Genomic DNA, 72,089 nt, shown 5'->3' on the forward strand with positions numbered 1-72,089 from the left:
CACATTATATAGAATTTCAGAATGCTCACATATAGAAGAATGCTCATACTATACAGGAGTCTTGACTGTAATACTATGTAGTGATGAGCGAACATGTTCGTAAATGTTCGTATGTTCATGTATGTTCGTATGTTCACGAACAATGTCTTCGATGATCATAATAGTTATAACGATAATTTCTGAACATATTCGAACATGCCAAAGTTTATTTTGCAATGTACGCAACTGTACAATTTACGCTTTGCACCTGATAATCTGTATGCATGTGCGTAGACCAAAACGTAAGCTACTGTACGTTTGTTACTGGTTCGTGAATGTTCGGCGAACACAAACCGATCACGATCAATTTTTTTATATGTTTGTGTTCTGGATCCGAACCGAACATCGGGATGTTCGCTCATCACTAATATTATGTAGAACTCAAGAATATTCACACTATATACAGCTCTAAAATGCTCACAAAATATAAACGTCTAAAATGCTCATAATAAAACTAGAATGTTCACACTATATAGAAGTAAAATTTTCATATTAGAACAATAGGCTCCTGGCATTACTCAGAACACATGAATACTTGTGTCATATGGACAATTCTCATATCATATATTCCAGTTGAAGCTGAAGGATATTACAGCCTATTACTGGTGGGGGCTGATTAATGATAATGTCTCTATTGTAGTATGAAGTTTCAGTTCCCAGTAAACCTCCAGAAATCTCAATATGTTCCTTGAATTTTCTACATGTTAAACTGGACTCGCTCTTAGCCAGTTAATAGCATTGTACTATGTACTTCCAGTCCGGAAGGGGAGAGCACAGGTATTACTGACCTTCATCAAGGCATTTTAGATTCTCTATGTAACATTGCTGTTTTTCTAATTATACACAGTTTTAGTATTAGGCCTAATGGTGTGTTTAGATGATTATCGTTTTGAATTTTCGCTATAACGATCACATCTGAGCGATAATTGGCTCGTGTAAACACAGCAAATGATCAAGCGATAAGCGAGAAATCGTTCATTGTGATCTTTCAACATGTTCTCGAATGGTCATTGGTTGCTGAAAATTTGCAGATCGCTTCGTCTAAACAGTCTTTCATCGATTCTCCTTATGTGTGAGATGGGCTTAAGTGATCTTAAAACGTTCGTAATAATGATTTTTTAAACGATTTTTCACTTCGTCTAAACGCTGATGGTTATAAAAATCAATTGGGCGAATTATCGCTCCGTGTAAATGCACCATAAGACATTACTCCTAGTCGTATCAGTGAATACTATGGAATTATTATGTAACTCAACAAGCTGCAATATTTTTATTCAAAATGAGACTATAGTATACAAAGACAGCAATGGCAAATGTAGAGGATAGGAGGCAACAAATAAAGTAAACCTCCATTTTGGAGGTAAATATGTTAGCCTGAAAGCTTTATTGAACTTTTTCCCCAGTCCTGGATGAATAACAACCTTGTTTGTGATTAAAGGGGTAGTTCAGCAAAAAAAAAAAAAAAAATTCTTTCAGATCAACTGGTCTTAGCAAGTGCCAGTGATTTGTCATTTACTTCTATTAAAAAGTCTCAAGTCTTCCAGTACCTATCAGCTGCTGTATGTCCTGCATCAAGTGGTGCATTTTTTCCAGTCTGATACAGTGCTCTCTGCTGCTACCTCTGTCCAGAGCAGTAGCAAATGCCCATAGAAAGCCTCTCCTGATCTCCAAACTGGAAAGAATACCACTTCCTGCAGGATGTACAGCAGCTGATAAATATTGGATTTTTAATCATAAATAACAAATCTCTGGCACTTTCAGGAACCAGTTGATTTGAAAGAAATACATTTGGGGTGAACAACTCCTTTAACCCCTTAAGGTCAAAGCCTATTTTCGTTTTTGCGCTTTTGCTTATTCCATTTTAAGTTTAAAAGTCCATAGCGCTTGCATTTTTTCCCCTAGAGACGTATATGAGCGCTTATTTTTTGCGAAACCAATTGTACTTTGCAATGACAGGCATTATTTTTCCATAACATATGCTGCGAAACCGGAAAAAAATCATTTGCGCTGTCAAATTGAAAAAAAAACCGAATTTGTTTTGATTTCAGGGAGTTTTGCATTTACGCCGTCCGTCCTATGGTAAAACTGACTTGTTATGCATGTTCCTCAAGTGGTTACGATTACTATGATATATAACATGTATAACTTATATTGTATCGGATGGCCTGTAAAAAATTCAAACCATTGTTAACAAATATACGTTCCTTAAAATCGCTCTATTCCCAGGCTTATAGCGCTTTTATCCTTTGGTCTATGGGGCTGTGTGAGGTGTCAGTTTTTGCGCCATGATGTGTTCTTTCTATCGGTACCTTGATTGCGCATATACGACTTTTTGATCGTTTTTTATTACATTTTTTCTGGATTTGATGCGACCAAAAATGCGCAATTTTGCACTTTGGAATTTTTTTTGCACTGACGCCGTTTACCGTGCGAGATCAGGAATGTGATTAATTAATAGTTCGGGCGATTACGCGCGCGGCGATACTAAATATGTTTATTTATTTATTTATTAATTTTATATTTATAAAATGGGAAAAGGGGGGTGATTTGGACTTTTATTAGGGGAGGGGATTTTTTATTAATAAAAACACTTTTTACTTTTTTTTTTACTGTAACTAGAAGCCCCCCTGGGGGACTTGTATATAGACAGCACTGATCTCTCATAGAGATCAATGCTGTGTATATACACAGCAAAGATCGATGAGATCGGTCATAGATTACTATGGCCTGCTGCAGGCCATAGCAATCTATTGCCGAGCCGGGATCAGCGTCATTCCGACGCTGAGGCCCGGCACGGGCAGAAGAACGGATCTCCCCCCCGCGATCGCATCGCGGGGGGGAGATCCGTCCCACTAGACACCAGGGACGTGAGGTCTGAAGCCTCTAAGTGCAGCTGTCAGGTTTGACAGCTGCACTTAGAGGCTTAATTAGCCGGCGCGGAAACGGGACCCGCGCCGGCTAATAGAGGCACTGCCCGGCTGCACGTGTCAGCCGGGATCAGCGCCATTCAGAGCGGGGTCCCGGCGGGACCCCGCTCTGAACACCCCGAGCGGCACCATGACGTATCAGATACGTCATGGTTCGCTAAGGGGTTAAAAAGAAGAATCTGCTGGGACCCTCAGCTATCAGGAAATCTGATGGTAAGTATTCAGTATCCCTACAGCACCACTACAGGAGAAATGAAGTATTACATGTTACCCATTCAAATTGGTGAGTTGTCTTTGCACTAAAGGACAGGATGGAGCTTCCAGAGGTGCTGTTTGTGACTGCTCTTTACTCTGTCCAAGAGATGGGGATACTGAACAGAGAACCCCATCTATTAAATAATAGTTCCCTAGTATAAAATATGAACAAATATGAAAAAAATTCAATAAATTTGACAAGTACTATGGCAATAGCCTATGACTCTGTAATATAGGGCAATGTGTTCAGATTAGTTCCAGATTAGGTGTAGTTCTGGTTCCAGTGACAAGAGCACAGCAGAGCAGAGTATCCAGAGGGTGTCCTTTCCAGGGCCTGGCCCTGCAGCCAGTGCCTGAAGTAAGTAGTAAAGACTATAACCTTATTTACACAAGTTTCTGCAAGCCAGGCTATGGTTTGCTAGAGCAGAAAGTGGTAACTACCACAGGTGAGGGTTTCACACTTGTTCACATTGTTTGGAATTATCATTTTCAAGTCTTCTTAAGTCCTACAAGTCTGAAAAAGGACCTTTTCTAAGCGGTTGGAAAAGTGCTAGTAGCCGACATGCCCCACTGTTTCCTTCTCGGTTCCCTCGGCTAATGTTGAGGAGCAAGCTATGCTCAGCTATGCAAACCTTGGGCCCATACTACTGGACTTACAGTTATCTACACACCACAGACAAGCACTGTACTTTTATGGGTGTCACAGGATTGAATGAGGTACATACGTCTCAAAACTGTTTGCTACTAAATAAATTCTACGGCTTGGTTCATATGCCCCACTGTCGTGTGACTTTGTTTCAGTTAAAGTTTGGCTATTATATTGCATAGGACCTGCACTGAGGTCAATCCTGGCAAACTTGCATTACACCTATAACCAAAAATCCATCAGATTTGGTCTTTGGGTGGTTGTCATAGTCGTGTTATGTTGCATGTTGCAAACAGGTCCCGTCCTGTCACTCTGCAGTACTCCCGAATCATCTGTGATAATGGCAGTCGGTTCAGGAGGCTGCTCTCTCTCCCTACGCAACTGCTGATACAACTGAATAGATTAGCTCCACCATCTGGACCTCTCTGGACCTGGACAGGTGAGATTATTATCCCTAGAACTACAACCCCAATCATGCCCTGCTAACAGTTCATTATAAGAGTTGTAGTTTTGCAGCCTGAGGCTCTCAAGGTTGCAGAACTACAACCCCCATAATGCCCTGCTGGCAGTTCTTAATGGGAGATGTAGTTTAGCAGTCTGTGTCTTTCTATGTTGCAAAGGTATGACCCCACCCCCCCATCATCCCCTGCTGGCAGTCATGATGGGAGTTGTAGTTTTTAAGCTGGAGAGTTAAAGATAGGAAAAAAATTATTAGATAATGGCAAAGTACAGTCCATTCATTAAAGGGGACAGTGGTGCAATACATGGGGGACACAGTGACAGTTTATTAGGAAATGGTGGCACATTAGGGGGTGTCACCTTAGAGTAATAGGAAATCAATTTTTGGCCTCTGATTGCGCCTTATCGGATGGGATAGGGGGGCCCAAGCTAAAATTTTCCACCAGGGCCCATCAGCCTTTAGCTATGCCCCTGGACCTGCTTGTACAACTGCTAGTCACATGTATTGGGCTGTAAAAATCTGCAACATATCCTCCATGTCTGAACTCACGCTACATCATTCTGAGAGGCCATTAAAGCCTATTTCACATCTGATATTGTATAGTGGGTGACATAGGACTGCAGTGCAATGTGCTCTCAACCTCAAACAACTTCCATCATGACAACCTAATAACATGTCAGGACACGCTCGTGACATCACTACAACAAGCAGTGACATCACGTAAGTGACATAATTGGTGATGTCATTCCAGGGCCCTATAAAAGAAGGTGCAGAGCCCCAGACTCTCTGTTCTTAGAGACTCACTAGCGATCACACTGTCTATACTACCTGTGCATTCTGCCAGCGAATACTGACAGTTTTTTCGAGTGTTTCTGATTTTTGTCAGCCCCTGTGCTATTTGGTTGCAATCCAGGTGGGATGTCTTTCCACCAGACAACCGCTCACTTTGATTGAACCCTTTATCAACCGACTGAACTGGGGCAATTCCATCAGCGACCCGCTCAGCTGGGGCAACATCACCAGGGACCTGCAGTGGCTGAACAGTTCCATCATAGAGCAGCCCAGCTGGAAGATTACCACCAACCTGCTGAGGCCCAATTCCACCATCATCAACAGTGTAGCAACTCCAGCACCATCAAAATGCAGAGTCATAACAACACCATTGGAGACCTGCCCAACTGGAATATGACCACCTGTGACCTAATTTCCATCACCAGCCATTTCCAGAGTGCAGCAACTGTCTTCACTGGCCTGCTTAGCTGGCTAACTGCTATTAGTGATATGCTTAGCTGGATATCCACCACCAGCCGCCTGCTGAGCTGGACTTTCACTTATAGCGCCCTACTAGCCTGGATCATAGCTGCTGTAGAGCGGCTGAGTGTTATCACAACCACCTTTGATTTCATCACCTGGATCTGCAGCACAAGAGATCTGATCATCTGGTCCACAACCCTCACCCGCAGCAGCTTCCTGCAGATCTGGACAACCACAGCCACCTGGATCACCACCACTACCACCTGTGAGCTGATAACTTTGATTTCCACCATCACCACCAATAATCTGCAGACCATACTGAGCAGCGTCAGTGAGAAGCTGGTGTAGATTGCCACAACCCTCCAGCTACTCACATGGATATCCAGCCGCTGCAACAGGTTCTCATGGCTGATAACAGCGAGTGAGACATTGTCCGGGACTAACACCACCAGCAGGATGCTGATCGGCGTCCTACAGAGCATCAGACTGATCCTGTGAGGCTTCACCAGAACCGAGGAGCTGAGGAAATGCATCGCTATCATCTCCAAGGAAGTGCTCAGTGGCTTTCCCGCCGCCACCACCACACCACGCTCCGAAAGTCATTCCTACTGCCGAGAGTGAATGATTTAAAAACTTAAATAAATGTTTCATTGGTTTTTTTTTTCGCCAAAAATGTGTTCTTGTTATACGAAAATAGACATAGGGGGAATTTATTATAGGCCCGAATTTTATATGACTATTAATGATGAGCGAATAGTGAAACATCTATCCAACCACTTGGAGGTAAAAACCGGAAGCTGGGGGATTTGAACGCTTATCGAATATTTATAGAATATTTGGCGAACTATTCGATAATATTCGATAGATCGAATACCTTACTATTCGACCGAATATCTATTCAATCGAACAGCATTCGCTCATCACTAGTCTCTATACTTTGGAGTAAGGTGTCCAAGGGTGTAAGTGTGTAAATATAATAATGTGGGACACTATAAACACCATACACCACCTCTCTTACACTGTACCTGTCAGCTCTGCTCCTCCAAAGATGGCCGCTCTGCAATACTCACCGTTATTGTGTGAGGTGAGACGGAAAGGGAAACTACAACCAAGGTGGACGGCACACAGGAGCTGCCCCTGCTGGTCACTCTCCCCCTCCAGCTCCTCTCTCCCATTATTTCACTGCAACATATACATGGTGTATGTGTGATATATATATACTGTATGTTATATACATGGTGTATGTGTAATAATGTATGCTGTATACATGGTGTATGTATGATATATGTATACTGTATGTTATATACATGGTGTATGTGTGATATATGTATACTGTATGTTATATACATGGTGTATGTGTGATAATGTATCCTGTATACATGGTGTGTGTGTGTCATATATGTATACTGTATGTTATATACATGGTGTATGTGTGATATATATATACTGTATGTTATATACATGGTCTATGTCTGATAATGTATACGGTATGTTATGTACATGGTGTATGTGTGATAATGTATGCTTTAAGTTATAAAAATGGTGTATGTCTGATATATGCTGTATACATGGTGTATGTATGATATATGTATACTATATGTTATATACATGGTGTATGTGTGATATATGTATACTATATGTTATATACATGGTGTATGTATGATATATGTATACTATATGTTATATACATGGTGTATGTGTGATATATGTATACTGCATGTTACTTCCTTGCCCAGGGCCACACTTACTGTAGTCTAAAACCAGCCCTGCTTGCCACTCTGTGTACTTGGCCAGTATTAACAAATCAGTCATAGCCATATGTACGGGTTATTCTTCCTGTTTCATGTTTATTGCAACGGTAGCCAAGCTTGTCAGAATCCACCCATCAGAGTGCCATGCATAGATGGACAGGTGCCCTCCAGGTAGTCCCCTTACCACAAGTACAAGACTTCTAACTAAAACTTTCAGAGACTTTGCAGAACCTAAGTATTGTCTGTTCCCAGTCTAACGGCAAATACAGGATTCACCCAAAGGTCTCTTAAAGGGAACTTGCTAGCATATTCACCTCTTAAGTGTAAATGCACCTTGTGAACAGTCATTGGAAATACTGTACTGTGTCTTTAAGAGATTGTCACGTAAACCTTTTTGCTGTTTAAGTTACTCTGTTTTTTCTTATACTGCACCACCACACTATAGAGGGGACATTGAGAACACCTTTAACAGTTGTGTGCTGGTACGTAGGAAAGCTACTAAATGCAACATGTGGTGCAGCATAGCACAATGTGTCTATATGAATCTAATAAGAAAAATAGCATATGTAGGTACAGTACGACCCCATAGACACTAATGGGTGTTGTTTTACGGCTGCAAAAATTCAGAGCCTGTATGATGTTATAATACTGTGCATGAACCCATAACTTTGTAATGTTATATAGAATAAAATGTGTAACGTGAAACTTTTTGTCCAAAGTGATTGAAATTTTATGATGTGTGTGGCTTCGTTTTTCCAAACCCCAAAATTGATGGGAACTGTAGTTTTGCAACAGGGCCGCAGGTTGTGCACGACTGGTCTAGCGATACAGAAACTCTCATTCATTTTTCCATCATTTTTTTTTAAACCTTTTAGAGTGCGTTCACACATACAGGATCTGCAGCAGATTTGATGGCGCAGATTTGAAGTTGCAGATTCAAAGCAAACTGACAGCTTCAAATCTGCTGCAGATCCTGTACGTGTGAACGCAGCCTTAGGCTATGTTCACACTATGTAAAACTACGTCCGTAGTTCTCGACCCAGAACTACAGCCGTAGTTTTGAGGGGTGGAACATAGCCTTATTTTCAATGGGATCCCGTCCGGAGCGTACACACATCGTTTACGCTCGTATATGCTCCGGTGAATTCCGGCCGCAGAAAGACACGTCAGTTCACACAGTGAAGCAAGTGGCTCCGGCAATAAACTAGTGACAGAAATGCTGAACAGATCGGTGTATTACTTCCATCATTCTGTTCAGCCATTCTCCTAATATGCAGGAGAATAGGATTCTTGCCACACCTCTCCCCTCCCCCACCTGCTGAGTGACAGCTGACTGCCTATACACAGCATGGATAGGTAACTGCCAATCAGCAGCTGGTGGGTGAAGTTTTCTGCTTCTCATGAATATTGAGGACTACTGGGCTCACACACATAATGGAGAGGACTACTTATTGTCCATGTTATTTAGGAGGGGATCAGCTGCACAGAACAATGTAAATAATATGTCATTCAGTTGAGCTTCTCTGTCACTAGTTTTTGCTACTCTGAGATAGGACACCATAAACCTACTGACAGAGTCTCTAAGTAATTAGAATGAAATGACCCTTCCAGAGCCATAATAAATTAAAATAGGTCTTTATTTTCATCATAATGTCAAAAAGTGTTTTCGAGCATCTATATACAGCATATATTTAAATAAAACAGATACCATTTAATAGCAGTTCTGTACCCTGCCACTAGAGGGTGCTGTAAACAACCAGCAAACCAAACTACATGTTCAGTCAGCATATTAATCCCAGTTTTTACTATCTCTGTTTGCAGCTATTGAATTGCAACCTTCAACCTAGTTGTTGCCTATCGGTCACATGACCTTACTGCAAGCAGATATCTTAAAAACTGTGAAAAACTGACAAAGTATTTTAGAAATTTGTATTTTATACTTGTTGACACCAGTACACAACTTCATTAAAAAAACACAGCTGTTTCCTTCCAGAAACAGTGCCACTCTTGTTCTCAGTTTGTATGCGGTATTGCAGCTCAGTTCCATAGAAGTTAATAAAAATGAACTGTAATACCACACACAACCTGAAGATGGGGGTGGCACTGTAGGTTAGTAATTTAAACTATGGTTAGCTAAGTGATAAGAAATTCTTCATGTATATTCAACAGTACAACACCAGGGTATCTAGAAGTGGCAGTCTACAGGTTTGTGGTCTGTAAGAGGGTGGCTTATCATATCAACCACATGTTATACTGTAATAACACATATTCCCTTATAATTCCACATTTTTCTTAAAGGGCAACTCCAATCATTATTATTATTTACATTTATGATGAGGTAATCATTTCTAAGTGCATTAAAACTTTTTATTTTTTATTTTTGGGCATGTATAGCACCACATGACTCCAGATGGAGCAAAAACTTTAAATTATACTTTTTTTGTGAGAATTTCAAAAACTTTAAATTATACTTTTTGTGAGAATTTTCAGGATTTTTTTTCTGCCATAAACTACATAGAGTAATGGGGGAAGCGGAAGCGACAAATGCATGGTTGGGATTTCAGTAGACCATCTATCACTTAGCCTGAATATTTGTACTCTATACTTCTACTATAACAATGCCCCTATGGACAAGAATAGACCGGAACAAATGGGAGAATTTTCCTGCCTGACTGGAGTTGCTCTGTACGTTCCTTAGCCAAGATAGTTGACCTACATGTGGTTAATTTATCTCCAAGGCAGTCGTGGAAGAGTCTGGTTATAGACAGGAGTGCAGCTATAGAGGGTACATTCATAGCAGTCGCATCCAGGCCCTGGTGCCTAAAGGGGCAATAGGCCCATTGTTATAAATGGCATATGGTAGGTGGGGGCTCTATTAAAAATTTTGCATTAGGGCCCAGAAGGTTCAAGTTAGGCCATCACATAATACATCCGTATAGTCTTGGATATCATTTACAACTAAGGTATTGATGTTACTCCTAAAATAAGTTACTGCCAATTTGTTCTATCCTATACACAGTTCTCGGGGTCACAATCTTTGTCTTCTATGAGGGTTGGACAAGCTGTCCCATTGTTGGCTGCATTCATTCGGACATAGCGGGTTCGATTTTTCACTCCAGTGGTTCCACAGTTGCCTTTACAGAGTCCCCAGGAGGACCACACGGAGACCTCACAGTCCAAAGGTGTTTCTGAAAGAAAAAAGTACCTACAAAGTCAGATCAAATCAAAGAGGTTGTCTTATCGAGACCACCACTATCCATAAATCAGTTAGGAAATATGGACATCTTGAACCGATGTCCCCTCTCTTAAGATGTCTCGGGATTCCCTAATGCATTTTATATTGATGGCCAACATTAGTATATGGGGACCTTTAGAACCCCCTTTAACAACCTGAGTAAGGAGAATTTCCCAATATGTAGACACGTCCCAGCCATGTATTGGGCACTCATTCACTTTAATGGATGCTTTGTAATTCCACACTGAGGCTATGTTCACCCTACGTAAAAATACGGCCGTTGTTGCCATTGGCTTCAACACTGCCTCTGCTTCAATGGGATCCTGGCCGGATCGTATATACATCGTATACGCTCCGGCCGCTCGCTTCACTGTGCGCTATGGGAAGCTCTGATGTGGGCGCACACTGATGTGCCCGCATCAGAGCTCTGCGTCAGGAAAGTTCATCCGACCGGTACTTAAGTACCGGCCGGGATGATCAGGGGAGAGACAAGCCGTTCCGTGACCCGGCCGGGTCACGGAACGGCCGGTCTCATACGTTGTGTGAAGATAGGCTGACTCTGTATTCGCTGCTACAAAGAAAATGAATGGCCAGTCAACCGGTAATCGACATAGTCCCTAGAGTGGCTATGTTCACACATCGTTTTTGGCTGTTTCACAGCTATTTTTTTAGATGGACGTCATTTTGGTGCCAAAAAGCAGCCATTTTATGCAAATTACAGTCATCATTTGCATAAATCGGTCACATTTTGGCACCATAATTACGACTGTCCGAAAAAACAGCCACAAAATAGCCAAACAAAAAAAGACGTTGTGTGAACATAGCCAGTAAATGACAAGATAAGAGGTAGCTTACCTGAGGCATTTTCGTTGATCTCATTCCCTGTAGTAGTCACATTTGATGCTATATCAAGGAACGATGTTATCTTGCCTTTTATTTTTGTTAATGTCACTCTAGCGATGGGTGGCAGACTCTTTAGCCGAGGATAGAAGAATGAGTTTGCTGGATGATTTGGAGAGGAGCATGTAATCTGCCACAGAACAGAAACAATTTCACTTTCGGAGGCAAAAAGTTTAAATAACTTTGAAAAAGAACACCCAAAATCTTATTGAAAAAAGTGGTCTTCTGTAGGGGTGGTCAACCAAGGAGTGGCGGGGGTATCGTACAAACTGTAGACTTATCTGTGTGCATTTTGTTGCTATCCTGCCTCATCTAAGCTTCCACCAGGACAGAAAAGAGAAAAGATATTACTATATTGCAGGAGTATCAGACTATTGTGTTCTAGTAGCAATTGTGAGATTTGTAACCCTTATATGATAATGAGATGACTCTGCTCATATGGCCCAGTCTACACAGGAAAGCTGTTATGTAAGTTATATAAAAAGGTAAGTATTACTTTTATGTCACTACTGTAGTGGTCAGTGTGAAAACAATAATGCACTTTCTCTTATGATAATTAGATTAATTGGGTCATTGTGTCCCAATCTATACAGCAAAGCTGACAAGTTAGCTGTAGAAAATGCAAAGTATCAGCTTATAGTGACTACTCTTTGTGGTCAGTGTGAACAGTGTCATACCTTTCCTTTTTATAATAACAGAATGACTCTGCTTATTCTGACCCAATCTACACAGCAAAGCTGATAAGCGAATTGTGGAAATAGACGTATCAGCCTATTGTGATGGCTTTAGTGACTTATGCGTGTGATTTTGTTGTATACAAATAACCTGAAAAATTTTCTAATGGTCGATTCCCTTACAGTGGAGATATTACACATACCTCCGACACGGTGCCCTGTGGGATGGTGGCATAATTTGGTGAAGAGAATGTGAATCCACTGTCAGTCCCAGCATCATAAGGATGGAGATCTAGTGAAACGCTCTTTTTCCAATGCTTTCCATCGCAGAGGTTTATACTATCAGCTCCTACAAACCAGTCAGGACTTGGCACAATTCTCACTATAAATGAAGCCTGAACAAGGAGAAGAGATTCAGAGAGGAAATGAGATTTACAACTGCAGCTAAAGCAAAACCAAGCATTATATAATCACAGTCCACAATAAATCACATACTGAAAATTATTGCTGTGACTTTATTGAGAACTGTAGTGACACAGCAAAGCTATCCTACATGTTCACTGTAACGACTGGAGTTGTGGACCCGCTGAACCACCGCTAGCGATGGCGTAACCGCACCAGGGAGCGGAGTATAAGGGGCCACTGGTCTTCACCAGTGCCCACCGCAAGGCAGGATGGACTTGCTGCGGCAGGCGACCCCCCAGGTCACTACACCTGGCTAGGCTTGCTAATGGCAGCAGGCGAGGTGCAGCTGGAGACAAGTGGGTAGTTATATTCTTGTATGTAGGAGCAGTATTATAGTAGTTATATTCTTGTATATAGGAGCAGTATTATAGTAGTTATATTCTTGTATGTAGGAGCAGTATTATAGTAGTTATATTCTTGTATATAGGGAGCAGTATTATAGTAGTTATATTCTTGTATATAGGAGGCAGTATTATAGTAGTTATATATGGACATGGAGAGAAAGGAGCTGCTGCACCTCACACCTATGGCTGACACTAATGCCACTTTGCTACATTTAAAAACCAACGCCAGGATTTTGGTATATAATTTGATCAAACCCTATTGCCCGATGTACCACGTGCAGGTCCCCTGTTTGTGCACCCTTTGCGGGGTTGGCGGACGCTGACCGACACAGTGTGGAGATCCATGTGTCATGTGGGACCCATGTGTACCAGAAGACCGGCACGTGGTACATGGGGCAATATGGTTTGATCAAATTATATACCAACATCCTCGCGTTGGTTTTTAAATGTAGCCGAGTGGCATTAGTGTCAGCCATAGGTGGGATGTGCAACAGCTCCTTTCTCTCCATGTCGTATTTTACTTTTCTCCCTTTTCTGAGCAGTTCTGACCCACATAACCCAAATTAGCAGGAGACACCTGTGCACTGATGTCAAGTACCTCCTATCTTTGCCATTCTACCTGCAGGAGCTATGGTGAGTACAAGACCACATTCACACTTGTGTTGTTTGGCGGCAGCTTTCTCCACCGGTAGTGCCTGCTGGGTTTTGGGGGGCCCTTTGGGTTTGGTCCTGTGACATTGGGGTTGCAGGGCCAGTCTATGGCCTCCCTTCCCTGCTTGTGCACTCTTTGCGGGGTTGGCGGTCGCTGACCGATACAGTGGGGAGATAGTGTAGGGACCCATGTGTACCAAGAGACCGGCACGTGGTACATAGGGCAATATGGTTTGATCAAATTGTATACCAACATTCTGACGTTGGTTTTTAAATGTAGCCGGGTGGTATTAGTGTCAGCCATAGGTGTGATGTGCAACAGTTCCTTTCTCTCCATGTTATATTATAGTAGTTATATTCTCCGCAAAATTCTGAGCATAATGGATGATATGAGAAAAAAAATCACGAGTTTCGTCTTTGAAAATATACTGACGTGTGAACATAGCCTAAAGTGGTTGAATACTCTTAAAAAATGACGACCCGCGTTTTGTGCTGGAAATGTGCTCCTAGGATTGTCGGTTCCCTTCACCCATTCCTCATATAGGGTGCCTTCACACATAGCGACTCGCAGCAAAAAACTCGCTGCGAGTTTCTGCTACGAGCCGAGGTCCTGGAAGGCCCCTATCACTACATACAAGCAGTGGTCTGAAAGACTGCTGCGTGTATGTAATGCAGCCGCCCCCTTAACCGCATCGGTGTCTCCATACATTACCTGGCTCCGGCTGCACGGGGTCCCGGCGTCTTGCTCTGCCGCCCAGCCAATCAGTGTGTTGCCCAGCCGCAGCCACTGATTGGCTGGGCGGCAGAACAGGACCCTGGGACCCCGAGCAGCCAGAGCCAGGTAATGTATGGAGACAGCGGTGCGGGACCGGTGCGGGAATTACTCAGTAGGGGGCGACAGTGAGCACAGAAGAAAGCTTCTCACATCCTCTTTTTACCAAGTCTTTAATATGTAATTTACGAATATTTATTATATCACTGATTTCTTGGAAAATTGGAATTTTCATAGGTGGAAGTTTGTTTTTCTAGAGACCTTGTAAGTGATTTCTACAGAGAAGATTTGCTGTAAGAGGATGATGAAGCAGAAATATCAGTTAAGCATGTGCTCCGAGGATGGGATGGCGGCGATGACAGCCATGATTTATGGTCTTTCTGCTATGTTTTTATTTGTTGATAACTTGTTGCTAGGCAGCATGGAGACTCTTGCGTGTTGAGTTTTGGGGGTGTTGTCACGAGCTATTAGTGTTATTTAATAGCTTTAGTATGTACTGTATATAGGATTTCTTACCAAAAAGCTTCAAGGTTACAAAAGAAATGTCTGGCAACTACTACACAGCAAATACTAGGAGGAAATATGGATATTAGAGAGTGCAGGACATTCAGTACTATAAACAAAAAGGAACAGGAAAAAAGAGGGGGGTAGGTGATGTGGCCAAAGAAAAATAGCCATTATCCTTAGGGTGGTATTACACGGGCCGAGCAGGGCCCGATAATACCTGTAAACGAGCAGCGATCTGCTAGATCGTTGCTCGTTTACTGGACCTATTACACGGCCCGATAATCGTTTGACAAGAGCTGCAAGGACATCGTTACCGATGTCCTTGCAGCCCTTGCTAAACTGGCATACATTACCCATCCACGTTCCAGGGCTGCTCCTGCGTCCGCTTCTCCCGGGGGTCCCGCGCGCTCTCTAGCGTCACAGCAGCCTGTCAGCTGGTAGGCCGCTCAGCCAATCACAGGCCCGGACCGCCGCGGCCTGTGATGGGCTGAGCGGCCTATCAGCTGACAGGCCTCTGTGACGCTAGAGCGCGCGCGGGACGCAGGGAGAAGCGGACGGCAGGAACAGCCCTGGAACGTGGATGGGTAATGTATATCGTTAGTCGCCGGCCACGCACCGCTATTACACGCAGCGGTGCGCGGTCGGCGCCCGACGAATATAGGTTCTAACCTATATCAACGATCAGCCGATGATAGTTGTCATCGGCTGATCGTTGCATTTATTACACGGAGCGATAATCGGCCGAATCGGGCCAATTCGGCCGATTATCGTTCCGTGTAATACCACCCTTAGTCTCCAGTGGGGGATCCAAGGACAAGTCACTTAGTGCTGTACTAGTTATGGTAAGTTGTGTGCTGCTAGGTGGAAGGTAAAAGGACCCTGTATCCTATATGGCGTGCCACCCAGCGCTACAAACCATAAAACTTGGTGACCGGTATATCGCTTTGACAAATTGCAGCAATCCATCTCGTCTGGACATTAATCCAATATATTTGTCTAAATCAAAGAAAAACAAGCTTCAAACCAGGACACAATAAAGTTGTGCACCCTGTTGACAAAGTTCTTAACGATAACTCCACTGGGCAACACCTGGTAGAAAGGGTTACGGTCTTTACCTGCCTCCCTGGCATTGCGCTGACCTTCCGTTGTGGTTGTCTTCAGGATGATCTTCTATTTCTCCAATATGCCACTGACCAATTTCCTTCGGTGGATAAATCAATTCAGAAGGTGTCCAGGCAGGTGACACCATTCACAAGTTTCCATGTGGGGCAAAAATCAGACACGTTTCATCCACTTACCCTTTCTATCAGGTGTTGTCCAGCGGGAGATATTGTTAAGAACTATGTCAAGTTTGTTTGATTTAGACAAATATATTGTATTAACGCCCGTATCAGATAAACTGTTGCAATTTTTCAAGGTGGTATGATCATCTGGGGGGGGGGGGGGGGGCAGAAACAGACTTACATAGGGATGTAGAGGTAGAACAAGGGGCAATAGTTGGATAACCAATGACCACATTGGGGGCATATAACATTGCTGTGTTAAGGGCTGATAATATAGCAACATAGGGGCCAGAGAACATTCTGTAACCACAAAAAGGGGAAATCCAAACCAAATGAGAAACTCATTATAGGATCCATATACTATAAATTCATGCTCCATGGATATAGAAGCATGCTTGGAGTTGTAGTTTTGCAACAAGTACTTACATAGGGGTGCCTAGAATGTGCCTCCAGCTCAGTTGAGGACTGGCCTGTCCCGCTAGAGATGGATGGAGCAGAAAAGATGCCATGCACACTTTGGATTTTCTCCCCCGCTGCCTCGATCTCCTTCATTAGGGCCCAGGCTTCTCCCTTCTCAGCAAAGTCACGCACTCCGTTGCTGGCATGGACGTTTTTTTTCCACATGTGGTAGTCAGAGCTATGACTCACTCCTGTTGGATTAGAGAATTCTATTGTCATCTCATAGGCCTGGATTCTCTCATGCTGGACTGTTAGTAAACCACAGACATGTGAGTATAGGGGCGGTGAAGTCTATTTAACTCATTTGGTGAAACAAAGGAGAATCGTTATTCTTATGAGGCAATGATGAAGCCACTAGAGGTAAATTGAGACATTCAACTTCAAGCCAAACTAGCAATGATCCAACATTTATGGTTTCCTTCTATACTTACAAGTACACCATGACTGGTGGTTGACTAACATTGAATGCCCCCCTCCCTCCCCCATAGTGGTGCATAGGAAAGTACTCAGGACATGGTGGGAAGCCAAGGAAGTTCCTGGATCATGCCAATATGACCTTCTAATATGTCTAAAGATTGAAAACCATTTGATGCTGCCATCATGGCCGAGGTAAGATGCCGGTAGCCACATTGTGTGTCCATTATCATTAATATGCTACCAGATGTTCTACCCCAAAGTTAAAGTGCAAGAATGAGTCAACTATCCCAAGCAACTAAATGGCTGAATCCGACCAGATCCAAAGTTTATTCTCTTAGGGAGATTAGTAGGGTTCATCCACAGCCACAGTATAAGTATATCCATATACTGTATATTGTATGGATCCATAATACAGCAGCCATTGCAGGGTACAGGCCTATAATGTACCTATGAGAGCCTCTGACTACATACAAGGCATGCTCCATTGTATATTCTATAATAAACCATCGTCACCCGAAACTGCACCATATAATGTCACACATGTAATATGGATCCATTACAGGCTCTATGTGCAAGGTCCCTGCGTAGTGCACAATGTAACAGCTTGCAAACTAACATTTCTCCAGAGGGAAAAAAAACAGCCCTATAACAGCCATACCAGAGTATCCAGAAGGATAGATGGTTTGGCTAGTATGAGCTAACCTGCATACTTTTTCCCATGAAGCATTGCACCTATATAAGTCTCCATAAGCTAACTTATGCAAAAGTATCCCACAATAAAAGAAAACCATCAGAAGCTGAAGATGCTCAGTCCATGCTCATTGGTCACCAGATCATCAGGTCTCAGTCCCCAAGGTGCTTATTTTGGGTCTCAAACAGCTACAACAAATAGCAGTGATCAAGGTTATTAAAACTGACCCTACTTTCTATCACTTCATCTCTGTTGTCAACAGTTAGACAAACATACAAAAAACAGAGGCGCACTATCGTGTAGTATCTTCAATGGATCATGCGACAGGTGTCGTTCATTAAATGGAAACTAACCTGGTTAGGTTGTGCTGAACTAGGCACAACTCTATGAAGCATTTGTATTGAGCAGAAGTACCGCAGCCCGGCTTGTGATCCCGCAATTGTCATCTGTCACGATTTGATTGCCCCGAGTACACCAACTTACATCCACCAATTGGACAAACCTTTTAGCCTTAGCGCAGGTATAGGGACTCTTGTTGCTAACAAAAGCACCACTTTATTGCACACTCCGATAAAATGTACAGTAGAAAAGAGCGACGCGTTTCAATGCTGATCTGGCGTCTTTATCAAGCTCAAAGTATGACCTGGATAAAGACGCCAGATCGGCATTGAAATGCGTGGCTCTTTTCTACTGTACATTTTATCGTGTGCAATAAGGTGCTTTTGTTAGCAACAGGAGTCCCTATTCCTGCGCCAAGGCTGAAAGGTTGATCCAATTGGTGGACGTAAGTTGGTGTTCATCTCTGTTATAGGGCTGTCCCATCCCAGGAACCCCCTGAAAGCTGCAGCAGTGACCTGACTCCTGAGTTCAGCTCCAGGCAAACAGTGGATTTTCCATGGGAATAAAGCATCCTGTCCTTCACCACAAGCTGCAGATGGTATGCGGTATTATTTGGCAGGCATTTGGGTGAAGGGCCAAGCACATAATACATGGATGGCTCACTTGTACCAAAGCAGCAACCGCAGCCTGTAAGGGTCTATGACCCGAGCACCCTCCATAATGTCTATGTGCCCAACAAAGGCATATGGGGAGGGGTGGTCCTGGTGGGATAACTCATTTAGAGGGGCCCTCCACAGAAATCTCAAGTGTTATGCCTAGTGCAGGGCCTGAGATATCAGGAAACAGTATTCTTGTGGTTTCATATTCTACGTAGCCCTCTTTAGACCCATATTATACCTCCAGGTTGTCCAATTTATAAAAGGGCACATCAAGGACATATGATCCATCACACGCCATATTATCAAGGCACCATGGAGTGACTAGGGGTCTGTAAGCTGGAACAGGCTGCGCCTTTAGACACATCTTTACACCACCCCAATCTTTATTAGCCATCTTGACATTGTTTAGTCATATCCCTTGACTACTTTGGTTGCTCCACCTATGGCCAATATATAGTACTATACATAGCACAACTACTATGTATGATAATCAATCTAACAGGTGACGGGGACTTTTTTTTTAGACAGATAGATGTGAGACAGACAGATATATAGGAGATAGATAGACAGATGGATAGATAGGATATAGATAGATAGATAGATAGATAGATTATAGATCGATCAATAGATAGATAATAGACAGGTAGATAGATAGATAGATAGATAGATAGATAGATAGATAGATAGATATGGGATAGATGATAGATTTTTCATGTCATGCCATATTCACTTACCCAACAATGATGACCACTGAGCCGGGGGCCTGTACAGGGGATATTGTTTAGGGAAAGAAGCTAGGCTCCATTTCCCAGTGAAGACTATGCTATACTTAGCAATCTCCTCTGCAGTGCAAATAGGATCTTCACTCAGGGGAAGACAGCTGGAATAACCAACAATCGATAACACAGTCAGGACAAGTCTGCAGGATCCATACGTCGGAATCATGTTTTCCACTCTCTATTGGAAAAAATAAAAAATAAAAAAAATCCAGAAATGAATAAAGGAACAAGTCCCTTTATCTACCCAGGAAAACATCTGCAATGCATTTAGTTATAATCCGCCTGGGAGCAGCAGGGCAGAATACATTTGCACTGTATTCCGTTTACAATTCAATGATTTGGGGGGAAAAAACAAAAAAACAAGAACGTGCACTGATGTAGCAGAGCCGAGCATGTGGACAAAGCAGAGCTGGCTATGTCATTCAGCTGGTAAAACCTGACAAATTCAGTTCTGCTGCATGTGCTGAAAATGTATGAAAGTTGCTAATATTAGAAGAAAGTAGAGGTGAAAGTTACTTACAAGCCTTGCAGAGTTCAGGGAAGCAGGGGCACCTGTGTTTGCTGGCAGCTAAACTCTTCTGGTGAGGGTAAAAGGAGGAACAGATCTATTTATGCCTCCAGAAGGTCCCCTTTGTCCAAAAATGATTGTAACCTTAAGACCACGCACTTTAAGGCAGCGCTCGACAACCATTTACTTATTGGAAGTGTGTCTGTGCCAGTTGGTCCAAGTTTCTCCAATAAAAATCACAGATCGCTGACTAAACAAATTAAGTTCTGCAAAGTCCTAGCCCCCCTTCCCTCGCTCTATCCAGCCCCTGTGGATTTTTTTTTTTTTCTTCCTCGTTGGTACATTTGGGAAATGTCACGGTGTAAAAAATTCTCATACGTGAAAGTAATGACTCTCCGGAGGGGAAGTTTAACTGTTGGCTTTTCAGGAGAGAACATGTGTGACTGTCGGGCGATTCATTTATGAGATTTAATAACTTCACATTGTTCCTCTGAGGCTTAGGAAGAGAGTTTCTCCAGCTCGTTCATTGTTCCGAGAACAATAGATTCCAGCGAGGCAATAATATTGGGTATTATTATGTATGAGGAGATATATAATATCTATATAATGACATATAGATATATAATATCTATATAATGACATTAAGTTCATATCTTGTGGCGCTGTGCCAGTACTATGCTTTATACAGAACCCATGAAGCACATCTACACTGATTGTATTAACCCAAATTGTAAAAATATGGCTGCCGTAGATCACAGGGAAGCCGCTAGGAAATCTGCGGGCATCATGTTGTAGAGAAGGAGGAGCTGAGCAGATTGATATGCTTACATACAACTTGTCATTGGGTTTAGGAGTCTAGTGGGTGGTCCTACTCAGTGATTGACAGCCTTTTCTGTATAAGGGCTCTATTACACGGAACAATTATAGTGCAAAAAATTGTTATATATAGCTCTCATTTACAATCATTTATCATTGTTTATTGTTAAAAATCAATTTGTCTAAAAGGACCCTAAGTGTGCACTGAGTAGGACCGCCCACTGGACTCTTAAGCCGAGAATGAGAAAAATTTAAGTGAATAACTAAATGACCTGTTATACAACACTATGTATTATTTGGCTTAGCTCATCCTGCTCTATAACATGTGTGTCTGCGGTTTTGACTGCATTTTCATCCTCATGGACTCACTTTAAAATCAGTAATTTTGCTGCTATAAGTCTCAGTGTAAATAAGAGGCTATTAGTAATTTTTAGAAGGACTGTCTTGATCATTGACATTCCTGACTCATTGGCTAGGAACGTAAATGCTTAGCCCTCCCCCTCCTCCATTTTGGAAGATTCTCAAGGGCAGTGCAAGAAAGTATGAAGTATGAAGTATATATAGTGAATGTATTGACACCCCCCCCCCCCCCCCCTGTCCTTTTTTTTTTTTTTTTCTAGTTGAAGAGGTTTTTACCAATAATTCTCCCAAAATCCCAACAGATCTATTCCCAATACAATTAGCGTGCTGTCCCTTTAATAGAGCAGTCAGGTCAGGTCTTGTATTGTCCACACACACCAGTCAATGTTGTGATCCACTCTGATCCATCTCAGGTTCAGAGTGGGAGATGGTCTAAGTGTCTTCTATGTCTTCCCCACTGAGGAAATGGTTTCCCCCGCTGAGGAAAGTATTGGGTTAACTGTTTTGTCATCTGTTATTATTTTGTCCAGTCATAGGTGCAGACTGATTTCCCTCCTTTTTCCACCCTATCATATCTCTTCTCTCTCACACACACACAGCCCCCACCAATTACAGGAAAGCTTAGTATGCCCATAGAAATGAAGTCTAGTTCCTGGTGGGAGGAGTTCTCTAGTTCAGTGCAGTCTAGAGAGAGAGCAAGACAGACACAGATTTTTCTGTATAAAGTAAGAAACCATTAGCATGCAGTGCTAGAACACCTTGCCCACCCTAGGGATACTAGCCACACAGTAGAGGGCAGTGACCTGGATCCAGTCAGGCACTGATCCCGGTGGAACAAAGCTGCAGTTAGCCTGTGTATTCCGCTGCATAACGCATGTCTATCCTGGAAAGGTTCGGGAAGTGTGCTCAACCCAGCGCAGGGACCTTGGACCTTGTACTACCCTCACAGGACGGGTACCTCGACACTGCAGGGCAGTAGGCGGTTCAGTAAACGTGAGTATTAGGACCTTCTTCTTCTCTGCTTCACTCAGCTACCCTATCCCAGGTAGAGTACAGTCCTACATTTTGCAGGGCCCTTAGGACGTTCCACTACTCCTCTCTCTTATGTTCACAGCTTAACACTTTTTCGCTCTCCTGTCTACACTACTTTTGTTGAAGCTGAAACCTGTTGTTGTATATTGCACTGAAGTCTTAAATAAACCGGAAGTCTTAAATAAACCTGCGGAACCGGAGGCCAACTGACTGGGGGTGGGTAGCAACGCCACTCCAGGCTACTTTGACAAGTGCTCAAGTGACCCTCACCCACATAGCTGCCACAACACCATCAGAGCTACCCCAGATACAGCACTCAAAACTGGCCAGGGCCTTCCCCGGCCTCACTTCAAAGACAAAAGTTTTACTCTTGGTAGTGGCGACCTACCTTCTTCATTATTTTGTAATGTTGTTGAGGAGGTGGAAGCCCTCAGGTTGAGCAACCACCAGGTGAACTGGATGTATAGTACTTTGAATACGTATTGCCCGACAGATGATGTTGGTAGAGAGAAGGGTCAAGTTTGTTGGATTTTTACTTCCTGACCCTGTTTATATGGAAGATTTTTTTCATTTTTTTCTATTGATACTTAATTGTATTCCCATTGTTTTATATTATCCATTTTACCATGGTATATATTTTATACAGTATTATTATCAGCTAGAGGACCTTTACTCTTTCTTTTTCATTATATCTCTATTTTCATTCCTTGGGGTATAGGAATATAAGGTTAACCTCATTAGATATTTTAGATATTTTAGAGAGCTCGGAGTGAATCCAGCTTTTCCCAGCACCCGGGGAAGGGCGGCACTGAGCGGATTTCAGAAAAACGAAGCAATTCACTTTATGATGCCCAGCTATAAATTCGCTCATCTCTACTTCCAATAACCTGAACAGTTTGATAATCTGACACTTGTTCCAGAGTAAAGCTACAACAGAATTATAGCAAGGAAGGAGGTACATCACAAGAGCAGCCCTGGTCTAGATAAGTAGACAAGCTTTCATTCACACAGTCTTGACCCTGCCCAGCCTGCTCCTCCTGGCCCTGCCCAACCTGCTCCTCCCTGACCTGCCCAGTCTGATCCTCCTGGCCCTGCCCAACCTGCTCATCCTGGCCCTGCCCAGCCTGCTCCTCCTGGCCCTGCCTAATCTGCTCCTCCTGGCACTGCCCAGCCTACTTCTCCTGGTCCGGCACAGTCTGCTCCTTCTGGCCCTGCTCAGTCTGCTCCTCCCGGCCCTGCCCAGTCTAATCCTCCTGGTCCTACTCAACCTGCTCAACCTGGCCCTGCTCAGCCTGTTCCTCCTGGCCCTGCCCAACTTGCTCCTCCTGGCACTGCCCAGCCTGCTCCTCCTGGCACTGCCCAGCCTGCTCCTCCTGGCCTGGCCCATTCTGGTCCTCCTGGCCCTGCCCAGTCTGCTCCTCCTGGTCCTCACCAAGCTGCTCAACCTGGCCCTGCCCAGTCTACTCCTTGCCTTGCACAACCTGCACCTCCTGGCACTGCCCAGTCTGCTCCTCCTGGCACTGCCCAACTAAGAGTGAACAGGAGGCTAAAAATGTCATAGGGACGTTAATTGGAAGTACCACAGCAAGCCCTAATCATTTAGAAAACACTTGTCTTATAATTTTTATAGTTTTATATTTATTTAAAAGCACTCAGATACATTGTGAACAGTCAAGCAATGCACCATTATGATAGTGCCAATCCACTGCACCCAGACTGTATTAATGGGTCACAGCCATTACCATGTAGATGACTATTCACCATCTGCAGTGGCTGTGGATGCTGCACCATACAGAGACATCATAGCATCGGGGACAGATCTCCAGGTGAGACGGCTCCAGCTGTTCCAGCAATCCCAATGGCTGAGACTTCTTGCTGCTATGTGTCCAGCATTGGTCGTCCATATAACTTTTATCATCTTAATGGCTCTCTCTAGTGGACAAATTACTTGTCAGGGATTCTACACGGATCAATGAGATGTTATAATCCAGCGTTGACCGGATGGTTGTTGCAGATGAAGACGCCTTCTTGGGATAATTTTAAAGGAAAACGCTAAGAAAAAGAAGAAGAAAGAACATTAATAATCTTCAAAATCTTTATATATGAGGAACTGAATTATATCTGGAGCCCATAAGACCTTCACACGTCATCTACTCACCTGGAGAATTGTATAGTTACTTGATGTAAAGTCAGGCCTCAAAATCCCATACATTCAACTACCAGGACGAGATATAGAAGATCTGCAGAAGATAGAAGGACACAATAGAGGATGTTAGTGTCCGGATGTCCTCTGTACTCAGACACACGTGGATTACACCAGATGGTAAATAGTGACAGGAACTCACCTTAGCATATCGTCCGGTACATTATATACAGACCCTCGTATTTACCCCTTGATCTTACACATTGTTTTCAGGGTCCGGGGTCTTCTCCCTCAGGTTGATGGAAATGCCGTCTTGGGATAACCTTAAAATTAAACTCTAAAAAAAAAGAAGAAAGAACATTATTAGACATCTCTAATCTCCAGAAACTTTATATATGAGGAATAGGAGGTTATCTGGAGCCCATGAGAGCCTCAGATGTCATCTACTTACCTGGAAATCTGTATAGCTGGTAAGATGGTGTAAAATCAGGCTGCAGAATCCAACGTACTCACATATGAGGACGGGCATATTGAAGATCTGCAGAAGTAAAGAATAGAGGGTGTTAGTGTCCGGCTGTACGACCAGGGGCTCTGGTATGGGAGGAGATGGAGGAGGAGGACATGTCTACCAAGAGTTTCTATACTTCTGTTATACGGGAGAGGAACTCACCTCTGCACATCGTCCTGTACATATCTCAGTGTAGAAGGAGCCCATTCCTACAGCAACTGGAAAGAAATAGAATAGCATTATTATATCGCCTCCTATACGGTCATGTCTGATCTATTCTACAATGGAGTCACAGAGCAATGGGAAATCTTCAGTGTATCCAGCACACAACATGTTACTTACACAGAAGAAGTATAACGATGGTCACCAAGGCTGCGGCCAGTCTAACATGGCACATCAGGCGACTGCTGTGGGATCTTCTATACAGCAACCCAGCTTGGCTAAGGTTGTAAATAGCCATGCCAACAAACGCCATTCCCGCGCCGATCCTATGGGCTAGAGGATTGCTTCTCACCTACAACATAAAGAGACATGTCAGTGTCATACAAGCATTGACCCCTCTATATATCACTTGGACTGAGGTCCTGTCTACTACTATATAGTGTACATAGCAACTGATAACTCACAGAATATATGCCATTCACAGAGGTGCCAATGCACACGATCCATCCAATGGAAAAAAGGATCCTCTGGCCGATGACATAGCACTTCTCCAATGGTTCAGACCGATGGATCATGAACTTGTATTGGAGGAAAGCAACACCAGGTCCTGGAATAGAGAAAAAGTGTTATCAGCCCCAGATCTGCACAGGTCATGCCTATAGATGCTCCAGGAGCCAGTGATGGTTATAATCTGCAGTGATGGCCGACGGTCAGCCGTATATAGTGATCAGAGATTTACCGCCATCACTGAGTGCTGGAGCCATTGAGATCATAATGTCATCTCCCTATAGGAAGCTGCATCCACTTACCTAGGATGGATGATACCAGGAATACGACTGTATATATGACAGACTCCGGTGATTGGATTCCCGTGTCACTGAAAGAAAGGATAATATTGGGAGTTATTAAGAAACAAGAGGACCCATAATATACTCTTCACTTCCCCAATACATCCAATGATATCTTCAGAGAGAAGAGAGGAACATGGTGACATCCATTAGGAAAATATAAATTATTATTATTATTATTATTATTAATAATAATAATAATAATAATAATAATTTCCTCCATTTGTATTCTGAGTTCTATAGACCTATAGTCATTGCTATGTTCCCATCCTTTCTTACATGGAGCTTATTAATAATCCAATAATCATCATCATCATCATCATCATCATCCAGAAATAACACAGAAAAAAATAACACAATGATAACAGTAATTCTAGGAATCTTACCTGATATATGGCTTCCTGTTGTGTCCTGACATGACGGTCAGGATAACCAGAGTATAGAGGCCCCATATAGTCCACAACACCCAGATCACAGGCAATATTGCCAATCCCCGAATCTCCATGACTTCTCTCTCTGCTTTCACAAATCAAGAAGGCAGATTATTGTCATGCAGGGGATGCTATGGGCTCGGAACACAATGATGTCACTGATGCTGTTACTATGCCATTGTGACATCATCAGACATGCCTGGACATGATTGGTCCTCAGTGTTGCAGATCTTATCTCCTGTATTTTTCTTGTATGTCACATTGTAGTGTAATGGCTGCAGGTATTACAGTCACAGTAACATAAATCCTATGACTACAGACAGTGGGGGAGATTTATCAAACATGGTGTAAAGTGAAACTGGCTCAGTTGCCCCTAACAACCAATCAGATTCCACCAGTTACTACACTTATGTAAAGATTATCTGTTATGGTTTTTTTATCCCTTGTATCAGAAAACTCTGCAGCTCTCTGCAACTCTGCTCTCTGGGGTTGATGATGCCGTTCAGTGAAGCATTGCAGGCATGGCAGGAATTGTATTAGTGGGCACCAAAACATGGAGGAATAGTCTAGAACAGGGGTCCCTAAACTTTTTACACAGGGGGCAAGACCATTGGAGATCCGGACTATAAAAAAAAACTATAATCAAATCCCTAAGTAACACCCCCCCCCCCTTTAATTTAAAAGCCTTCCTCTTCCTTTCCACCCCTCACCCAGCCCCCACTTAACCCCTTATCCCCCCCCCCTCAACCAGCCCCCCAACTCCCCCTTCACCCCCTCTCAACCAGTCCCCTCACACCCTTAATCAGGACTGTTGGCAACTATGTAAACAGTGAACAAAGACAAGAACCATTCACTGTGTATTGTTGATGATCTGTATCTAAAAAGCTGATTGGCGCAAGTACCAGATGTCTGCAACCCAGGGATCATTGACGGATGTGCTGTTCTGTGGATAGCTCCACAGTCTATTTTGGATAGAAAACCCCTTTACGATACATTGAAGTGATAAAAAGTCTTAGCTCCACCTCTAACTTGTTGTACTGGCCCTACCCCACATGCCTCTAGTCCATTCCTCCCTCCTTGATCTTACTGCCAGTCATGCTGAAGACACTGGGTCTACCGTGATACTCCTGAGACCCCTTCCTGGCTTATCAATGGCTGCCAAGGGATCACAGGGGCCATTGAAATATCTTCCATTGTCAATAACATCCTAAAAGTTCAGTTTCCTCCGTCAAACCTATATTGCAACTTTGGAAGATCGACTGCAATTTCTTTCCAAATTTGCAAAACCAAGGAATCCATTGCCAGAATAAGAAGAGGTAATTATTGCTCAAGACATTGTCACATCTGATGAAAGAACTCCTTGATGTGGGCCAAGGCCATACTCGTTTGGATGATGCCCTGTGTGGCGTCATCTGTTGGCACGTCTCCCACCCCTATAATATACTGAGGCATAAATAACCATATGATACACTGCCTCACCATACATATACATACATATACATATAAGCACCATACAGTACGGTGAGAAAGTAATACTGTCAGTGTCACACATTGATCAAATAACAAGGTTACAAAGGATAGGGTTAGGCTGATCACTGGGGGTCCAACCTAGGACTCAATTCATCCTAAGAATGGAGAAGCAGTCACCTCCACAATGAATCCCTGCTCACCACACCTGTGTGGCTACCGCCAGAGGCATGACGTAAAGCTGAAAGGCCCCAGTCCAAAATCTGTCACAGGGCCTCTCAACTATAATATGAGGAAGAGAAACTGTATGGGTCCCTGCAGGCTCCTGGGCCCCTGCAGCCTTTGCTCCAGCTCAATGTTTCAGCGCATCATTCTTTGTACGGGCATTTATGTCAAGCTATCACCTTGTTATCCCTATTCTATGGATAGAGGAAACCAAGCTGAAATAGGAATACCCCTTTAACCCTTTAAGGACATGGCCCATTTTCGTTTTTACGTTTTCGGTTTTTCCTCCTTGTGCATAAAAGGCCATAGCACTTGCATTTTTCCACCTAGAAACCCACATGAGCCCTTATTTTTTGCGTCACTAATTGTACTTTGCAATTACAGGCTGAATTTTTGCATAAAGTACACTGCGAAACCAGAAACAAATTCAAAGTGTGGTGAAATTGAAAAAAAAAACGCATTTCTTTTATTTGGGGGAAATGTGTTTTTACGCCATTCGCCCTGGGGTAAAACTGACTTGTTATATATGTTCCTCAAGTTGTTACGATTAAAACGATATATAACATGTATAACTTATATTGTATCGGATGGCCTGTAAAAAATTCAAACCGTTGTTAACCAATATACGTTCCTTAAAATCGCTCCATTCCCAGGCTTATAGCGCTTTTATCCTTTGGTCTATGGGGCTGTGCGAGGTGTCATTTTTTGCGCCATGATGTGATCTTTCTATCGGTACCTTGATTGCCCATATACGTCTTTTTGATCGCTTTTTATTACATTTTTTCTGGATTTGATGCGACCAAAAATGCGCAATTTTGCACTTTGGGATTTTTTTTGCGCTGACGCCGTTTACCGTACGAGATCAGGAATGTGATTAATTAATAGTTCGGGCGATTACGCACGCGGGGATACCAAACATGTTTATTTATTTATTTATTTGTTTACTTTTATTTAAAACCTGGGAAAAGGGGGGTGATTCAGACTTTTATTAGGGGAGGGGGCTTTTTACTATAAACAACACTTTATTTTTTTTTTTGACACATATACTAGAAGCCCCCCTGGGGGACTTCTAGTATATACACTTGGATCTCTCATAGAGATCTCTGCAGCATAGATATGCTGCAGAGATCCATGAGATCGGCACTCGTTTGCTTTCGGCTGCTGCAGCCGAAAACGAACGAGTGCCGAGCCGAGGACGGCGCCATCTTGGACGCGTCCCCGGCCGGCATCAGTAGCGGAGATCGCTCCTCCGGGACAAGGTCCCGGAGGAGCGATCTCCCCCACTAGACACCAGGGAAACGTTGCCTCCGGTAACCGGAGGCAGCTGTCAACTTTGACAGCTGCCTCCGATTAGCTAATTAGCGGGCACGGCGATCCGACCGTGCCCGCTAATAGCAGCGGTCCCGGGCTACTCGCGGCACCCGGGATCGCGGCACTTCAAAGCGGGGCCGCCGCGCGGCCCCGCTTTGAAGTGCAAGTGAGGACATATGACGTACCGGTACGTCATATGTCCTTAGAGAACCAATCATGGCCGAAATGTAAAAAAATTTTTTTTGATAATTAGCTGTAAATTAATATTTTATTAATATTTGTAATTGGAATTATTTAATTTTACGGCCGCGTTTTTAAAATATACACATTCTCTTTTCCTGTCTCGCGCCGGCTCTTTTCAAAAGAGCCGGCGCGAGACAGGAAGCTCCCGGCATGCCGAGCGGCGGGAAGGGCTCCCATGAGCCTTTGCCGCCGCTCTGTAAATACACAGTGATCCCGCGCTATACAGCGCGAGATCGCTGTGTATGTCTATTCTAACTGGGCCTTATAGTCTGTCCCTGAAGATACAGACTGCCTGTGCAGTCTGCATCTTATGCGTTTACCTAATCCTGTATAGCGGAGCAGTAAGGGCGGGGGGCGGCCATCTTGATGATGTCACTGGTGCGTTCCAGCGCTGGAACGCAAGGGACGTAATCAAGATGGCGCCCGGCTTTACTGCACCGCTACAGAGGACTGGGTAAAGTATAAGATACAGACTGCACAGGCAGTCTGTATCTTCAGAAATAAACTTCATGAAGATACAGACTGCCTTTGCAGTCTGTATCTTATACTTTACCCAGTCCTCTGTAGCGGTGCAGTAAAGCCGGGCGCCATCTTGATTACGTCCCTTGCGTTCCAGCGCTGGAACGCACCACTGTGACGTCATCAAGATGGCTGCCCCCGCCCTTACTGCTCCGCTATACAGGATTAGGTAAAAGCATAAGATACAGACTGCACAGGCAGTCTGTATCTTCAGGAATAGATTTAGGGAGAGATAATCTTTTATTATAGGGACAGTTAATTTGAGGTGATTGGTTCTCTTTAAGTAAAGGTACTGTATATAGTGGGTCAGATTTAAACATGCAGTGACCAAATAACAGCTGCCTCCACACGGTGCCTAAATGCCTAAGTTCTACACAATATTATGTATTGTGACGGCCAAAAGTAGGAATGAGCGATTTTACAGAAAGAAAGAAGCTAAACCCTTTGTTAGGGTCGGCTGGCAGCTTGTCAGACTGCTGGCTTTGAAGTCTGTCCGCTCCTTCCCAGGTGCCGGGAAAAGCTAGATCCAGTCCTGGGAAACTGGGAGAATTTTCCTGGACTAGATCCAGCTTTTCGCGGCACAAACTTCAAAGCCAGCAGTCTGACAAGCTGCCAGCCGACCCTAACAAAGGGTTTCGCTTCGTTCTTACCGTAAAATCGCTCATCCCTAGTCCAAAACCTTTGTGCTCTGCCCCCCCCCCCCTTAGTAGCTAAAAGGCCAGCCCTGCCATAAAGTATCGACCATAAAGACACAACACACCACTGGTGGATATTCCTCAATATGAGCTACATAAGGAGTAAACCCTTACATGTAAATTATCTAGAGGGTCCTCACCCTACTGGGCGCACCTTTTCAGGAGAGTAGTGTATATTCCTAGTTATAGCCGAGAGAGGGTTCTTCTTTCGCTGGCATACATTACTGCCCTTGTCCTTTCTAGAAGTAATGGCAGGATCATTTTTCCACTCACCCATGTGAAGGGCAATCAATTCCCATAAATGTGGCCACCAGGCTGAAACCTCTTTGGTGTAGGACCCATGTTTTAAGTTGTTAAGGTAAATCGGCAAGCTACTCTACCATTTGCCCTGGGTATCTAGCACTTCATCTGACTTGAAATGTGATTGTTGTAGTTATACATAATTACTAAAGCTACCCCCCACCACTGACTAGCTGGCCCCCTTTAATGATTATTAATGGAGGGGGCTGACCAGGGTGCGAGCCAGTACGGTGTTCAGAGGGGCGGTAGCCTCGTCTCCAGTGCTTCTAACAGCTTACCGGGCACACCTAACAGCACAAAAGAGGGCAATGGGGATAAAGGTAAGAGACATACCTTCATCCTCAGCGCCCTGTAGCCACTAGCTAAGCAGGTTAGATATGTCTAAATATGTCCTGATATGTCTAACCTGCTCATAGTTCTCCTTTGAAGGATGAGATGATCAGTATAAAAGTAAAGTAAAAGTATAAAAAATAATTTTGGCTTATGATGTGGGTATTCGACATTTAACGGGTGCTTGACTTTCTGAGTTTATGAAATTGATATTTTTTTTCCTTTCATTAGCAAAAACTCGTTTGTATTTTGTAAGTTAAATCAGCTGTTCCGTCTGGAAAACATATGGTTTTACTTTCACTAAACCACAGGTCTGTAAACACACCAGAGCCTGTTGCCATATATTGCATTCTTATATTCTTGACCTTGTGCTTACTTTCTTGACCAGATCATTTTCCTACTGTGCTTATATAAACATATCCAGCCCTATACAGAGTTGCCCCTTGTCATAGTCCCTCTTTCTTAGAAGTTTCCCCATGATCATAGGATGATTGCAGGGCATCCTGCTGCTGGGGCCCCTATCAGGAAATGTGTTTTGCAGCTCCAACACTGGATATATTAAAGGGGTACTAGAGTAAAAAAATCAACTAGTGCCACAAAGTTATACAGATTTGTGAATAACTTATATCTCCACTCTTCCAGTACTTATAAGCTGCTGTATGTCCTGCGGGAAGTGGTGTATTCTTCCTAGTGTGACACAGTGCGCTCTGCTGCCACCTCTGTTCATGTCAGGAACTGTCCAGAGCAGCAGCAAATCCCCATAGAAAACTCCTCCTGCTCTGAACAAAACCTGACAGTAATTTACAAATCTGTATAACTTTTTTCCACCGGAGTACTCCTTTAAGTACACTAACCCAATGAAATGAATGACATGTCAACTGTATGTAATACATTGAGAGGTCCTACAGTGACACAATACATATTTGATTATAGGTTTACAGGACCATAAAGCACATAAAGCACCATCATAATTTTCCAGGAGGCAGGTAGGAACATAATCTACCTCTCTTTGTGCCTCCTCAGCACGGGCTTACCCAGTAAAGCTGGGCTGCTAGATCTGCTTCTGAAGGGATATCACAACCAAGCTGATGGATTGCCCGCTCAGCCAGTCATGGAATGGGGTGGGACACAACTGTAGTCACTGATTGGCTGAGCAGGCAATTCATCAGCCAGGTCGGGTATCTTCCTCCGAGTCAAGATGAAATGGTAAGTGGGGAGAAATGAGTTCCGGCAGTGGTTCCAAAGCCTGTGCCCTGCACAGGGGGAGGTAAGTAGCGCTTGTTTATTATGTTCCCCCTGCCTCCTCGAAAATTTATTACAGTGTTCTGCTTAAAAAGTTTTTTTTAATTCTCAAAAAAATTCAAAAAGTCTTTTTAAATTCCTTATTTCCCTGCGTAAAATAATAATCCTGAAAAATGAGCTGCAACAAACAGAGCAGTGTCAATTAAGGTGAAGAAGTTATGTTCATGTGTATGCCCACAGAGCATCAAGCTGACCTGCCCCTCTTAGTAAATACTCAATCCGCGCTCTGCATAGATGAGTGCCAGGTGAATATTCATTAGTGAGGGGTCAATTGGGGCAGATCACTGCACTGAGGGTGGTAGTCCCGCCCCCCAGGCCACTAAACCGCCTCATTTACATATGAAATAAACTACAAATTTTCCCAATACGTAACTTACAGTACGTTCATCCTCAGTACTCTTTTTATATATCTTTTTATAAATCCTGATGGAGTTGATTGAGTACAAAGTCACTGCTAGAAGGGGTCATCTTCTGCTAAGACTGGGGCCCTGTTATTTTTAACTGCATTGGATTGGATACATACTGTATTAGGCAGCACTGTAGCAAAATCATCTGGATAGTTGTTCTTGGGGAACACTTTATCTGCAGGTATCGGCTGTCTTGTAATCCCACTAAGTTTCTGTATTAAAAGATCAAGGTCTTCTGGAGGCCAAAACATCTGTCCTTGGACTCTCTTTGTTTCACAGAAGAGATTTCTTAAAACCTTGACCGTGCGTCTGGGGTCTTTGCCATTTAGCAGAATTACGTTGGGTCTGAACAGATATCTCTCTAGTTCATAGCCATTCAGTTTCACCACTAATGTTTCCATTAACTGCTACTAAACCATCAAACTAATAAGGAGGAATGGGGTCTAAAACTGTCTGGGTACCATTGCCATAACTCAGTGTCAACCAAAGTAGTAGTCACATCCCATGGCTTCTTTACATAGTTTGCATGGGTTCTCGATGTTCACCTAAGAAAAATGTTGTAGGACCGCCTAGGTCTCTTTATAACCACGCCTAATAAAAAGACCTTGAGAAGTCCCAAATGCCTCCTGCCATAAGTATACACCAGTAATATAAATGTCACATTGTAGTTGGGTAGGGGACAGACTTTGGGGCACAGGAGCTTTAAGTTACTCCTTGTTACTCCTTGAGGTAGGATGCCCACCTTGTGGTCCCTAAATAGTCTAGAAAACCCATTGTCATATACAGTACCCTACTAAGGAATTCTAGTAGTCCCTTCCTCAGGATATTTCTCTTTTGAACAGAAAGGGGTGTGGTAACAGACATCTCATCTGGAGGACCTGTTCTGTCCTGCACTATACAATACATTTATACATTCAAATAGGAACTGGCTAATGCTTAAGTTATTTTAGTTACAATAAAACTTAAGGCCCCATTACACGGAACGATTATCCGAAGAATTAGCCCGATTCAAGCAGATATCCGTGTACTAAAGACAACAATCAGCCGAGGAGCCGATCATCTGCTGATCATTGTCCTTCAACATATTTAAAAATCATTGGCCACCAACCGCACATTGCTCTATGTAATAGCTGATTAGCAGTAAAGAAAGTAAAGAAGAAAATATTAAAGATGTATACTTACCTGCCCATGTTACCCCGATGTTCTCCTGCCCTTCTCCTGCCTTGTTTCTATGATTCCGGTCTCACCACAGCCGCCTCTACCACTTTCAAATCCATGCCTGAAGTGACAGGCCGATCAGCCAATCACTGGCCGTTTCGCTGGGTGAAGCCTAAGCTGCTGCTGGTGCCTGAATTAGGGAATACAACAGAAAAGACCGGAGGACACCCGGGGAACGTGTGCAGGTAAGTACAACTTATTTTACAACTTAAAAGCAAACGTTATTGATGTCGATGCAGCCAGTGATGCATGATATAATAGGCTCAGTAAACCCAGGATATCAGGCTGTCTAATCCGGCCCTTACTACTTACTTTCGTCAACTGTAACATCAAGTTGTTGGGAATCCCAGCAGGGAGACACTGTGTAGTCAGCTTATTGTCAAAAGATCCTTCAAACAAGCAGAGATCAGTTAAAATGATGAACCCCTTGAATTAACATTATTACTTGACGTGTTATATATTTTTCATTATATACTTTGTCTTTTGGTTTAATACAGGGGTGTCAATTTTAAATACACAGTGGGCCAAAATTTAAAAATTGGACAAAGTCGCGGGCCAACCTTAATTTTTAATTAAAAGTGCATGTGGCCTTCCTGGCACTGCCTATCCTAAAGTAATTGTGCCCACATCCGAAACCGATCGTTCGGCATTTGATTAGTGGTGGCTGCTGGAGTTGGATAAAGCACTAAGGCTATGTGGAAAACATGGATATAGTCATTGGCTGTATCCATGTTTCCAGACAACGTTAGAGCTTTATCCAACTTCAGTAGCCCCCGCTAATCAAATACCGAACGATCGGGTTTGGATGGACTCGAGCATGCTCGATGTTCGCTCATCTCTATCCCTTAAGCAGTAGGTAATCCCATAATTGTGCCCCATGTAGTAGCCCCCCCTTCCAATAGTGCCCCACATACTAGCCAGGCTTACTACTAGAGCCCCACATAGTAGCCAGCCCTCCCAATAGTGCCCAATATAGTAGCCAGCCCTCCAAATAGTGCCCAATATAGTAGCCAGCCCTCCCAATAGTGCCCAATATAGTAGCCAGCCCTCCAAATAGTGCCCAATATAGTAGCCAGCCCTCCCAATAGTGCCCAATATAGTAGCCAGCCCCCAATAGTGTCTTATATAGTAGCCCCCCCAATAGTGTCTTATATAATAGCCAGCCCTCCCAATAGTGTCTTATATAGTAGCCAGCCCTGCAAATAGTCTCTTATATAGTAGCCAGCCCTCCCCCATAGTCTCTTATATAGTAGCCAGCCCTCCCCCATAGTCTCTTATATAGTAGCCAGCCCTCCCAATAGTCTCTTATGAAGAAGCCAGTCCCTAAAATAGTTTTATACACGGTAGTAGCCAGCCCTCTCCAATAGTGTCTTATATAAAAACCAGTCCCTGCGGCCTACGAGAATATAATATGGGCGGTCTGAGCGGCCATCCGGACCTCCCATATTATAATTTGCTGCAACGTCAGGATGGCCAGATTTAACACAGCAATAGAAAAGTGTGGCGGGCCAAAAATAATGACACCAGATTTGGCCCGCGGGCCAGAGTTTGACATGACTGATTTAATACATTGTGTGGAGCACTTTGTTTAAGTTAATTAACTCCCCGCAGAAGCGGCTGATAGGATGTAAGTGACAATGAATCCGTTCATGAATACCCTATAAACACCCCATACTATAACCAGTAGCCAGTTTATTATTATCTAAAACAAAACAAAAAAACTAAGACTCCTCAACCCCACAAATTTGTATTAGGTAAAGATTTTAGGCAAGTAAAGATTTTAGGCAATGAATGTGCCCTAAGGTACCCGCTCTGTGCGCCATGACTCCAACTTCCTGGAGGGGGAAGGAAATCTTTAGTGTATATTTGTGACTCAGTGCCTAGGAGAGAATTGGGCTGCAGTCTGGAGGAGAGAGTCTTTATATAAGTAGATACAGAGGGAGAGGTGGAAAGTTAATGCGGCTGAGCCACATGTAGAGACTGGGGAGCCTGTGCAGTGTGTAATAATGGTTGCAGGCTGTAGTAAAGTTGCCAGTATCTGCAGTGCCTGGAGGTGGGTGGGTATGCTCCAAGGGTCAGAATAGGGAAAAGATGAAAGTGAGAACCCATGGAAGATACAATGTAAATGCGAATGTACCATCAGGTACATTGCTTCAATTTTTTTACATGAATAGACAGCGCAGGTCTATTCCTGAGCACTGTCCCAGCCTGAATCAATAGAGCCGCATCACAGAGGGGTTTCATCTCACTGGGGGTGGCCGATCTGGTGGCTAGGAATAGATCGGCGCCGTTTGCGAGAACTGGGATCCCCGTGTTGGTCTATTCATGAAAAGAACGTACAACTATATACCTGATGGTACATTCGCTTTAAACACTGGTGTTCCTCCATAGGGGCCTAAGAAGAATGTTCTGGAAGCCGTGTGCTCAAAATGTCTACCTGCTGTTACAATCTGAAAGTATAGCTGTAACATCACATCCCTAAAGTGTAAGTATTGGCAAGTGATACAATGTAACTGTGAAAACAAAGAACACGGCAGAGACTGTTCCAGAGACTGTGTCACTAACGGCTCGGATTGTGCTTCTCGCTGCTTCTCGCTCCAGCAATGTTCTCTTGCATGGTTGTGAATATCGTGCCATGTCACAGCACATGTCTCTAACAGGGTGTCAATTCATCCTTTGGCCGTTATTAGAGAGTTCTTCTGACTTTCTCGCCCAGGCCACACCTGACTTTTGCGATGTTTTTTCTCTGTTACTTTGCAGCTGTTTCAAAGAAGTTTATTGAGATCTGCTATATAAACGCTTCTAGTTTGCTCATTCATTGCTCGTTCTTGCCCTGTGTACTGCAGCATCCCATTAGACACCTGTAGTCTTGGTTCCCAATTTCTGTTCTTTTGCTGCTGTGTGAGGGTCCATTTACACAGAAAGATTATCTGACAGATTATCTGCCAAAGTTTTGAAGCCAAAGCCAGAAATGGATTTGAAAAGAGGAGAAATCTCAGGCTTTCCTTTATTACCTGATCTCTGTTTAAAGTCTGTTTCTGGCTTTGGCTTCAAATCTTTGGCCGATATTCTTTCTGTGTAAATGTACCCTTAGGGTGTGCAGAAATTTATGACTTTGGGAATCATGAATCATTGAATTTCAGGGAGTCCCTTAGGCCCCATTGAGCAAGGGATACGGCAGGGGTACGCCAGGGAGAAGGGGCGATTCTGCTGTTTCATAAATGTCCCCCATAGTGTACATATACTGTTTAATATATAAATATGTATACTATAGCTATATATACACCAGCATGACCACTGCTTTTAGAGCAGAGTGGTGGTCCGTAACATAGAAACAATGGAACAGAAAGAGCAGCATATCAGGAGGAGGAGGCAAGTTTCATAAATTAATGTATTTGCTAAATAATTTAACTGGCCAAGTCCTACAAGTATATTATGTAAACAGGGGCGTAGCTAATGTCTCCTAGGCCCTGGTGCGAGAGGTCAACTTGCCCCCCCCCCCCTCCTTTCACGACCAAGTGATGCTATTAGTGTGTGTGTGTGTATATATATATATATATATATATATATATATATATATATATATATATATATATATACACACCAAGACAGATATTACCAATAACACCAGCATATTGGAAGAGAAAGTATTATCACCGTACATACTACCGCCATACTGTTACCGACCAAATCCTGTATACTGAGACCAATATTACCAGTAATACCAGTATATAGGAAGGAAACATTACTGCCACACCACAACCACTACCATCACCACCATATTGTTACTGACCAAATCCAGTATATTGAATCACCTCATCCAGTCATATAGAGGTGGCCCCAGCTCTACACAGGCTCTATACACCATATACATTACAGTGCAGTTATATCAGGTGACTCACAGGAGACGTCTTCTCTGATCGGAGTTCTTTCCTTTCCATCTTCTCCATCTGCCCTGGGCCGTTATGAGAACTTCTCCGAGCCATGAATCCACAGAATCTGCCAGACAGACATATTAGTCTCCTCACTCTGGCACCATCCTCATCTCTATACAAGCTGCACATCTGTATTGGCCCCTTTACACCCTCATTTAGTGGGTAGCCCTGACTCTATGTGACCCCCTAATAATATATACCCCCCTCTATGTATTCCCTCTCCCCCTATGTTGCCCCCCCAAAATAGATGGCCCCTCTCCCCCCATGTTGCCCTCCTTATAGATGGCCCCCTCTCCCCCCACCCTCCCTTATAGATGGCCTCCTCTCCCCCCCTCCATATAGATGGCCCCCTATACCCCCTCCCTTATAGATGGCCCCCTCTCCCCCCACCCTCCCTTATAGATGGCCTCCTCTCCCCCCTCCATATAGATGGCCCCCTCTACCCCCTTCCTTATAGATAGCCTCCTCTCCCCCCTCCTTATAGATGGCCCCCTCTCTCTTCACCCTCCCTTATGGATGGCCCCCTCTCCCCCCACCCTCCCTTATAGATGGCCCCCTCTCCCCCCTCCCTTATAGATGGTCCTCTTCTCCCCCCTCCCTTATAGATGGTCCCCTTCCCCCCCCCCCTCCCTTATAGATGGTCCCCTTCCCCCCCCTCCCTTATAGATGGTCCCCTTTCCCCCCCTTATAGATGGTCCCCTTCCCCCCCCCCTCCCTTATAGATGGTCCCCTTCCCCCCCTCCCTTATAGATGGTTCCTCTTTCCCCCCCCCCCCTCATAGATGGCCCCATCTTTCCCGCCCACCCTCATAGATGGCCCCTCTCCCCCCCCACCCTCATAGATGGTTCCTCTTTCCCCCCACCCTCATAGATGCCCCCCTCTTCCCCCCCACCCTCATAGATGGTCCCCTTTTCCCCCACCCTCATAGATGCCCCCTCCCTCATAGATGCCCCCCTCTTCCCCCCCACCCTCATAGATGGTCCCCTTTCCCCCACCCTCATAGATGCCCCCCTCTTTCCCCCCACCCTCATAGATGCCCCCCCTCCTTCCCCCCACCCTCATAGATGCCCCCCTCCTTCCCCCCACCCTCATAGATGCCCCCCTCTTCCCCCTTCCTTATAGATCCCCCCCTCTTTCCCCCACCCTCATAGATGCCCCCCTCTTTCCCCCCACCCTCATAGATGCCCCCCTCTTCCCCCCCCCCCACCCTCATAGATGCCCCCCTCCTTCCCTCCACCCTCATAGATGCCCCCCTCCTTCCCCCCACCCTCATAGATGCCCCCCTCTTCCCCCCACCCTCATAGATGCCTCCCTCCTTCCCCCCACCCTCATAGATGCCCCCCTCTTCCCCCAGTCCTCATAGATTGTCCCCTTTCCCCCCACCCTCATAGATGCCCCCCGTCTTTCCCCCCACCCTCATAGATGCCCCCCTCCTTCCCCCCACTCTCATAGATGCCCCCCTCCTTCCCCCCACCCTGCAGGCTGATAAAAAAACAAAACAAAACTTAACTCACCTGACAACGCGCTCCCACGTTGATCCTCACTCCTCCTGGTCTGTCCTTGGCTGCTGCGCAACTGCCGGGGGTGGCGCGTCTTATCCCTGTTAGCGGGCGCATCCCAGAGCTCCCTGTGCGCCGGAACTGGAAGTCAGGGCCCAAGGCGCGCAGGGAGCTCTGGGATGCGCGCGCTGCCGGGGATAAGACGCGACACCCCCGGCAGCTGCGCAGCAGCCGGGGGAAGACGGAGCCAGACTCTTGTGACCTCAAGCAAAACAATGCTTGCGGTCACAAGAGTGATTGATCGGGAGGGCCTCGCGGGGCCCCCCTTCATGGCGGTGGCTACACCACTGTATGTAAACTAAGATGGGAATACCCCTTAATGCAATTGCTTAAGGTAGTCATGTATGAATGGCACAATGAGTGAGCTAAGAATTGGACCATGTTAGGATAGTCACAAGTGAGCATGGTTCTAATAATGCGACATAGCCTTACAGTTGCTGGGTCCTCCACTTTTGGAAAAAGAGAATGGTAAGACTCCCAACTTGCTGATGCATAGGAAAATACAATGACTGGCACCATATCATTTGGCACTACAGTTTTTGGCTAAACCTAAGTAGCCCATAAAGTAGAATTCAAAACTAAAGGATCTTCCATAATCCTGAAAGTAGCTAGTTACCAATTATTAGTCACTGTCCTCTATTCATTGCTATTTGGTGTTAAGTCCCCCTAAATCCGCTGCAAACTGTCCGCGTCATTGTCATTTCATCATTCAACCACAGTTAAGGAAAAAGTGTCTAAATGGAAGCAAAAAAAAAAAAGAGGAATAAAAGTAACATCCAGACTGGAAAATCCAGAGGCCTAAGTAGTCACAGGGAATACAGGGCGTGAATGGCCATGGAAAAAACCTTCAGCACAGTGGCAATATAGATGTCATTGCACATGGAAAACCAAGTCTCTTATTACAAGAGCAGCAATATAGGATACATATATCCTGTAGACCAGAGATGCCAAACCTTCAGCCCTCCTGCTACTTTAGCTTTGGCTGTCCAGGCATCATGGGAATTGTAGTTTCGCAACAGCTGGAGGGCTGAAGGTTCCCCATCTCTGTGGTAGACTAAAGCCCCTATTACATGGGCCGATTAAGAGGAGCAAACGAGGCCTGACCGCGAGAGGGGGGGCTGCCCGGGCGATCATCAGATCGCCCGGGCAGCCCATACGAGATAGTGGCTGTCTGCTGCTGCCACACTTATTACACGGAGTAACGGAAACCTGGTTCCCAATGCACGTGGCCCAGTTCCGTGTACAGCGGCATTCTATTCACGGCACCAGGCTGGGGGTGAAGCACTGGAGGGGGGGGGGGGGCGGCCGCCCCCAGTGTGAGGGAACCCCCACCCCTCTATGACACGGCTCCATTAGAATCAATGGCACTTGTGAGTTGATCAGTGGCTTACATAAAGAGAGATCAATAGCATAGATAAAATGGGGCTTACCATTAAAGGGGAACTCCTCATAAGGAAAAAAAAATTCTATTAAAAGTACATTTAAAGTTATATAGATGTGTCTATACAATGTATTACCGTATCTGTACGGTTGTGCCACACTGGTAGCTGATAGACATCCAGGAAGTGAAGAAAAATGGCCTCTGTGCCAATTCACATTGTCTCCTGCTCCCAATGCTCTCCCACCTTAGGAGACAAATATTCCATGCCTCTGTCTCACATTGTGTGTGTTTGCTGAGCACAGGCTGATGATGCAGACAGGGGGCAGGGCGTGATGTCACAGGAGGCTTGGCTGGATCCCCCAATCCCCTGAGTGATTCACCATCTCTGACCAGCCAGAAGCAGCTGCTGCAAGGACTGTGGACTGTGATGAACAGCTGAGGGAAAGCATTGCATTCTGGAACCAGTACTGCATTCTGGGAACTGCTCAACCAGGAAGTACAGAAACACAATACAGAACAAAACCCCCCAAAACAAATGGCTTTTTGGTAGTTTCAAAACTGGGATAGATAGGTAAGTAATACTATATGCTTCTGCAAAAGTTTCATTTTTTTAACCTCTCCCTGGAGTTCCCCTTTAAGGTTCCAGGCTTTACCACACAAGACAGGACATGAAGCTTGTTTCTTCTTCTATGCTCCTATACAACCAGGGATTAGCCCCTTCTCTCCAAGGCTTCCGTAGTGGCTGCACAGTCTAGCATACTATGGATTGCAGTATGTTGATAGTACAGACGGGTATTTAAAAGAAGGGATCGGGATGCTGTTTATAGGCCAAATGCCCCCATAGACCTTAGCGAAAATTCCACTACCCTGGTGATTTCTGCAAGAAAGGCCAACTCTCAAATGTGTATGGGGGCCTCCCGGCAGATGATTTTGGGGAAGACAAAGGTCAGACATGACTGATTGGATCTGTCCAATTCTTTATTTTTCAGGGAGATAGGCCACCGCCAAATCTGTCTCCCAGATGCTTACCTCCCAAGCGTTCTTGTATATGAAGGGATCCATCAGTAAAGATAGCTGTGAACTAAACATTTGGTTCTTAAAGGGACACCTTAAAGGGGTTTTCCATGGAAATCCCTGCTGCAGTCATGTTTGGAAAACCGCTTTATCCCTACACTTAAAGAAATGAGTAATATAAAGAGTGGCTAGAATTAGAGTGGCTCAATGCTTCACTCTCCGTCTCTCTATAGACTCCATAGACTTATTATGCAGCTTATCTTGTGCAGGGAGACAGAAACGTCAGCCAGCTGGGGAGTGAAGTGCTTAGCCCCGTGCTTCTCCCAGCTCTTCCTGGGACACTTTAAGTCATATGGAATAAGCTTACTAAATTTCTGCTTCGAAGAATATTGTATCTGATCATTCCGAGCCCTTCAGAGTAGAAGGTGTGTGGGGCCAAGATCATTATCGTGATAGGGAAGCCATGCAAGGACACAAGGCTTAATTTTGCTTTGTAAAACGACAATTTTTCTACTCACATCCATGAAAATGCATTCTAAGGATCTCGTAATGCAGTGCTTACACATGGATAGTCTCTTCATCCGTGTATAAAGACTCCATGGGTGGAACCGCTAGTTAAAACAAATAGACTGATACACGTGAGCCTGATAATGATCAGAAGTATTTCAACCCGCGCATCCTTGTCCAAGTACAACAAGAGGAACACACATCAGGACTGCTTTCAATCACTCAGTCTAGTTGGAAAAACGATTATATCCACTATTGTACACGTGCTGGACTCCTGAGGACTACAGATAGTTCTCTGCACAGAACCTAGAGAACGTTTGGTTGTTTCCGATCACTTGTCATAGGGACCTGTCTTTTCTTCTGGTCTTAAAGGGAAATTTGGGGCAAAATTTAGAGGCTTCATTGTGTGACAGAACAGAACATGATATGATCTTCTGGAATGTACCATAGGCTCTTGCGCAAGACAGCAAGAACAGGTAATTTAACATGAGTGGGGGCAAATATACAGTAGCTGGGGCTGTACCTGATTTGATAACTTTTTGGACTGTCTTCAGATCTGTCTCTGGTCATTGATAGGATACATGAAGAAGGGGTCAGACTGGTCCAACACACTCAGATGGGCCACAGATTGATACAAAAATGGGTCCCTAATGCAACATGGTGCCATAAAGGGCAAGACATGCCCAATTGGATCTGACCTTGGAGCCAAACTCCTGCCACTAGGCTCCATTTCTCCTAAACTGATACCCAGCCTATTCATTGCTGGTATATCAGGGACTGATTCCAGAAGAATTATGATTGCAGCTCTGGATGACAACACAGGCTGATAATTTGGATCAGTACAATGAAAATATCACTTTTGACTCTCACAGGACTAAATCCAATTTTAGATTATATTAGCATTTTACATAGAAAAACAATTGTGATCTACTATAAAGTCATTGGTTACATTCTTTCTACTCAGCGCCTTTTGATAATTTGATTGATGATAAGTGAGAGAATCTTCCATTCATTCTGCCAAAAAAAATGCTTCAGTTATCTGCACCTGATCTGCATTATGGTTACAAGAGGTGTTGGAGATGTTCCCTGGATGGAGGCATCATGCACATGGATATGTAATATGTGTTGTATTTTGTGAGATAAAGATATCACGGTATGTCCCTCCCCGTGTCTTATTATTGAAGTCTTCTTTCCTAAAATTATTACTTCGAGGGGAGAATCAGGGACAGAGACAGCATAAGTTAGGACACAGAGTGCATATGAGTCTATAATATGGAGGTGTGAGGACTTTTGTGCCCTGTAAAGAATTCCTGCACATGACCTAAAGGAACTCTGCTCAAACCTACTGACTTCGGTAGGACCAGGTGACTGTATAAGGTGTATGGGGGGGCATCGTGACTTCACTCCAGCAAATGATGTCTGATAAGAGAAGGATCAGGTATGAGGTAGAGTTCAATGGCCCAATTTGTATTGGGAGATTGTGAGAGATGTCAGACCAACAAATTTTTGGCTTTAGACGAATGAATGAATGAATGAATGAATTTTTCTGTCTTATAAGGTGATGGTATATTACTAAAATGTGCCATCTTCATGTAATCATTGAGTCAAACCTATAGGACCCTCATGGTTCCTGGAAAAGATGGAGATGCAGCTCTGGTTTAGCACTACAATCTCCTTTTACACTAAGCACTAAGCCAGCACTGTCAAATGGGTTACAGGAGAACTTCAGCCAAATCTAAAAATCACAGGCGTGTAGGGGGTGGGGGGAACATTATGAAGAAGTCATACTTACCCATCCCTTGGCCCCTGCCGTGCAGCCTCATTGCTCACAGACCCACAATGTCCTCTTGCAGCCCCTGGTCCAGTGACGTCACGTCCAGCTCAGCCAGTTAGTGACTGGGGCGAAACACCTCTGCAGTCACTGACTGGCTGAGTGAGTACTTCTGGCCAGAACCTGACAGTGCAGGAAGCTAGGAGAGATTAAAGACTGGAGAACAACAAAGAGCTGTGATGCTGCGCTGAGGGGGCACCAGGATGGGTAAGTATTGCTTCTTTATTATGTTCCCCCCATCCCCGCCCACCTGGGATCTTTAGATTTATCCAGAGTTGTCCTTTAATTCTAAGGATTGGTAGTGGGGGTCCCAAAACTCAAATCCCCACCAATCACAAAGTGAAGGCATCCTCTAGGAATATGTCATCATGGTACAATATGAAAACACCCCTTTAAGTATGCGATCAATTGACTCTCTGTTAATAACTCCTGGCACCATGTAGCAGATTTCTATAGGCTGTTCCCAATTTCCGTAGTGAGATCAGCAAGCTTGATGGGAATAAATTAACAATGACCAAGGAAAGAGGCAATCGAGGCTTATCTCAAGGCTCCGGACCCTCTTGCAGTTGAGCCTTGCAGTCACAGGTGTGTTCTCACCCCAACCACATGGCCATCCATCTGCTACACGGTAATTCCGCTATATATTGTGAGATTGAAATATGGTTCACAAATATTACAGAAAACCAGACAGACCTCAGCTGATGTAAAAACCAGTAGGAAAAACTCTATTATTCCTAACCTTTCCCAGCATTTTTATATTTCCCATCGCATACATGTGTTCACACTTTTCCAAATTTGTCAGATATTTTATGTGTGATCACATTACCATTAAACCTCATCATTGTACGAGAGCTACACGACTTTGTGCCCACAGAGCAGAATGATGGTGGAATTATGATTCTATTAAGCCCTCCGGTTACTCACACCGGGTCATTTTAATTGAAGCTCAGAAGAAATTGCTTGTAATGTGCAATGTAGAAGGTAACACTGCCTGGTAACAAGGACTCTGTTTTTACCACTAAACATTTTATTTGACTATTCCTCCAAATTGTAAGGGAATGACTTCCTCCTCCTCCGTGAACATCTGATTTTTATGCTGAAGAAACTTATTTTGACCACTAATCCTACCTCCACCTTTTCCAAATGGGTTTTTAAATGTGTTCTGCAGTTTCCTACTTCTGATCCAAAAAAGTAGATGAGCTTGTATTATACGGCAGGGCTGTATGTTTTATTACCATGGGCCTTAGTTACAAGAAGAACCAACAGCAGAGTGCACGAGGGCTAAATAGTCCACTTTGAGAGAGTAGGGATATATGAGGACTCTCAAGGTTGGATAAATATGTCCGTAGATATATAGTCTAAAGCCGGTCATACACTTACAATAGCTGTTGGCTGAAGGTTTGTTCTCTTGATCTCCGGATACAAATAAGCCTAGCGTACGTGTATTCTGAATGGAGAGGACGCCTCTGGTGGTGGTTTATGTCCCTCAGAATGAAAGGATCAGGCAGTTAAAATCCACCATGCCAGTGCGAGGTGGTATATGGTGATATTCCGTTTTGACAGGAAGCCAACATATATGAGGCATGTATGGTGAACTACTAGGGCTTTTGAAATGTGAAGGGCAGATGTCTATCATGATCTTTCATACTGGTGATGGTCTATGACATAGGTCTTCAAACTGCGGCCCTCCAGCTGTTGCAAAACCACAATTTCCATCATGCCCAGAAAGCTAAAGCTTTGGATTCGGCTGTCCAGGCGTGATGGTAAATGTAGTATTGCAACAGCTGAAGGGCCGCATTTTGGCATTTTGGAGACCCATGGTCTAGGATCACAGACCTGACTAATATGATGTTCTCATAGGTATTTATAACAGTGATGCCCAACCACATGAGGCTTACAACCTCATTTTGTTACAGAAGTTTGGACTATAGAAACTGGCAATTGAATGTTTTTGCTAATTCATCACTTTTACTTTAACTACAATATTTATGCCCCCTGTTGTCAGATGAATGTGACTCCCAACCATTACTCAAAGTTGAATGTGACTCACAAGGTGCAAATGTTCAGAGATTGCTGATATACTATAGAACCAGGCAGAGTATTCCATTTGGACTTCCCTATTAAAGGGGTATTCCCATCTGAGCTTGTTATCCCCTATCTATAAAGTAGGGGACAACAAGCTGATCTCTGGAGGTGTGACCACCTGGATGACCACCACTGATCCCAAAAATGGGGACACGGTTGGCCTGCAATGAATAGAATGCTCAGCTCGCCTCTGTCGCTGCTGCATCTAGAGTTCCATTTATTCTTTATGAGGCTGAGTTCTGAGCACTGAACTTGGAGGCGTTCAGCAACCCCTATAGAGAATTAGTAAAGCGCCAGCGTTCTTGGGATCGGTGGGATTCCAGGTGGTTGGACCCCCAACGATTAGCTTGACACCCCCCCCCCCCCCCCCCAACCTCCTGTAGACATTTAACAATTTTTGTGATTCTGAAATTCAATATTAGGCAACATCTATAACAAAAAGGGATTAGACAAAGTCCCAATTATGTATGTATAAATTTCCCAAGTTATGTATGTGGACTTGTCCCTCCTTTGCCAGACAATGGCTTCATTGATGTTGTACCTTATAAAAATGTGTATCATTCACGGCCTATCTGTTAGCTTTAGAGTGTGTCATGGACCATTGTATTGTGGCAGAAATATCACAAGTGAACGAGATATGAAAAACAGGTTTCGGAAGACGATAAGGTGCCGATAAGATACCCTCTATCTAATACATGGAAAATGTTCTGTGTAAAAAGTACTGTGCATTACCCTTGTAACAAATAGTTTATTTCAAGTACCTTAAAGGATTTTTTATTTAGAAAATTCAGTTTCATGCACCCTATTATTTAATTCAGAACTAGGGATGGTCTGAACCCTCCGAGGTTCGGGTTCGTATGAACCCGACGCTCGGCATCAGATTCCCGCTGTCTGCCCGCTCTGTGGAGAGGGTGGATACAGCGGGAGGACCGCCTGGAAAACTGGGATCCAGCCTATGGCTATGGCTGTATCCCAGTTTTCCAGGCGGTCCTCCCGCTGGATCCGCCCGCTGCACAGAGCGGGCAGACAGCGGGAATCATTACCGAGAGTTCGGGTTCGTACGAACCCGAACCGAACTCGGTTCGGACCATCCCTATTAAGAACTATTAAAGAGGGTCTCTTCAGAGGCATAGTGTTGGGGGATGGGGGGTTGCCCTTGGTGCAAAATAAAGTGAGTGGATGTATGCAGGGAATCCAATGATGATCTGCCTACACAGGCCTTCTACCTAATATGGGATTATCTACCCACTGAGGGGCACTTATCTAATGGGAGAGATTATCTACCTACTGGGAACATTAACCTAATGGTGAAAATATCGACCTATTGGGGGCATCTAACTAATGGGGGGGAGGGGTTGTGTAACTACTAAGGGTATCTACTTAATTAGAAGAGGATGATCTATTAACTGGAGGCATCTACCTAACAGGGGGATAGCTACTTCCTGGGGACATCTACCTTATGAGGTTTTCTACTTATGGGGGCATCTACCTAATCTACACAACCTACAGGGGTATTTCCCAGATGGGAGGGGGTATTATCTACTTATTGGGATTACCTGCTCACTAGGGGCATTAACCTAATGGAGGATTAGCTATGTAATGGGGCATCTACCTTATGGAATTTATCTACTTACCAGGGGGCATCCACCTTATGGGAGAATGTACTTTATTTGGTGGAATTTTCTACCTACAGGGTATATACCTAATGGGGGAGGTATCTACTTAAAGGAAACATTTTCTTAATAGGGGGATTATCTTCTTACTGTACTGAGGGCATCTACCTAATGGGGGGATTTCCACCTACTGGAAACATCTATCTAACTAAGAGGGAATTTATTAACTGGGGGAGATTACCTATTGGGGTCTTCTACCTAATGTGCGGATTCTGCCCAGCACTCAGAACGGTGATCCTGTCCATAATATGGCCGAGCAGGGAGACACAAGCACGCTGAGTGGAGGGAAGAGCATAGTCATGTGCTCCTCCATGCTCAGACATATTATGAATGGGATTGCTGCTCTGAGTGTTGGGAAGAATGGCACAGCAAGGGGCAGAGCTTCCTATAAGATCATTGCGGGGCACGGCAGGAACAATTGTAAGTGATAATAGTAAGGTACAAAATTTTGCTATAAATTGGCCAACCTATTTAATAACTAAGTGAAACTATTCAGCAACTTTCTAAATTTCATCATGCTTTAATTCTTCGCTATTCTCAAGATTACTGCCTACAAGCCAAAGAGAACGCTCTCACTGTTATGGAGGGAAAATCCTTACAGGGTGACAGAACTTTTTGCCCCATGAGAGCTAATATGGCTGACCATGGTAGCAGGGAGATGGCTCTTCACCAGGCTAAACTTTTTTGCAGTAGGGTCATTTAGGAGCAGTGAACTCTTCAAGTTGTGGTCCCAGAGCATATTTTACCCAGCGGCCTGTATAAATCAATTTCCAGATGCACATCTCCGAAAATAAGAAAAACAGATAAATGGTATAATGTGTAGCTACAGGTTGAACATGGAAGGAGCATTCTCAGAAATGGATTACATGGAAGGACGCCATTATAACAGACGATTCTTGGAAATGATAGAACTGATATGGTAGATGCTAAACCGTGCAGAAAAAAAGCTGAAGATTCATTAGTTGTGAGATTGGCAAAGAGTAAACAGCACAGAAAACTTCTTATCCTTATTTAGTTCTTTATATTGTTTATATCACACCAACCTAGCACTCTACAGAGAGCTGATATTCACATTCTTTTATACCCATATAGAGTATGGAGGTCATGGGGCACAATGGCCCCTTAAAGGGAATTTGTAAGGTGCAAAACTCATTACAAATTGCAAGGTGGAAGCTCATAGAATATGTGCCACAATATGAAATCACTACTATAAACAGGACTTGGTTCTGGAAGCCAAGCCCTGTCTGTCAATCATGTTGGGAAGGAGATGATCGGCAGACAGGTAACATCTGTGATATAGAGGCAGATAATACAGGATTTATTACTGACAATAAGTAATGATTACAGCTCACCTCCTCCTCACTACATCACGAAACAAGCCCCCATAGCTCTTCTATATAGGATATAGATAAAAAAAAACAGGGCTTGGTGCTGGAAGCCAAGCCCTGTCTGTTTAGAGGAAGATGATCAGCAGACAGGTAACATCTCTAATATAAAGTTGGAGGAAGATAACACAGGATTGGTCGTTGACAATAGGTGATGACACAGCTCACCTCCTCCTCACCACATCACAAAGCATGCCCACAACCCTCTCCTACAAAAAAAAGTTAATCTATCTATTAGAGATAGGCGAGTAGTGAAATATTCAAAAGCTCGAAATTCGATTCGAACGAACAGCGATGTTTGACTATTCGATCGAATTTTGTACCCCATTAAAGTATATGGGAGAAAAATACTTGTTTCTTGGAAATTTGACCACTTGGAGGTCACCAAGTCCACAATGACACCTCAGAATATGATGCACACACCTCTGGACTGCAACTGGGATAGCAGGCGAAGCATGCCTGGGTGCATCTTACACGCCAAAGTCACAGTATTACGCCACTATCAAAGGCTCTCAACAACATACTCCAAAAACACTGTGTATACTGCATCTGAAATTTTAGGTATGACAGCAGGTGATAGAGGTGTTTTTTTATTTTTTTAAAACCTGGCGCAGTTCTTTTACTCTGGAGGTCACATGAGTAAGCCAGCCAATGAATGTAGATGCTGTGCTCGATGATCCCAAATCGAAATTCTTCAAAACTATACTTATTCCCTCTCCCATAATAATGTAAATCCCAGCCCTTCATCTTTATAGCCTTCTCACTGCTCACTCACAGTTTGCTTGTTTTTTGCTTGGTTGAACTTTACTTGTTTAATTTTTCTTTCTGCTTTTCATCAGCTTCATGAAATCCAGATGACGACGTCTACGGAAATGTTAAACATATTCACATTTCACACAGGATTACAGTAAATTGCCTTGGTGCGTAGTAAATGCCACTGAAAAATCATATTGTATGTTGCATGACAGTCGGGTGACAGTAATGAAGGTTGACATGTAGCCATATAGTCATCTGTGGACTATGGTGAAATGTCGCTCCTGGAGTACAGAACCTGAATATAGGGCAGAGCTCTTGTGTCATTCTACAAGTGTGATCTACTGTGACTATACTGTACATGGGGCCGGTTTGAAATATTAAACTTAGACAAACAGATTTTTACCAATTAACGTTAAACCATCGCAAACAAGATTGTTTATTGTTAATCTGAAATCGTTCACCATAAAAGGGTTAATCAAAAGATTCAAGCTAATAAAGAAAAACTAAATATATAAGGTGGCAGAGGATAACAATAGGTCTATGGGGAATGATACTTAGGCTTGTTATAAGCGCCACTTATTCCTGCCCCCATGCCCAATGTAAAAAAAAGACAAGAAAATTTAGTTCTCCCCACATCCGTACGGGGATATATTCTATTGTTACCGTTTGCCATTCAATACATTTTAGTTTTAATTTGATTAATTTTATCATTTTCGTAACTTGCCTTATCCCATTCCTGATCCCCTGAGGAACCTGTTATGTTATGTGGAAACATGTTGGGACCAGGTTATATGACGTTTCTATTCTATTATGCAAACATGATTTGAGGACGGCTACCATTTGTCCTTTTATCTTGAGCTGTTACATTGTATTTGGCCATTTGAATGGGAGATTTTTTTTTTCATTTTTCTTTTGGTACCCATCATGCTGGGATTTATTATATTCATTTGTATCTCCTTGTTGTATGCATAATGCAGCATGAGCCAGTCACCAGTCAGTATCTGTGCACGGACAGAGATTAGGTATTGGGGGGCAGAGAGTGTGGGGGATAGTGTTATATTTATATTCACTTTGACATTTACATTTCTGTACATTCAAAAACTCTGCTCAGCTTTGAAGACTTTCATGACATTTGCCGGCTATGTTTATATCTCTGTGCGTATTCCAAGACCACCAGCTAGATGCAGAACAGAAAACACATGTGAAGGGTATAAAACACTCCTTCCAGTAGAGATAAACTTCGAAAAGTCAACTATTATTATCTGAAAGTCCGGAACTAAAAAAAAGGACCTTGTACGTAAGCCGGCACATTTATCTTATTACAACCAATTAGACCTAAATAAATATACCGAACTAGGAACACGCAATCATCCTGCAAACCCTTATGATGTCTTGTTCTCGTGATCTATTGTATAAGCTACAGATGGTGACAATTTTTATAACGTCAAAGGTACAACAAAGACTCTACAGTTTCTGGGAACGTCATAGGCTTAAACATACAATAAAGTGATTGGTTGTTATATCAACAGAGGAGTTCTCTATAAACATATCTGTCTATAAGGAGAAAGTTCCCGTAAAACTGAATGGATTTGGTCATACACTACTTAGTCCTAAATGGAATGAAGAACACTTAAAGATCTACAAAAAATTTGTCCCGCTCATGTTTAGCTCTGTTACCAGAGTCAGCAGTCTTTGACAGATGCCTGGACTCTTACCCCAGTCATAAATTAGGCCCCATCCCCTTTTCTTCAACCAAATTCATTAAAATTTGTATTCATTGTAGATTTGAATCATGTATTACACCTGGGTGGGTGTAAATCATGCTAAATAAGGCGCAATAAGGCGCCACGCCCCCTGCCTTGCTGCGCCCCCCTCCGCCCGCGGCAAACGTCAAGGAGTAGGGGCAAATCTGCACCTTCTCCCTGGCATACGCCCCAGCCATTGGTTTGATAAATGTCGTCCATTGGTGTTCATTGCCTTCTTATATCTACAATCAATATAAAACAATTATATCTATTTAGAGAGTAAATCTGTTCTCACAGGTTAGAACTTCTTCAATTTAATTTCCCTTCTCTTCTCTATTCAGCACAGATCAATGTGAAAACTTGTTTGAGTCATGTGTGGCCTTGAAGCACCCTTTCTACAAAGTTATCTTCCCGATTCCATACTCGATGGTGAAGATATAGTTGTCTTATTTCCCCCATTATTGTACCTGTGGGTTTACACAAGGGCCCCAAATACTAGACATTAACCCCTTGCCTCTAAAGCCTGTTTTGGCCTTAATGACCAGGCTCATTTTTCAAAATCTGACCTGTCTCACTTTATGCGCTTATAGCTCAGTGATGCTTTAACGTATGCTAGCGATTCTGAGATAGTTTTTTCGTCACATATGACACTTTATATTAGTAGCAAAATTTGTTCACTACTTTGTGTATTTTTTGTGAAAAACATCAAAATATCATGAAAAATTTGGAAATTTTGCATTTTATGAACTTCTGAAATTCTCTGCTTCTAAAAAAGGAAGTCATAGCACATAAATTAGTTACTAAATCACATTACCAATATGTCCTCTTTATTCTGGCATAATTTGGGAAACATATTTTACTTTTTTAGGGTGTTACAGGGCTTAGAAATTTATCAGCAAATTATCACATTTTGTGAAAATTTCCAAAACTGATTTTTTTTAGGGACCAGTTCTTTTTTTAAATGGATTTAGAAGGCTTGTATACTGGAAACCTCCATAAATGACCCCATTTTGGAAACTAGACACCTTAAAGAATTAATCTAGGGGTATAATGAGCATTTTAACCCTACAGGGGCTGGAGGAAAGTATTCACAATTAGGCCGTAAAAAAAAATTTGAAAACTGAAATTTTCAAATAATATATATGTTTAGATTAAAGTTTCTCATTTTCAAAAGGAACATGAGAAAAAAAGCATGCCAAAATTTGTAAAGCAGGTTCTCCTGAATACAACGGTACCCCAGATGTGGGCGTAAACCACTGTATGGGCACACGGCAGGGCTCAGAAGGAAGGGAGCGCCAATTAGCTTTTGTAATTGCATTTGCAGAGCCCCTGTAGTGTCCGCAGAATAGAATCCCCCCAAAAGTCACCCCATTTTCGAAGGTACACCCCTCAAAGAATTCATCTTTGGGTAGGATGAGCATTTTGACCCCACATGCATTAGAGGAAAGTATTCAAAATTAGAAAGTAAAAATGAAAAACACAAATTTTTCCAATAATATGTTTGTTTAGTTTGAAATTTCTCAATTTCACGATGAACAAGAGAAAAAAAGTACCCAAAATTTGTAAAGAAGGTTCTCCTGAGTACAACAGTACCACATATGTGGGCATAAACCACTGTATGGGCACACAGCAGGGCTCAGAAGGAAGGGAGCGCCAATTAGCTTTTTCAATGCAGATTTTGCTGAAGAAGTTTCTGAGCGCCAGGTGCGTTTGCAGCGCCCCTGTAGTGTCCGCAGAAGAGAACCCCTCCAAAAGGCACCCCATTTTGGAAAGTACACCCCTCAAAGAATTCATCTTGGGGTGTGGTGACCATTTTTTCACCCCACAGGTATTAGAGGAAAGTATTTAAAATTAGACAGTAAAAATGAAAAACTTGAATTTTTCCAATAATATGTTTGTTTAGTTTTAAATTTCTCAATTTCACAAGGAACATGAGAGAATCCGCACCCCAAAATTTGTAACGCAGGTTCTCCTGAGTACAACGGTACCGCATATGTGGGCATAAACCACTGTATGGCCACACAGGAGGGCTCAGAAGGAAGGGAGCGCCAATTAGCATTTTCAGTTCAGATTTTGCTGAAGTAGTTTCTGAGCGCCAGGTGCATTTGCAGCGCCCCTGTAGTGTCCGCAGAAGAGAACCCCCCCAAAATTCACCCCATTTTGGAAAGTACACCCCTCAAAGAATTCATCTTGGGGTGTGGTGACCATTTTGACCCCACAGGTATTAGAGGAAAGTATTCAAAATAAGACAGTAACATTGAAAAACTAGAATTTTTCCAATAATATGTTCGTTTAGTTTGAAATTTCTCAATTTCACTAGGAACAGGGGAGAAGCTGCATGCCCAAATCTGTAACGCAGGTTCTCCTGAGTAGAACGGTACCCCATATGTGGGCATAAACCACTGTATGGGCACACAGCTGGGCTCAGAAGGGAAGGAGCGCCAATTAGCATTTTCAGTGCAGATTTTTCCGAAGAAGTTTCTTAGCGCCAGATGCGTTTTTAGCGCCCCTGTAGTGTCAGCAGAATAGAACACCACCAAAAGTCACCCCATTTAGGAAAGTACACCCCTGAAAGAATTCATCTTGGGGTGCAGTGAGCGGTTTGACCCCACAGGTATTAGAGGAAAATATTCAAAATAAGACAGTAAAAATGAAAAACTCGAATTTTTCCAATAATATGTTTGTTTAGTTAAAAATTTCTTAATTTCACGAGGAATGGGAGAAAAAACGTACCCCAAAATCTGTAACGCAGCTTCTTCTGAGTAAAATGGTACCCCATATGTGGGCATAAACCACAGTATGGGCACACAGCCGGGCTCAGAAGGAAGGGAGCGCCAATTTGCTGGAGCAAAACCGCAGCTAGAAATAGTTATTAGAATAGCGCAGTTACTAAAATACAATAAAAAATGAGATTACAGGTAATGTGGGGTGGTTATGGGCAACGTGGGGTGGTTACAGGCAACGTGGGGTGGTAACGGGCAACGTGGGGTGGTAACGGGCAACGTGTGGTGGTTACGGATAAACTGAAATGCTTATAGGTAATCTGGGATAGGTACCTGTAATTTGGGGTCGTTACAGGCAATCTGTCGTGGTTACGGGCAATCTGGAGAGGGTCACTGGCAATTTGGGGTGGTTAGAGACAACGTGCGGTGGTTATAGGCAACATGCGGTGGTTATAGGCAACGTGCGGTGGTCAGAGGCAACGTGCGGTGGTCAGAAGCAACGTGCAGTGGTTACGTGCAATCTGGGGGGTTACGGGCAATCAGGGCTGATTACGCACCATCTGGAGGGGGTCACTGGCAATTCGGGGTGGTTACTGTCAACATGTGGTGGTAACAGGCAACGTGCGGTGGTTACGGGCAACGTGCGGTGGTTAGAGGCAACGTGCGGTGGTTAGGGGCGACGTGCGGTGGTTAGGGGCGGGTAATCTGGGGGGTTAGATTACCCATTACCGGCGGGTCGCCGCTATAACGGTAATAGCGGCAATCCTCTGGTTTCGGGGGACGAGGGGGGGGGGCCAGGAGACACATCAGATGTGGCGGCGGGAGGAGGCAACGTTCTGCAGCCTCCTCCCGCCGCCCGATCGGCGGGGGAACACAAATCTCCCCCATAGACGCTGCGGTCGCATTGACCGCGGCGTTTATGGGGTTAACTGCCCGCGAGGAGCGCGGCTCCCCTCCGGGCAGTTGCAGCGGGAGGATGCTATGTGACATAGCCTCCTCCCACTGCCCGATCACCGTTAGGGACAGCGGGGGGAGGCAGGGAAGCCATGACGTTTGGGGGAACGTCATGTTGCGGGAACTACTTGTTTTACATGACGTTCCCCAAACGTCATTTTGCGGCAAGGGGTTAATTAGACAGACATTTTAACAAACTTTGCATATATCAAAAGTACAAGTGAATATAAGAAACTTAGCAATATATCTTATCAGACAAAAATCTCCTGTTATCAAGCATCTTCCCTCCTCCCTGCTAAACTGTCATTCACTATGAAAAAGTAAAGACTTTCATTTACTGGTTATGACTTGTAGCTAACTCAGGAATTAGATTACAAGCCATACAAGTCTATGGATGAGGGAGATAGGAGGGTGAGTTCCTGGGAACACACACATGGAGCTGAGAGAAAAAGACAGCTAAAAGACAAGTTGCAGAGCAGAAATCTGCTAAAATATGTCATATTACAAGATAAATAATGGCCAGTTATAGCATTGCTGTTCATATACACACACAGGACAGTTTATCTTTAAAAAAGAAGTCATTAGAAATGATAAGTACACTTTAAATATTGGAATAAATTGGCAAATCCTAAAACTGAAAACTGGGTGCTATATGGTTATGCCAAAAATATTGGTGGCACTGAATACAATAGTGTCAGATAGGGACACCGGAAATAATTGTGGCCACCATATTACCCTGTATAACACTACAGATTAACCCACACAATATTAGTGCCCAATTTCGTAACAGTGTCTTCCATGGTGTCCCACACATTCATAGTGCCTCATACAATAATAGTGCACCCTTTCAGAAAAACATGACTGAAATACTACAGCATTGTACTCTGTATATACAGATGTATTCAGGCCTAGAGGTACTGCATTAGCATTAACTGGAGCCTGTACAGTAGCAAATGGAGTCCAATAGGACCCAGAACTAAGGAGCAATACAGCATCCTTCTACTGCAGTTTAGACTCCAAAAATAAAGTTGAACTGGCTCAGTTGCTCCTAGCAACCAATCCGATTCCACCTTTTATTTTCTAAATAATCTGTAAGGAAAGATGTACATCCCTGCTGCGATTTTGTCTGCAGCCCTCCCCATTAACCCCCTAGCAGCCGGACATTATACATTACCGGGTCCCCGTTCCTGCTTGCTTCGGGGCTCCCGGTGTCTTTACGGCCCGCCCGGCTAATCAGTGCGCTGCGGCAGGGCAGCGCACTGATTGGCCGGGCAGAACGTGCCGGGAGCCGCCGAAGCAAGCAGGAGCGGGGATCTGGTAATGTATATCCTGCCTGCAGCCCCGATCGCCCCCGGCCGCACGATCGCCCCCCGCACCCCCCTGGCCGCATGATGGCCCCCCGCACCCCCCGGCCGTATGATCGCTCCCCCCGCACCCCCCGGCCGCATGATTGCCCCCCGCACCCCCCGGCCGTACGATCGCCCCCCCCCCTTCAGCGCAGGATCGCCCCCGGCCGCATGATGGCCCCCCGCACCCCCCGGCCATATGATCGCCCCCCCCCTGCAGCCCCGATCGCCCCGGCTGCATGATCGCCCCCCCGCACCCCCTGGCCGCATGATCGCACCTCCCGGCCATACGATCGCCCCCCCGCAGCCCCGATCGCCCCCAGGGGGGCGATCATGCGGCCGGGGGCTGCAGGGGGCGATCGTGCGGCCGGGGGCTGCGGGGGGCGATCGTGCAGCCGGGGGCTGCGGGGGGTGATCGTACAGCCGGGGGCTGGGGGCGATCGGGGCTGCAGGGGGGGCAGGCAGGATATACATTAACAGGTCCCCGCTCCTGCTTGCTTCGGCGGCTCCCGCAACGTTCCGCCCGGCCAATCAGTGCGCTGCCCCGCCGCAGCGCACTGATTGGCCAGGCAGGCTGTGAAGACACCGGGAGCCCCGAAGCAAGCAGGAACGGGGACACGGTAATGTATAATGTCCGGCGGCTAGGGGGTTAATGGGGCGGGCTGCAGACAAAATCGCAGCAGGGATGTACATCCCTGCTGGGAGTTTCTCTGCTAATGAAAGTATAGGGCCGGGATCTGCAGCGAGTCTTGCTGCAAAAACGCAGCAAGGAGACTCGCTGCAGACTCGCCAAGTGGGTTTGTAGCCTTAGTGTATATTATTGTATGTTCTTGTGTATATGACACCTAACTTTGTTGGGGTTTTTTATTACACTGGAAAAGGTACAATATTTCAATTATACGACAGACCGAGTATACAGAGAATAATTTGAGGGACTGTTTATTTGGTGCATTAACGGGAAACTGCTTGTAATTATGGTTTTATTCCTTACAAAAGTGTAAATCTACATTAATGAGGTTTGTACTAAAAAAATTGTGTTCTTGGAGAGGATTTTGTGTAAAAAGCAAAAAAGCATCCACTGGACTCAGTTCAGAGACCTCTGGACGGACTCTTGGCAGATACTGGAGACTGATCTTGTTACTGGTCCTGCTGGGTAGAAGTGTGACCGGAGCAGGCAGGGTATTAGATTTTATACAGGCTTTTATTATGTAATGGATTGAGTGAGGACAAGGTTGTTAGGGTCATCCTGTGCCATGCGATGACTCAAGCGGACTATAACCCATAATGGAGCCGGATTTGGCATTGGACTTCTTTGTTGCCGGTCCTTACTGCTGAATCGATTAAAGTCCAGCATGTGCTTGTGGTTTAACAAAGAGGTGTCCAAAAAAACACATGTGAGAATGAGAATACCCAGTGTCACCTGTACTGGAAACATTGCCTCACTGAGGGCACACAACGGCATGATGGTGGAAAGTCAAATTAAAAATGGTATCATTGTACAGGAAAGGGTCCCCTAAGTATTTACAATGTAAACACGGGTTTGGGGTCAACACTCGGAGAAACTGTACATCCGCAGGGATGTGTTGGTTGTGTTGGACCCCATATGTAACTGGCTCAGTGGAATATATATATATATATATATATATATATATATATATAGTGGTTTTAAATGGTACAATCTCTCACTGGATGACTGTTAGTACCCAACACACTACAGAGGTTTGTATTAAGCCTTATTCTTTTATCTTTATATATTACATATTATTATATGTAATATATAAAGATAAAAGAATAAGGCTTATTGCCATCATCATCTTATGTGCAGCTCCTGTATAACTGCGCCAGTCTAAAGAGTGTGGAAGTACTTTATCCTCCATGACCACTGTGACCCAGCTCCTCCACCATCACCAGCCAGAAAGTATGTGTAAAAATTTGCATTATCGGTGACTATTTGTGGCATAAGCACTTGCCACAGTGGCCAGGAGTGGTGTTGGAACCCACCCCTGGACAAACAGGCACTGCACTTGAGGTAGAGGATGACCAAAGTGTGGGTGTGGGTGCGACAAAAATAGGCCAGAGTCCAATAGCTTAACCAGGATAACCTTATTTAAATTGACTCTGTACCCTTTATCTGACCCCCCAAAACCACTTGTACCTTTGGATAGCTGCTTTTAATCCAAGATCTGTCCTGGGGTCCGTTCTGCAGGTGATGCAGTTATTGTCCTAAAAAACAACTTTTAAACTTGCAGCCCTGTGCCCAACGGCCGTGGCCTAGATTGTGTATGCATTAGGCTGGCATAACCTCTCTGTCCCTCCTCCCCACCCTCCTCATCATTAGGAATGCTACAGGCAGATTGTCTCCTATTCCTCTGTTCCACCTGTGTGGAACATTGTCTCCTATTCCTCCTATTCCACCTGTGTCAGCACGGCACATGGGCTGGATCGTTAAGGCACCTGTGCAATGTTCAGCATGGAGAAAATGTTCTAGGGGCATTCCTAATGATGAAGAGGGTGGGAAGGAGGGATGGAGAGGGTGTGCCAGCCTAATGCATACACAATCTAGGCCATGACCGTTTGACACAGGGCTGCAAGTTTAAAAGTAGTTTTTAAGCACAATAACTGCATCACCTGCCGAACAAACCCCAGGAAAGATCTTGGATTAAAAGGTACAAGTGGTTTGGGGGGGTCAAATTGTGGATACAGAGTCGCTTTAATGGAGGAACTTCAGTGCAATACAACACAATTGTGCAGGTGCAGGCAAGAGGTAGTTAACGTAAGAAAAACAGAGAAATGAGTAGGGATGCGTCTTGGGGGCCTTGTCCAAGTAGTTATGTACTCTGCTTGAATAGTGTTGAGTAGTAGAAGAAGAACGCCTTCTGCCCTAACCAGTTCACCGAATGCCAGGTTGGGTAGTACGAGCCCCAGGCTTTTACAACTGGGCGTAGCAGACTTTTCAAGGTATCTCAGAAGTGCAGTGCAGACAGTAGGATATGTCAGCTTTACCACTATTAGTACCTAACTGTGGTGGTTACTGCCCTTTTGTTAAGAAGGATCCTAGGCGTGGGCAAGGTTTTCCTCAGAGGATTGCTATCCCTCCCAAAGGGTCTAGCACTGCATGTTAATGCAGGTTACTTGCAAAGAAGAAAGTCTAGTAGAGTTTCTGTGGTCCCTGACGAGGGTCCTGGCCTAAGCCAGGCCTGGCTTCACTGCAGCAGGGTCTCTCAGTCTGTGTCTCTGTTTCTCCCCACCTCTACTGACAAAAGACTAGAAAAACCCTCCCACCAGGAACCAACCTCCCTTCAATAGGGGTAATCTGTGTGGTGATTGGTAGGCTGTGGAAAGAGGAGAGTGAAGAAGTATGACAGGTGGAAAAAGTGAGGGAAAGAACCTGCACCTGTGACAGGATAAAACAGAACATGTGACATAAAACAGTTAACCCATTACACCTTCAGCTGTGCTCCATACATAACAAAGAATACTGTAGACAGTGACACCTAGTGGGTAAAATACTTACTGGCATCTCCTTCATCCCCTTTGTACGATACCTTACAGAGATACTTTACTTAGGTGTAATAGAACTTATTGGAACACCTGTACTGGGACAATACACTTCGATCTGGAGGACCGCCCACATTACTAGATAGCGATAATTTACATACAGAGCAGGAAGTTTTCAAACTTGATTGGGGTAGGTGTCGAAACAGAGATTTTCAATGTCTGGGGAAAACTGCTACTGACTGTATTATGCTGTTTAACTAGATTTTGTGGTGATTAGTTCCAATTAATAAAATTTGTGCAAAGATTAAAGTAGACACAACATACAAAAAAATATTTTTATAGATGTGCTTTATAAAGTATATTAATAAATATCAAACTTTTTACATCTAGCTAATATAATATTTAATAGACAAGGATACAATGAAAAAAAATTATTGAGTTATATAAGTGTGAAAATAAAAAAAGAGGGAGAGACCACAAAAAGTCACAGACGGAGGAAATGGTCTCATCCAGGAAACTGACACAAAATACCCTCATACCTTCTACCATCTTATGAAGCCTTTTACTTTCTCCCTTTGTGTAAGTTTTTAGTAATGTGAAATACAGATGTTGTATTATGACCATCCCATCCTACATAGAAGAAAAAAAAAAGTAATTGGTTTTTCACATGAAATTTCCTATCCGTTTCTTACATCAATCTGGTTTTTCGCAGTCAGATTCTGGGGGACTGGTCTGTTGAACGGCTGCAATGCTCAATATGGATTCTATCCAAAAAGGACAAAGGATGGATTGTTTTAGTCTTTCGGACTCTCTATAATTACACCTGCCTTGCTGATTACATTAAGCCTCGGAGAACAGGCTGTCATGCGCTTACGTGCTGTCCCGGTGGAAATATTTTGTTGTGACTTACAAGGAGCTCGAGCAAAGATGTCTCCAATCACGCAGAAAGTCATAAAAGGAAGACCATAAATCATTTAGGAAAGTTGTTCCTGCCATGCTCTCTAATTCACTGGTGTGTTTCAGCATTCAACCACTAACTTATCCTGACATCCATAACATGAAACATATACCATCTTTCCCAACCAATCTCCCAAGTAACAATTTCAAGGTCTGTCAGAGAAACAGAAGTATAACATAACCAGGTCTACAGAGAACAGTCAATAAGCCGTCTCTGATCACATTCCCATCCATTAGATAGATGCTATTTACTTGTGCAATAAATTTCCCAATGTAATACCTTTCTCTCATCTAATAAGATTCTGGACCACGATAGGTTGTAATGTGGTTTTTGCTTCACTTTTTGAAAAATAAGCAAAGAAACAATAGTGTTGCTAGCGTTAACAGAAAAATCTCTATACACTGAGGATAGTAGGCCTCATGGTACCTAGGCTTTTGGATTGGGTGTCATGGAATGGGTGCCACTGAGGGCCATGTTCACATATGAAAAGCGATCTACCATAGTTCCCCTTGACTTTCTGTCAGATCAAAAACTTTGCATGCAACATTTTTTAATCATGGCATCGGGAGCAGTCTGTGAGAGGGGATATGAAGAACAGCCATATTTTAAGTGTTACATAAAGTAGAAAAATCAGTATAATTCCACCAATATAGACACAGTTCGGAGGTTAGAATAAAACAATATTGTCAAAGTCTTGGTTAATCAGAATATCTGATCTTCACCTATCAAACATTGAAGCCTATCCTAAGGGTTGACCACCAATGTTAAGGTCCCAGAGAACCCTTTAAGTATATTTGAAAGGATTCTTCACTTTTCTCATAGACATTATCCCTAAGATGTGCTGCTAGTGGCCTGGGCAAATGTTTGCAGCTGGAAAGAGACGACCAACCATCTATAACCACCTTTAGGCTTGGAAAGATTCCTAGTTACATCCTCTTTATATATGTTGTATTATTTTACATTGGTTTATCACTCTGAGATCTTAGAAAGAGCCCTGCTTATCCTACGCACATGCATGCTCACTAGTGCCTGAACAGAATTTACAAGTCACGATTCGAGCCAAGAATAATTTTTTGTAAATACTCAAAGCTGAGTAGTATGGAAGCTGCATGAGCTAAGGATTAAGCTCTTTCTGCTTGGCAAATGGACGCAGATGATATTTGGTCCAGCTGGACAGTACGCTTCCGATGAGGTACTAGATCAAGACTTTACCTTCACTTCATGTCATGGATTTCAGTCATAGCAGGATGAAAAGTTGCTGAGTTCTATGTGATAAAACCATGGTTATTATACTACAGAGTAGCATAAAACATTACATTCTTGTGCTGGACAAGAACATTGTCAGCCTACTCCAGAGAAGAAATCTTGTTGCAATTACAAATATTCAAAAATTGCTAACAAGTTCATTTTTCGGGTTCTTCAGATGTCTTAAAACTAATTCCTCATCTCCTTCTGGATGGATTATATGCCTGGTGGTATACAGGAGTATAGGGAAGAATACATTATATCCCTGTGGTCCAGGGGAGTTCACGGATTGTTACATAGATCCCAGGTGGTCCAGGGGGGATTAATACACATGTCCCTGGTGGTCTAGGGAAGTATAATGGTATCATTTTCTGCCGGAGAAGTCCACACCTTCCTGTACGGGTTAAGGGTGAGAAGTCGGGACATTCTTGAACTATCATTGGTGTGTGGTTCCACATTACGCCACAGTAGCATAGACATATAGACAGATCTGGACTGCGACAATAAAGCAGCCTTGGCACATCGACTAGCCATCATACCCCTCTTCCCTACAATATGTAAATTGACATTGCCCTACCTTCCTTCTGTACATGCCCTTGTGTCCACTGTCCACACTTCTGTGCATGCCCTCCACTGTCCACTGTCCTACCTTCTGTGTGCGCTCTCTACTGTCCACTGTCCTCTATTCTGTGTATGCCCACTGTTCTCCTTTCTGTACATGCCCTCTACTTTATACCCTTCTGTACTTGACCACCAGTGTCCACTATGCTTCCTTCTGTGAATGCCCATCAGTGTTCACTGTCCTCCCCTCTGCGCTTGCCCACCAGTGTCCACTGTCCTCCCATCTGTACATGCCCTATACTGCCCTCCCTTCTGTGCATGCCCACCAGTGTCCACTGTCCTCCCTTTTGTGTGCTCTCTACTGTCCACTGTCCTCTATTCTGTGTATGCCCACTGTTCTTCTTTTCTGTACATGCCCTCTACTTTATACCCTTCTGTACTTGATCACCAGTGTCCACTATGCTTCCTTCTGTGCATTCCCATCAGTGTTCACTGTCCTCCCCTCTGCGCTTACCCACCAGTGTCCCCTGCCACCCTTCTGTGCATGCTGTCATGTCCACTGTCCTCCAATCTGTACATGCCCTCTAGTGTCCACTGTCCTCCCATCTGTACATGCCCTCTACTACCCTCCCTTCTGTACTTGACCACCAGTGTCCACTGTCAACCCTTCTGTACGTGCCCACCAGTGCCCACTGTCCTCCATTCTGTGCTTGCCCACCAGTGTCCTCTGCCACCCTTCTGTGCATGCTCTCTAGTGTCCACTGTCCTCCCATCTGTACATGCCCTCTACTGTTCTCTCTTCTGCGCGTGCCCACTGTCCACCCTTCTGAGTATGCCCTCTAGTGTCTATCTACTTTTTCAGTCCCATGTAGCCCCATTACTCTACCCTAAGGTACAACCAATACCCCCAAATACCATGCTCTCAATATAATAGACAGGGATAAAGATCACATCCGGCAAAACTAGAAAAGGACAATCCCTGGTGAAATCAGAAAATTGATTCAGATCCCCAGACCAAAATATCGCTCTGTTCATGGCTCCATCTTTTACGTAGACTTTTCCTTGTGGCCGTATTCTCAGACTCCTGCTCAGTGACTCCCCAAACTTGTCTCCAGTCCTCCTTCTTCACAGACTGCCTATGTCACCCTTACTACTTCTTCTCTACTCCTCCTGCTCAGTTGTAGAGATGATCGAACAGGGCCGAGTTTCATGTTCGTACGAACCCGAACCATCGGCATTTGACTGCCGCTGCCTTCCCGTTCCGTGGTGAAGGTGGAGACAGCCCGAGTACCGCCTGGAAAACAGGGATACAGCCTAGGTAGTCAAATGCCGATGGTTTGCCAAATGCCGATGTCACAAGTTCTCAAGCCTCTAAATGTTGTGCTCCACCTAGAGCAGTATTTCTTAACTCCAGTGCTCAAGTACTCACAAAACGTCATGATTTGAGAATGTGGAGATGGTAATGACGTCTGTGGTGATATCTGATGTACTGACTATAAATATCATCTGTAAAATACTAAGGAGATTGTCAAAACATCACCTGTTGGGGGTACTTGAGGGCTGGAGTTGAGAAATACTGAACTAGAGGTCAAATAGTCCAGGCTCCACTGGCGGAGAGCACAAGTAAAAGTGGCCTGTACAGGAAATCATCTGGAATTGCCAGATGGGAAGTCTAGCCCTCAGTTTACAATATCTATAACAATATTAGGTAGACCTGTCAACATGGGGCTAATGTGTGTGTGGAACCACTAGCAAATCCATGGCAGAAATCAGAATTTAGTGCTTTTAGCCTGCCATATGTAAACCCAACCTGAGTGATTACCAGTCACAGAATTGATAAAACAGCAGAGCATGTGATGGGGGTTATGATACATGCTCGCTTTCTCTCTCTCTTTTGATCAATGCAGGTAATATATTTTATTCTTCACAAACCATTTTTCAAAAACCTATTTTTCTTTCAGTTTCTACATACAGTAATCGTTAAGGTGTGCTACGTAAAGGGACTACATCACACATTTGCCCTCATACAAGGTCATGGCTTTAATGTATGACAATAAATGACTCAAAGAGCCTCTAGAGAGCTGCCAGTGAGAGCTGGAACGTGTTCGCCCTCAACCATTTCCTAATAGAGTTAATTTCCTGTCTTTTTATGTTTTTCGAATCCAGTCCAACTTAAGCAAACAGTAGAAGGAATCAGACCTTCTGCCTGCAGCCTGGACATAAAATTATTGTTCAGAAAACACAGGGATATAACATTGTATAGGAGTCCAGAACCAGAGGAAGAATACTGACCAGCCCCATCAACCGTACCTAACACAGCCTGGTTTTTCCAAGGCATTGTTCCATACTTGAAGAAACACAGAAAAATTAAGGCCAACCATGTCCAAATGAGTAAAGCCATTTTAACACATTGGTGTGGTCAGTTTTGTAGTGTGTTTTTCGGCACATTCTTTGGGAAAGGCCGACATGGAGAGAGAGGAGCGGCTGCACATCACACCTATGACTGATACTAATGCTGCTATTTTAAAAAAACAACTTCAGGATGTTGGAATATGAATTGATCAAGCCATATCGCCACGTGTACCAACGTGCAGGTCTCCTGGTTCACACGTGTCCCTACGCTAACTCCACACCGTGTCGGTCAGTGACCGCCACCCCCGCAAAGCGTGCACATGCAGGGAAGGGAGGCCATGGAATGGCCCTGCAACCCCCATGTCACAGGACCAGACCCAAAGTGCCCCCCTAAAAAGTCCCAGCCAGCACCACCGGCGAGGAAGGCTGCCCCCAAACAACACAAGTATGGATATGGTATTACACTCACCAAAAACTGCTGCAGACAGAGTGGGAAAAACATGGAGGTACTGTCGTGTGAGCACAGGTATATGCTCTGCTGACTTAGGTCGCATGGGTCTTTTAAAGGGGAGTGCCAGCTGCCCAGAAAGGGGAGAAAAATACATAATCCGACATGGAGAGAGGAGCGGCTGCACATCACAGCTATGACTGATACTAATGCTGCTAAGCCTATTTTAAAAAACCAACTTAGAATATGAATTGATCAAGCCATATCGCCCCGTGTACCAACGTGCAGGTCTCCTGGTTCACACGTGTCCCTACGCTAACTCCACACCGTGTCGGTCAGTGACCGCCACCCCCTCAAAGCGTGCACATGCAGGGAAGGGGGGCCATGGAATGGCCCTGCAACCCCCATGTCACAGGACCAGACCCAAAGTGCCCCCCCAAAAAGTCCCAGCCTTGGGAAAGGATTGGATTCACAGGTCTACTGACTAGGGTTTATAACTCTCCCTTTTCTTCTGTATCTAGCCCATTGTGACTTCTTCCAACTACAAATAGCATGTGTATCCGTTACACTGGTCTCTATGGTCCACCTCACTCAGACTGCTCTCCATGTTCTCATTTTTCTCTAATATAGCTTACTCCCCTATGTCACCCTTTTTCTCAGACTGCTTCCCTCTTTTTTAGATTGCTCTCTTCTTCCCCTCTTTCTCAAAATTATGTCCCACAGTTTTCAAACTGTCCCATATCCCCTTTCTTCTCGCATAACTTGCCTTCATAAGCAACTATATCCCAGACTGCCTCCATGTTCTTCAGGGTCTAGAATAGAGATGAGGGAACCGGTTCGGCCGGTGTGGGATCCGGTTCGGATTTTTCCAAAAGTCTGAGTCCGGTCGGATTTGGATTTTTGGAAGTCCGTTCCGAATTTTTCTTTTTTTTCTTGCTTTCTAAAAAGTGTTCTGGGCGGGAAAAGCGCTTTCCCATGATGCCCAGAACACATCCAATCAGCAGGGATGTTGCACTAGCCCACCCCCTGTGTGACGTCGGTATTGCTTTAAGAGGAGCGGTCACATGACCGCACGACGCAGTCTGCAGAGAGAAAGGAGACTGTTAGCAGTGCACACAGCTCGTTAGTGACAAAACGCTGCTGCTGCTGCATTGAGAAGACATTGTACAAAAGCAAAGACAAAAAGATTATTAGGAAAGCAGAGAGGAGAAACATATAGTGATTAAGAGAGAAATATAGAAAGGACGAAAGATAGATAGGTAGATAGATTAGGCATAGGAGAGCAAAGGGTGCACAGAACAAAAACATGCTATACAGATATGCAAGTACTAAAGTTGGACCCTTGGAAGAGTGTATATGAGATAGGTGTTTTCCTGAGGCACAAATCTATACCTTGTGCATGTGTGTAGAATAAAACTCTAAAAAAAAAGTACTATACAGATATACAAGTACTATGGGGCGGCTAGAATCTGTGAACGGGGGCCCATCCCGTCGGGCACCGTATGATCGAAGTGAGATTTAGTCCCAGATGGGGTAGATAAATGGGAGGGGGCCTCGGGACAGACCGGTGGCGCAATGGGGGGAAGGGGCACTATACTAGATAGTATATAAGGAATGAAATCGTAGAGAGTGCAATGGGGAAATTTGAGTAATATATATATGTATGTATAAGAGTCTGGAAACGGGACAATTTGTTACGGTATTGGAGCCAGAGAAGTGTGTGTTATGACCTGACCTCTCCGGGCGGCCCATCTGGTCATTATAGATGGCTGGGGGGGTTCGCCGGGGAAGGATCAGGGTGGTGTGAGTGGCCCGGCTAGCAGTGTGTCGCAGGCACCAGGAATGAAGTGGAATGAATAGCAGACTTTAAGGTGTTGAGGCTCCCGGACAAGGAGTATGAAGGCCAAAAGTTTTGCTAGCTTGGGTGTTTTGATAAAAATTTATAATTAAAAAAAAAATAAAATAAAAAATACAAGTACTATAGTTGGACCCTTGCGAGAGTGTATATGACATAGGTGTTTTCCTGAGACACAAATATATACCTCGTGCATGTGTGTAGAAAAAAACCTCCATGTTGGCTACTGCTGATCCTGCCTGGCCACCATGTTGGCTACTGCTGCTCCTGCCTTGCCTCCATGTTGGCTACTGCTGCTCCTGCCCGGCCTCCATGTTGACTACTGCTACTCCTGCCTGGCCTCCATGTTGGCTACTGTTGCTCCTGCCTGGCCTCCATGTTGGCTACTGCTGCTCCTGCCTGGCCTCCATGTTGGCTACTGCTGCTCCTGCCTGGCCTTCATGTTGGCTACTGCCTGACCTCCATGTTGGCTACTGTTTCTCTTGCCTGGCCTCCATGTTGACTACTGCTGCTCCTGTACTGGCTTTAAATGACTATTGCTGGCCCTCCACTGGCTTCCAATGACTACTGCTGCTCCTTCACTGCATTCGTGACCTTTTTCCTGCATAGACCCTGTAATGGTGAGTTTCCTGCATAGACCCTGTAATGGTGAATATTGAAGTCTAAAAAAAAAAATTTACTTTGAGTTATTGAAAAGATAATGATGTTACTGACATGTAGAGCCCTAAATTTAACCAAATACACTACCCCCGTATCATATAGATGCTGCAAACTATGAAATCCGAAGAAATCCAAAATACGGTCGAACCGAACTTTTCAAAAAAATCCGGAAGTCCGGTCGGAACAGACTTTTGAAAAGTTTGCTCATCTCTAGTCTAGACCTGTTGCCAGGGACATAGCCATTAGCTGTCTACTTGTAGCATTGGATGCAGTGAGGTCCTTGACCCCCATCTATCAGATATTTATGGCATATCTTGTGGATATGCTATAAATGTCAAGATGATAATATCCCTTAAAAGAACCCCATAAAAATTGATTGGTGGGGGTCAAACTGGACTCTGTGGCCCTACAGCAAATCCCCTTCACTTAACTCATTGTCAGGGTACAGGGCATCATACCCTTACCAGTCAAGTTTTGTTCAGATATTCTAAGTATAAGCCATCATTATTGGTGTAATGTAATATGTAGTATATATTGTAATATGGCATTCCTATGGGACATAAGAATCTAAGCAAAATGAACAATTTTAGAGAATATGCTGAGCGGGTATTTCCACAAGGAGCAGGATGTTATCATATGTTATGAAAAAGCAGAGACAGCTTTGCAGAGCGGGCGGCCCAGGATCTGGAAGCAGCGGGGAAATGGGACAGGTAAGTACACACTACTGACATGTCCCCAGCACCCCTGGCAACATGCTTAAGTAATTAATTTTTCCCGGACAACCCTTTTAAGTATACCTGTCCTTTCCTGATATTGAGCTTCTGAGAGCCCACTCCATGGTGCATGGCTATATCTCATTCTCTCCATTTTTAAGGGGATGGGACCATAGCTGGGCTGTATGTGAGCAGTACTCACACCTGGACTTCCTTTCCCTTCCCTTACAACCTGAGGACAGTACTTGCATCTCTCAGCTACTGTATGTTACAGACATGTACAAGTAATGTAGTGACCCGGTATGGGCCCTTAAGTCTTATTGCACCTGAATAAGGTAACTCCCTCGGGTTCACACAGGTGGGAATAAAGTATCCACTGCAGTGGAACAAAGTTACAGAAAATCAAGGTATTCCACTGCGCAGTGCAGGACCACCAGGAAGTCTTGGAAATCTGCTGAGCCCAGATAAATAGACTTGGGGCTAGTACTATCCAGGTGGTCAAGTCTAAACGGGAGTACAAGTGTTCTCTCTATATATCCTCTCCAATTCAAAACTGTTCCAGACAGAGTACATGTCTAATTGAACAAGGCCTTTCAGGCATCCTCTCTTCTCTACTCTCTTCTCTGCTCAGCCTTCTCTTACAAGCACCTTATCTCTACCTCAACCGCAAGCACCTAAGCAACTTCAAGTCCTGTACTGTACTTTATTGTTGCCAAGCTCAACTGTATTGCACTGAAGTTTATGCCAGTAAACTGTTCCATTTATCAAGTGTTGGACTCTGGCCTATTCTTGCGCACCTACACATCTTTACACCTTCAAACTTCTCGTGCCGACAGGGCACCAAACTGTCTGTGGTGAGTCCCACACCACTCCAGGCTACTGTGACAAGTGCCAAAGTGACAAGTGCCGCTGCAGGATGTTACAGATATGTCCCCTGCAGCCCCAGCAACATGTTCAAGTATCAATTTTTACCTGACAACCCCTTTAAGTTAGGGACACAATCTAACGGTAAACAATAAGCACATATTGAAAAAGTAACTAATAACGGGAGTGAACAATTGATGAGGTGCCTCATGGTTTTCTGTCAGTCGGTGATACTTGAGTTACATATAATGGGATGAGCAGATGTTTCCGGGCTGATTATTTCATGTTTACATCTCCTTGAACAACACGTTACAAATTGTTTCCAAAAATTAATAAAAACATATAAATCAGCACATCAACACAACTCCAGCCTCAGATTTCGTAATCCAGATTCCATGGCTGTCAAGAGTTTATGTGGTGAAGAAGGACTGAAACGCGTGGTCTAGTGGAGGGATAGTTGAGTGCAGTAGTCAGTTGTCACCACATGGCAGAGTGATGATACTGGCGTTCCCTGTGTACCACACACTCCTTTTGTTCCAGTCCTACAAAGTGTAGGTGAATGACTGACACTAAGTTGTACTCAGCAGTTCTTGTACAAAATCCAATAAACATACAGTCTCTTCCAGCACAAGGTAGATACAGCTTATACAATTGTAAATAGGAATATCTGGTCATTTTCCCTTTAACATCACTGCAGATAGCAGGTAACTTTGGGCAATTTAGTAGAAATAGGTGACTTTGTTTTTAGCGGAAATGGTTAGTCACAGTCCAATTAGGATATGACTCTGTTGATAACGATCTCACAGTTTGACTTGCTATTTAGGAAGAGAACAATCACATTCCCAGGAGAATTCTGCAGATCTGTCACATGATAGTTGGAGGGATATATGCAGGAGCACAATCACTGATGTATAGTCGATCAGCACTATCTCCAACCAGAGGCCTAATAGAGGCATGCCAGGAGGCCCGTTAGCTAGAAGCAATTTCTCCAACCCCGGATTAGACGAATAAGAAGAACGAAGCAGTGTGGACTGGAACAAAGGTGACCTGCTTCACATGACTTTGGAAAGTACTGGAGTCAAATCAGAGGCTCTCATAGACAGCATACTGGAATCTGTAGACATCCAGACCCCAGTACATGTGAAAGAGTGTGATACAGCAGAAAATCATTAACTTACAAAACCACTGTATGCTGTTAAGTGCAGTGTCCCAAAGTCTTCTGTGTCCACTGCTAAGTATATATATATATGTATGTATGTAGATCGACACGGCTGATCTCTTTATTACAAGTTTTAAAGGGGTTGTCTGGCAGTCGGCCTTTTTTAATATATTTCTGCTGGTGCATATAAAACAATAAACAGGTTATACTCACCTGTCCGTGCTCCCTCAGTGTCCTCCTCTGGTGTTGCTGGCGTTTCCCACTGACCGCAGAGCCTCCACTTCTGAGGCAAACTCGTCTAGGGAGTGAGAGCCCTGCTCTGCTAATCACTGGCCGGGGGATTATTCCATCTCAGTCAGCGATTGGCTGAGTATGCTGTCACTCCATAGACAAGTTTGCCTCAGAAGTGGAGGCTCTGCAGTCATCGGGACACCAGAGGAGAACATAGAGGTAGCGCGAACAGGGAAGGATAACTTGTTAATTTTTTTTTATATGCGCCAGCAGCAATAAATTAAAAAAGGCCGACCGGTGTACAATCCCTTTAATAGAA

At 44.1% G+C, this 72,089-nt stretch overlaps 2 protein-coding genes across 5 annotated transcripts; both read right to left on the minus strand.

The window, feature by feature from the left end:
• Positions 1 to 8,951: 8,951 nt before the first annotated feature.
• On the minus strand, positions 8,952 to 20,292 carry SPON2 (spondin 2). Its single transcript, XM_069977259.1, has 6 exons — positions 20,028 to 20,292; positions 19,463 to 19,685; positions 16,590 to 16,813; positions 12,345 to 12,536; positions 11,423 to 11,597; positions 8,952 to 10,520 (listed from the first exon to the last, which is right to left on the minus strand). The coding sequence occupies exons 2-6, from the start codon at positions 19,671 to 19,673 to the stop codon at positions 10,342 to 10,344; spliced, it is 981 nt and encodes a 326-aa protein (XP_069833360.1). The 5' UTR covers positions 19,674 to 19,685; positions 20,028 to 20,292; the 3' UTR covers positions 8,952 to 10,341.
• A 3,586-nt stretch (positions 20,293 to 23,878) lies between these two features.
• On the minus strand, positions 23,879 to 38,315 carry LOC138796730 (DNA damage-regulated autophagy modulator protein 1-like). 4 transcript variants are annotated; one of them, XM_069976379.1, is made up of 12 exons: positions 38,235 to 38,315; positions 34,645 to 34,721; positions 34,297 to 34,462; positions 26,271 to 26,403; positions 25,846 to 25,913; positions 25,501 to 25,643; positions 25,217 to 25,388; positions 25,037 to 25,092; positions 24,818 to 24,904; positions 24,569 to 24,703; positions 24,382 to 24,463; positions 23,879 to 24,275 (listed from the first exon to the last, which is right to left on the minus strand). In XM_069976379.1, the coding sequence occupies exons 4-10, from the start codon at positions 26,387 to 26,389 to the stop codon at positions 24,623 to 24,625; spliced, it is 726 nt and encodes a 241-aa protein (XP_069832480.1). In that variant the 5' UTR covers positions 26,390 to 26,403; positions 34,297 to 34,462; positions 34,645 to 34,721; positions 38,235 to 38,315; the 3' UTR covers positions 23,879 to 24,275; positions 24,382 to 24,463; positions 24,569 to 24,622. The 4 variants fall into 4 exon arrangements, with proteins under 4 accessions (XP_069832480.1, XP_069832482.1, XP_069832483.1 ...); XM_069976381.1 differs by lacking the exon at positions 26,271 to 26,403; XM_069976382.1 differs by lacking the exons at positions 26,271 to 26,403; positions 34,297 to 34,462.
• Between the last annotated feature and the right edge of the window lie 33,774 nt (positions 38,316 to 72,089).

Source organism: Dendropsophus ebraccatus, chromosome 7 (genome assembly GCF_027789765.1).
Source record: "Dendropsophus ebraccatus isolate aDenEbr1 chromosome 7, aDenEbr1.pat, whole genome shotgun sequence".
Lineage (NCBI taxonomy): Eukaryota > Metazoa > Chordata > Amphibia > Anura > Hylidae > Dendropsophus > Dendropsophus ebraccatus.

What these genes read in the sequence shown, in the direction of transcription:
- SPON2 (XM_069977259.1), bottom strand. Translation starts at nt 19,673, where the DNA reads ATGATTCCGACGTATGGATCCTGCAGACTTGTCCTGACTGTGTTATCG. An exon ending in TCAGTGGTCATCATTGTTGG is followed by an intron (nt 16,814 to 19,462) that starts GTAAGTGAATAT and finishes CTAATCCAACAG; the next exon opens with GAGTGAGTCATAGCTCTGAC. An exon ending in CACAGGGCACCGTGTCGGAG is followed by an intron (nt 11,598 to 12,344) that starts GTATGTGTAATA and finishes GTTCTGTGGCAG; the next exon opens with ATTACATGCTCCTCTCCAAA.
- LOC138796730 (XM_069976379.1), bottom strand. Translation starts at nt 26,389, where the DNA reads ATGGAGATTCGGGGATTGGCAATATTGCCTGTGATCTGGGTGTTGTGG. An exon ending in AACAGGAAGCCATATATCAG is followed by an intron (nt 25,914 to 26,270) that starts GTAAGATTCCTA and finishes CCTTTCTTTCAG; the next exon opens with TGACACGGGAATCCAATCAC. An exon ending in GTACAGGACGATGTGCAGAG is followed by an intron (nt 24,905 to 25,036) that starts GTGAGTTCCTCT and finishes TTACTTCTGCAG; the next exon opens with ATCTTCAATATGCCCGTCCT.